This window comes from Argopecten irradians, chromosome 6, assembly GCF_041381155.1.
Source record: "Argopecten irradians isolate NY chromosome 6, Ai_NY, whole genome shotgun sequence".
NCBI classification, from domain to species: domain Eukaryota; kingdom Metazoa; phylum Mollusca; class Bivalvia; order Pectinida; family Pectinidae; genus Argopecten; species Argopecten irradians.
In genome coordinates this window covers 11723894-11777442 of record NC_091139.1, presented here as the reverse complement: position 1 = coordinate 11777442, position 53549 = coordinate 11723894, and the positions used below count along the sequence as shown (strand labels likewise).

At 34.8% G+C, this 53549-nt stretch overlaps 2 protein-coding genes and 1 pseudogene across 2 annotated transcripts; 1 reads left to right on the top strand and 2 right to left on the bottom strand.

Annotated features, from left to right (window-relative positions):
* Positions 1-3758: 3758 nt before the first annotated feature.
* On the bottom strand, positions 3759-24751 carry LOC138324996 (leucine-rich repeat-containing protein 40-like). Its single transcript, XM_069270310.1, has 14 exons — positions 24510-24751; positions 20813-20994; positions 19436-19509; positions 16684-16813; positions 16084-16207; positions 14395-14537; positions 13182-13354; positions 12088-12178; positions 11042-11214; positions 10619-10726; positions 9250-9360; positions 8624-8701; positions 7490-7675; positions 3759-6243 (listed from the first exon to the last, which is right to left on the bottom strand). The coding sequence occupies exons 1-14, from the start codon at positions 24658-24660 to the stop codon at positions 6138-6140; spliced, it is 1830 nt and encodes a 609-aa protein (XP_069126411.1). The 5' UTR covers positions 24661-24751; the 3' UTR covers positions 3759-6137.
* A 5387-nt stretch (positions 24752-30138) lies between these two features.
* Positions 30139-46221, bottom strand: LOC138324995 (ethanolaminephosphotransferase 1-like). Its single transcript, XM_069270309.1, has 9 exons — positions 46146-46221; positions 41740-41808; positions 41293-41476; positions 40650-40912; positions 37742-37853; positions 36885-36933; positions 36252-36432; positions 35486-35668; positions 30139-35009 (listed from the first exon to the last, which is right to left on the bottom strand). The coding sequence occupies exons 1-9, from the start codon at positions 46200-46202 to the stop codon at positions 34950-34952; spliced, it is 1158 nt and encodes a 385-aa protein (XP_069126410.1). The 5' UTR covers positions 46203-46221; the 3' UTR covers positions 30139-34949.
* Positions 46222-46415: 194 nt separating this feature from the next.
* Positions 46416-50811, top strand: LOC138326214 (uncharacterized; annotated as a pseudogene).
* The last annotated feature ends 2738 nt before the right edge of the window (positions 50812-53549 follow it).

Below are 53549 nucleotides of genomic sequence, written 5' to 3'. Positions count from 1 at the left end.
GCTGTGTGATGTCAGTATATAACTGTTAGACATGTGCTTTACATGTGTCATGTCTATATATAGTTGTAGACTTGTGCCTTTGTCTCAGCTAGTGTAAACTGAATACTCTGATGACTGAGTATTGTGGTGTGAAGTGTACGGGACCTATTTACAAGCACACGTAGTAATGACAGTAGATTTACATTTCTATAAAAAGTCATGTAACATGTAACTTACTCTGTTAATCAAGGTGACTCAATTTGTGCATATGAATTGGCTAGAATATTGTGTTAAATATTTATGAATAAATATTTAAAACACAGTGTTTTTTCAATGTCATCTACAGACAGCTTTGAGTGGTCCACCATGCACGATATGTCGTGCGTAAACTTTTTATTCAAAACAAATTCCTTCCTTAATACAAAAAGGTCCAGTGTACTGATATTTAGCATGCTGCGATGAAGGGCTGCCATGTGTATTCAAATGAATGACTTTGACCTTCTTTCAAGGTCATATGTGTCATTTAGGATTAAATATTTTAAATGACTTCTTTTCAAATAACCAAGAGGCCTAGATACTACCTCAATATTGGGCCTGTGACCTGCTGGTAAAAAGCGTCACCAAGTTTTTTTTCCGAACAATTTGACCGTTGACCATTCAGTTCAAGGTCACTCAGTGCAAAAATGGACTAAATATTATTAAACAACTTCTTGTGAGCTAGTTAAAGAGGATTAGAGACCTTATGTTTTAGCCTGTGACATACTGGCATGAAAAGCTACCAATGTGTATTCAAAGGAACATGACCTTGAACTTCACTCAAGATCACACGAGGTGATAAAGGCTTAAAATCTATAATTATTGTCTTGATCTTAAAACAGCATGCTCTTAAAGTACACATGAAATTGACCGATCAGTGTAAATGATCATTAGACATTAAATGGCCTTTGGTTTTTCTTGTTGACCATGGCAATATCAAGCAGGTGAAATCATTTAATAATTGCCCTCCACCTCCTTATAAACCGATTTTAATTTGGATATTAAATACATATTACATACGGTTAAAGATTGCTCGGCCACGACAGAAAAAAATTGATGAGTCATCATTTTGAACAATTGGTGTTTGTGTGTCAGTGTGTAAAATGTAATGTATAATAAAGAGTGGTGAATGTCAAAGAAACACAAACAATTACTTTAAAATGTGTAACCTGTATTGCTTACAAAGAGATCAATTACTGCTGTGCCAGTATTATTAGTACTTGTATTTCATTATATACTGGTATTATGTGTGTGTCCATCCTATATGCTGTATTTAATATTAAGATGCATATAGCTGGAGTCTGTGTGTGTGTCAGTATAGCTTAAGTGCATTACTACTGTGTGTATCAGTATAAGATCCATGTCTACTGGTTTTAGTAGCTGATACTCATGTGTGTGTAGTATAGTAGAGATACAATGTGTGTGTCTATGCTTCTCACTGTGTATATACTTAAAAATGTGCAAACAGTGTGTCTAGTATAACTGAACATGTGTGTCTCCCAAATACTGCACCTCTGAGTCTTTGTGTGTGTAACATACAGTATACTGCAGTGTCACACTGCAGTTGTCAGTATAGCTGGGCCGTCACTTATGTGACAGTATAGCATAGTGTTAATAGGAGTGTTCATTAATAACTGAAACTTGTGTGTATTGTGTCAATATAGCTGAGTATTTAGTGTGTAAGATCCAGTATACTGTACTTGTGCTGTGTAGTAGTATAATCTGGTTCTACTGTGTGTGTTCAGTATAAGTATAACTACTGTTGTGCTGTGTGTGTCAGTATAACTGTAGACTTGTGCTGTGTGTGTGTCAGTATAGCTGTAGACTTGTGCTTGTGTGTGTGTGTCAGTATAACTGTAGACTGTAGACTGTAGAACTTGTGCTGTGTCAGTGTGCTGTGTGTGTCAGTATAACTGTAGACTTGTGCTGTGTGTTGTCAGTATAACTGTAGACTTGTGCTGTGTGTGTCAGTATAACTGTAGACATGTGCTGTGTGTGTCAGTATAACTGTAGACTTGTGCTGTGTGTATCAGTATAACTGTAGACTTGTGCTGTGTGTGTCAGTATAACTGTAGACTTGTGCTGTGTGTGTGTCAGTATAACTGTAAACTTGTGCTGTGTGTATCAGTATAACTGTAGACTTGTGATGTTTGTGTGTCAGTATAACTGTACACTTGTGCTGTGTGTATCAGTATAACTGTAGACTTGTGCTGTGTATGTCAGTATAACTGTAGACATGTGCTTTGTGTGTCAGTATAACTGTAGACTTGTGCCATGTCTCTGTAGACTAGTGTAGACTGAATGAATACTCTGATTTGTATGTTGGTGTAAGTTACGGGACCTATTACATGCAAGTAGAATGACAGTGATTTACATTTCTATAAAAGTGTGTACATGTACTTACTTTAATCATGGTGCTCAATTTGTGCATATGAATTGGCTAGAATTTTGTTAAATATTTATGAATAAATATTTAAAAAGTGTTTTTTCAAATCATCTGACAGCTTTGAGTGGTCCACCATGCACGATATGTCGTGCGTAAACTTTTTATTCAAACAAATTCCTTCTTAATAACAAAAAGGTCCAGTGTACTGATATTTAGCATGCTGCGATGAAGGGCTGCCATGTGTATTCAAATGAATGACTTTGACCTTCTTTCAAGGTCATATGTGTCATTTAGGATTAAATATTTTAAATGACTTCTTTTCAATAACCAAGAGGCCTAGATACTACATATTTGGCCTGTGACATGCTGGTATAAAGCGCACCAAGTTTTTTTCCGAACAATTGACGTTGACCTTCATTCAAGGTCACTCAGGTCAAAATGGCTAATATCTTTAAACAACTTCTTGTGAGTAGTTAAGAGGCCTAGAGACCTTATGTTTAGCCTGTGACATACTGGCATGAAAAGCTACCAAGTGTGTTCAAAGGAATGACCTTGAACTTCACTCAAGATCACACGGGTGATAAAGGCTTAAAATCTATAATTATGTCTTGATCTTAAAACAGCATGCTCTTAAAGTACACATGAAATTGACGATCAGCAAATAATTAGACATTAATGGCCTTGTTTTCTTGTTGACCATGCAATATCAAGCAGGTGAAATCATTTAATTGCCCTCCACCTCCTCTATGAACCAATTCTTATTTTGCATATTAAATATATATATTACAAAGGTTAAAGATGCTCGGCCGAAGGCGAGGGCACTATCCCATTACAAGACAATACTATGAGGCAATAGTGCCCTCTCAAACAGGTCATAATAGGATTAGGTCATCACCCTCACATGAGACCCGTTTTCATGTCCTCGTAACAGAAGCACGTCAATCGACACCTCGCAACGCTATCTTCATTTCCACACCACATTGTTACATTAAAAGTGCAAGATATGAATTGTCGTAGAAATCTGTATTTTTATAAAACAGGATTCAGCTTCATGAAGATTAAAAGTAGATCAGTAGAACATGAGGGCTCCATAGAAAAGCAACATTTGCTTCCATCTCGCACACAACAGCCTGTCCGCCATCTTGACGTCTTGGTTGAAGTGCAACGTTATAATGAAGTCAATTAATGATGACGTCATAATACATTCACATTCAATATCGCGCCACTTCAATAGTGCCCGCCTGCCCGGGCACTATTGCAAATAGTACCCATGTGTGTAGCCAATCAGAATCCTGTATTCTGTCACGTGATGTACTAATGGTATTTACTATTATACAGATAAGTAAATCACTCTTGCTTCTTTATAACTGTTTATTAATAAAGCATAAATGAATAATTATGTACATTCTATTTGTTCATAAAAAGATCACATTGTGTACATTTGAATAATAATAAATAAGCAAATATAAAAGCAACACTTTCTTTGCTTATCAACAATGTAACATTGTACTTAATGCCAGTACATATTTTATTTCATCACAAACCTTTCATTCAAACTGATGGACATCTTTACAATGATCTTGTGCTACAGCAGTGGAGGTGGAATTTCTCTATTCATTCTAAAACTCTTTGTAAGGTTAAAGTTCAAGATGTGAACGAAAAAAAAAATGGAAAAAATTACAAAACAAACAATGGCAATCGTGACAAAAGGAAAGTAAATATTAAATATAATTTCTGGTATGTAAAAAAATAAAGACAATTGTAATGAAATCACGACCATAATGTCTTTGATCAAAACTCTTTTAATGCTGTTCGAACTCACACATCACTTCAAACCAATTCTAACACTATAATGAACTATTCAATTTTTTTTATCATACAATATAGCTGGTCATTTCCACAAGGATAATATATATATACAGTCATGTAGTTATAATCGCCACCATGACCAACAAAATATTGAAAATTTGGTTGAATCGTATACATATATTCCCTTAATGTCAGATTGTGACGACAATTTTGACTAGCAAAAATAACCAACTAAACAATATAAATACTATACTAGAAAAGTGAATATTTCTTTTAGTGAACACATTGGTGCAAGAATTGTATAAAATCACCCAGAATACAGCAAGGATTTATAAATCTTTGTATACAGTAAAAATGATTTGCATTGATTTCATTAACCAAGGCTACAAAACTACAGCTACAAAGTGTATAGTAACTCCATAATGCTATACAGCTAAATTGCACCGGTAGTACTGCAGAAGTTCAAAATATGTTTTCAAGATGACAACTAGGGCAGCCATCTTGGATTTAGGATCGACCTGACGAATAACAACACGACCATGTCAGTATCATTTCAAGATCTTAGCCTATTTGAGCCCTATAACCTAGAAAAGAGGTCAAGGTCTTTCATTTTCACAACCTTGGTAACTCTTCATCCCAGCATGCCACAGGCCACATACAAGTATCCTGGACCTTTTGGTTAGTTAGAAGAAGTCATTCAAAGAATTTAGCCTATTTGACCCCTATGACCTTCAAAGTATGTCAAGGTCATTCATTTTCACAACTTTGGTAGCCCTTCATCTCAGCATGCTACAGGCCAAATATGAGTACCCTGGACATTTCCATTAGTTAGAATTCATTCGAAGATTTTAGCCTATTTGACCCCTGTGACCTTAACAGTAGGTCAAAGTCATTCATTTTCACAAATTTTGTAGCCTTCATCCCATCAGGCTAAGTCATTCAAAGAATTTAGCCTATTTGACCCCTATGACCTTAAAAGTATGTCAAGGTCATTCATTTTCACAACTTTGGTAGCCCTTCATCCCAGCATGCTACAGGCCAAATATGAGTACCCTGGACATTTCCATTAGTTAGAATTCGTTCGAAGATTTTAGATTATTTGACCCCTGTGACCTTAACAGTAGGTCAAAGTCATTCATTTTCACAAATTTTGTAGCCTTCATCCCAGCATGCTACAGGCCAAATATGAGTACTTTGGGCCTTAAGGTTATAGAGAAGAAGTTGTTAGAATGAAAGGTTTATGCATGACGCACAGGGACGACAGATGGTGCATGATGACTACAGGTCATCCTTCGGTTCAGATGACCTAAACAACTACATCTTAGAAGTGATATATATATAGGGATATAAAAAATCAATAGCTTAAACAGGATCTTTAAACTTAATTACAGTATCGCTGTGTGTGAGGGAACAGACGGATGTGACACGATACCATTGCTAAAATGTAAAACTTATTTGCTATAAATAATGTAATATTCCTTAACATCGATCTAAATGTAAACTATTCTCAAATAACTCGTTAACATCTCAATATTCTTCATAAAGTAATTTTTATTTCAACACCATTTTATACAGTTTCGGTATAAATAATTCTTTTTAAATTAATGAATCAATATATTTGGCACATACAATGTAAAAATCACCATCAATAATCACAATAAATTTAATATTCTCATGTAGCGCATGAATCATCATATTTCACAATTCTGATTGGATAAAGTATGATCAGACTTAAACAATAAAGTTGTGTACTACAATTACATCATTGTCAAATTAGGAGAGCAAGCAAACTACTTGTCAAATGAGCTTAAATTACATATTTGTTTCTTGAGAGCTAGAGAGAATTAGGTCAAGGTCATTTTCATTCCAATATGCCAATAAAATGAGTAATTAGATGCCTACCAATCCTGGAAATGAATCAAGAGATCTAAGAAACTATTTTATTACGAAGGTATTCCAACAATGCCAAGGTGCCCTTGGCCAGAACAGCTGGACGAGGGTTTCTGAAAGGATTCCCTGCAATCTGCAAGCTCCTGCAAACATATAAAACATTGATCCTTACTAATACATTTATTATACATATTATACATATAGTAAAACATGTATAATATTGTTACACAGCTTTTTGTAAAACTTTAAAAACTGTTAAATCTGAAGTGAGCCAGACATTTATAAAAGAGGTCATCTAAAATTATTAATACATTATACACTAGAACTGTAAGCCAATGACTGACTAATCCCCGATATTCATCTCCTCTTCCTCCTTTGTATGTTTGTGTTAGTCTGATGTACTTGTATCTGTATCTACATATAATAGTCCTTTTTAAAGTAATTCAACAAAATATGTAACAAGTTTCATTGATCAAGTAGTTTAGGTGGAGTTGTGCAGACAAATCTTGAAACCTGTGTATAGTGACCTGGTTACCATGGCAACCAAAATTTCGACAAATGGAAACCTGAATGCACATCCTGACATGGTTCCCAACAACATTGCCAAGTTCCATTGAAATAGATCCGGTAGTTTAGGTGCAGTGTCCAGACAAATTGTGAAACCTATGTATAGTGACCTGGTTACCATCAAGGCAACTAAACTTTTGACTTACGAAAACCTGCATGCATATCCCGACATAATCCTAAACAATACCGTCAAGTTTAATTGAAATCAATCCAGTAGTTTAGGAGTTGTTTGGACAAATTTTAAAACTTGCATCCACATCCTGCCATGGTCCTCAACAATATTGCCGAATTTCATTCAAATTGATTCAGTAGTTAAGGTGAAGTGTCCAGACAAATTATGAAACCCTGTGTATAGTGACCTGGTTTCCATATGGGAACCAAAATTGACAAAAAAAAAAAATATGTCTACACATAGTCCCAAACATTAATGACCAATTTCATTGAATTCAATCTAGTACATGTAGTTTAGAAGTTGTTCAGATAAATTTTGAAATCTGTGTATAGTGACCTGGTTACCATAGCAATCAAAATTTTGACAGACAAAAACCTGCATGCACATCTACACCTTGTCCCAACAATACTTTCATGTTTCATTGAAATCGGTCCAGTAGTTTAGGAAGAGTTGTGCAGATCATGTTTTCCTATGGACAAACAGACAAACTGACAGACAAGCTTATTCCAGTATACCCACTATAACCTCGTTGCGGGGGATATAACAAACCAGGTAATTACACTTGATATTATTGTTTGTTCAATTTGCTTCAAATTTTCTACAGTTAACTCCTATAAAATAACCAATATGTCAAAGGTAAATATACTTACTTGAGTTGAGTACAGTTCCCCAGTTCAGGAGGAACTTGTGATATATTGTTGTTCTGAAGATCAAGAGTTCCTATCCTTGGCAGTGAGCATACCCCAGCTGCGTCCACTGTGTCAATCTTACAATTGTCCATGAACAATATTTCAAGTTTCTTTAACTCAAATAACACAGGAGGAATACAGGTAAATCTAAAATTGAAAAAAAAAGTCATAAAAAACTAAAAATAATTGACAATTAAATACACAATTCAATCAGTATTCATAAACAAAATTTCATTTAAATCTGGACTTTAATCTGTAGAAGACCAGGGTAAAATATATGATTTCTGTCGAGTGTCATGACAAGGAATCAAACCCAGGTCTTAATTGTGAAAAACTACTGCTCTAGCGACTGAGCCAAAGAAGCATGCTCCATCAGCTGAGAGGCTGTATATAACTTTGTTCAAACCACACCATGTTGTTTTCCTTGAGCATGCGTTGAACAGTTTTAGAGTTATAGCCCGTACACAAAAAGAAGCAGGATGTAATTTGGTATTTTTGATTAAGTTTCCATGGTAACAGAAAAAACTCCTAACATGCAAAAGGCACAACTATGGCACTTGTCTGATGTATGCAGTAAGTTTCAAGGAGCTGAGTTGAACAGTTTATGGGTTATATCCCGGAAACAAAAAGAAATAGTAATTTGGTAATTTCCACAGTAACAGAAAAATCAAGAACATCGAATGTTCGTAATAGCAATATCAAAAGGCATAACTAGGGCACTTGTCTGATGCATACAGAAAGTTTCAAGGAGCTGCATTGAACGGTTTTTTGAGTTGTAGCCCAGAAAAGATCTTCTCGGATGGACAGACAGACGAAGTCCAATTTAATATCCCCACCAAACGTGTTTCGTGGGGGACAATAACCTTTGGCAGAACTAGGTGATGATCTGTTAATGGAAGCGAGTAATAATTAGAATATTCCTGGTTTCTTGATGAATACTAGCAGAAACTGATATTTTTCTTTAGGGCTTTATATATCAAAGTTTCCACCTCACTCTATGAAATATAACTGGTATTCATCAAGAAACAAGGAATTTCCTCTATGTAATATTTTATCAGACCTGAGAAGTCACAATACTGAGATATATGTACACACCTGTTATAAGACAAGAAAACATCTCTCATGTTCTCCAGGGATTCCATGTCAGCTGGAAGTTCTGACAAAGAGTTGTTCCTGCAATCAATACAACGTTTAATAGTTTAAAATTTGATTCTTCTTGATGATTGGATTTTTCTTTTTTACAGTTGTATATAGATTAAACAGTGTTTTGATTGAGTTCAAGGTGGTATGAATGCAATTTGTTAAGGATATATTCAATGTAGCCCTTTAATGCAATCAAAACACTTGTTTAATCCATATACATCATATCTATACATATCAAATCATTGCGGTAGCCATGATGACCAAAGATATAGTTCTGATTGTTGAATCTTATAGCTGCAGTTTGACTATAAACAAAACAATTTTCAATCAGATATCAATATGTCCATTAAAAATAATTGAGATAACCAAGTGTGGACAGATAAATATCACTATCAGAGTAGTAATGTGGTTTGAAGTGAAGCGACCAGCCATATTTGATTTTCATCCAAGGAAAGTTAGTGTGAGACAGTATATCGATGGTATGACTGTTGAGCTGCTGAATGTATGTCATGGATGTATGGGTCTACAAACGCTATAAATATGAGGATGATGTGTAAGGAAATGAAACATATACTCACCGTAAATCCAGTGAAACTAAGTTCATGAAGAGGCTTATATCTGGATGTAGTGTGCTGAAGCGGTTGAATCCTAGATTGAGAACCTTTAGGGTGTCCTGGAGGAGCATGAGGCTGTAAAGGAGACATTGATTGTTCATGTAGTGTGTACTGTAGGAGAACTGTACTAGGGGAACGTTACATATGAAAATTTGAGACAGATCTTTTTTGTTACCTTGTGAGAAATAGTGGTAATAATTTTCAACAATCAAAATCCAAGATGGCTGCCTTTCGGCGATCTTGTTGACTGATCAGATAAAAAATGCAATTTGGGTAACTAGGGTCGAAAGGGAACCTACCTATGAAATTTGAAACAGATCTCTTCAGTAATTTCTGATAATAAGCAGTGATGATCTTTAACTATCAAAATTAAGACTGCGGCTTGCCAGCCATCTTTAAATTGATCTGTCCCAAAATGCAATATACCCGATGAGGACCCTAGGGGAACTTTCATATGAAAAATGATCCCATCAGTGCTTTCCAAGAAATAGCAGTACTAATCTTTAACTATCAAAATCCAAGATAGCGGTTTGTTGGCCAAAAAACACAATATTCACAACTAGGTCCCCAGGGAAATCTATATATGGAATTTGAGACAGATTCCTTCAGTAATTTCTGAGAAATAGCCTAGTGTAAATGATAACTTTCAAAATCCAAGATTGTGGCTTGTCAGGGGAACCTACAACTTAAATTTGAGAAAGATCCCTTCAGTGCTTTCTAAGAAATATCAGTAAAAATTATTAACTATCAAAGCCATCTTGTTGACGAATCAGTTTCAAAATACAATATTCACAACAAGGACCCTAGGGAAACCTACATATAAAATCTGAGAAGGATCCCATCAGTATTTTCTGAGAAATAGCAGTAACAATATTTTAATATCAAAATCCAAGATGGCAGCCTGGCGGCTATCTTGTTGATCGATTGGTCCCAAAATGCATTAAGTGGAACCAAGATCCTCGAGAACCTACAATTGAAATTTGAAACAGATCCATCCAGTACTTTCTGAGAAACATTGGTAAAAAAAACAAAAATGGGATGGACGGACAGACGAACAATCTGATTACTATTGGGCACCCGCATCTTGATGTGAGGCCAAAATTACTGTCTAATCAAGCTGATTTTTTTAATTAGTCTGAGATCTTTTCAATGTTAGTCTGCTTACAGTTTCATTAAGCTAGGTTCATATTTACTCAAGTTATCGCAATCACAAGGAAATGTTAACAGACGTCGCGTAACGGACAACAAACAAAAGACTTTCGCAATAGGTCAACATGACCTATGGTCTGGTGACCAAAACACTTGTTTTACTGATGTAGACTTTCATACTCACTTGTCTGGTAACGCAGAAAACTTGTTTTTACTGATGTCGACTGTCATGACTGCTGATTTCTCTGCGACGGCCCAAACATCAAGGGGAACTTCCACAGCCTGCTTACCACTTTAAACAGAAATCATAATTAGGATATTCCAAGTATAAATATGTAAAATTATTTATTTATTAAAAACTCAAAAATATGTGAATCATTGTCATCAAAGTATACTGAACTTTTGCTTACTCATGATCAAGACTTTTTTCTGGTTACTAAAAAGATTCATTACACAAGACTTTTGTTCAGGGTTTAACCATCTTCACGAGTCCCATTACATGTTGCTCTTTAAATTTTAAAATCAGTTTTTAAATATCCAGTAATTTGGACGTGTGCATGTCGTGGATGTTGACCCCCGCCCCCATTGTTTTTTATTCAGATTTTACCTATAATCCAGTAATTTGGACGTGTGCATGTCATGGGCGCTGACCCCATCCCCTTTACCACCTACTATTCCTGACTTGCCCTGGGATGTCTCCAGTCCCTGGGAGCTGATCGGTGGCGGTTTAGGGTCCTCCAAACGACTCTGCAGATACTTCTTCAGCTCCATCGTTCCTCTCTGTAAGTATGGTGTATAGCAATATATAAAGCAGTCAATAAAATATAGTGGATCAGGGCTCAGTTAAATTTAATTTAAGGAATTCCTTAACTTAATTGTCCCTATAGAAAAGCATAACAAAAATTAAGGAAAACATCTTAAGTTAAGGAGCCTTCCTTAAATTCTGTAATGCTTTCCTATGGAGAATTTTAAGTTAAAGGATTCCTTAAATTTAAGGAATGTTCATGAAACTGGGCCAAGATAAAACTTACTTAGGCCATTTTAATTCGATTTATTGTTCTTCTGATTTTGGAATTTTGAAATACGAGCAAAATTTGGTTTTAGTTTAGAAATGTTTTGAAAACACAAAAAAATGAAGCATGCGAATATTTTATCAGGATTTTCTATTAAACTTTTATGTTCATTTCATGAAAAAACACTTAATAAGCATGTTTTAAGTACCTCAAACGCACATGGTGGTGGAAAAAAACTTCAAGTTGAAAAAAATTATTTTGTTGGAAAGGTTTGTAAGACGCTTGCGTGTTTGAAAAGACAATGCACAAATAATTCAAACATCTGAGTGACCAGGAAACAGTGACTAGTGAAAAAGAACCCAGTTTAATAATATAATTGTGAGATTCTCGTACAGCAATCACTGCCATAGCCAGTTTAATATTGTACACAATTACATATAAAACAACATTCACTAACAGTAGCCAGATTATAACAAGAGGCTATTGGGCATACATTATTTGTATGAAACAAATCTTTCATGAAGTTTGCTCAATACTAAGTCATTGTGTTCATATTATAAGTCTTGTGTAGAGAAATAACACAAACATGTATACCTGGTATTAAACAATGATGTAAAGTCTGAAGATTTAACCCTCTTACCATAATGATGTCTCGTCGGATGGACTTCATAGGGTTTCCATCAAGTACAATAGATTTCAGAGACACAATTAATCCAAGGGTGAAAGGCAGCCTGCAAAATTTATTAGTAACAGTCTATTCTGAAACTACATATGTAATTCAAACAATTCAAAAGCATAAAATCTAATCTTTTAAGATGATATATAATTTTTTCTGCAAAATGGCCAGCCACACATCAAAGGAAGTTAATTGTTAGATATACTAACACAGAATACAGTAGTCCCTTTGGGTCAGATGACCTAAAAAAATATGTGTAGAAAAATACTTGTCAAATTATATTTAAAACCCTACTTCATTTTATTCAAATGTGTTACATATTTGCAGATCATCTTACTGGAATACTTTTTTAAGCTTTAAAAAGTTATATAGTTACATGGACACTAGAAATTGGTAATTTTTAGGTGTTAAAGTGAACAGTCGGGCAAGGATGGCTAAAGTCGGTAAAAATGGTGTGAATGTATCCAGTATAATTTCTTATGAAATACAAAAATAAAATCTCTCGTCAAAATCTGTCTGCGTACAAAGAAATTAATTAAATTATAGGAATCCTAAAATGTCCTCCCGGCTGACTATGTCCGTGGTTACATTTACACGCAGCCTCGCTTTCAATGCTTTCAACTTTCCTTTACTTTAATGGTCAGAACTGGGAAACGTAAGCAGAACTTGGCAGTCGTATTAATATGTGAGAACTTTTGGGAGGCCAATGAAGGCATTTAGACTGGTTTTCTTTGCCCGACTATTCACTTTAAAATTGTTGTAAAATAAAAAATAAAAATCCAACAAAAATCACATATGTATAATTGATTTACAATTGCATAAGACTATGATCTGCTGTTATTAACATCAAATTGCATTGCTCTAGCTGGTTCCTCTCTACATGGACCACAGCGAACAAGAATATAGCAATTTCTGTAGAATGACCAATATACAATTCTATCTCAGTTTTATATAACTACCCAGGGAGGTCATTATTGGACAGGTCCAGTCTCTCTAGTCCCTCTAGGAGGCTGATGGAGTTTGTGATATATACATTTCTATCTCTGTACTTTACCTACCCAGGGAGGTCATTATTGGACAGATCTAGTCTCTCTAGTCCCTCTAGGAGGCTGATTGAATCGGGTAGGAAAGCTAGTTGGTTATCACGTAGATCCAACACAGTAACTGACTTAAGACATTCCAAGTGCTCAGTTGTAATTCTTTGGATGCGGTTGTTCCCAAGATGGAGCTCCTGTACATATAGCAGAAGTTGTTCTTTATTTAGAGACAAAGTTTTTATATACTGTAAAATCATTGATTTTCTTTGGGATCAATGTTCATGGATTATGAAATTTTTCAATTTTTTTGGCAATTCAATTCGTATAATTACACATTAGAGCGGAAATGACAGTTGACAATTACTGTCACCTGTACATGTGATCACTCATGAACAAGCGGTAATGCCATAAGACTCTCAATCAATTACTCTTTTGTACCATAAGGTTATGGTTTAAGTATAGTGACCATAATTAGATTATTATAATATGACATTCCATCACGATAACAATTCTATAATGTACATGTAATATTGATGAAATCATAATATAATATTACACTAACAATTGCTGGTAAACTACTATAATTTTATATGTACGCTTAGTAGGGGCCGCGGTGGCCGAGTGGATAAGATGTACCGACATATTACCACATGCCCTCCACCTCTGGGTCGCGAGTTCGAATCCCATGTGGGGCAGTTGCCAGGTACGGTACTGACCACTGGTCGGTGGTTTTTCTCCGGGTAATCCGGCTTTCCTCCACCAACAAACCTGGCACGTTCTTAAATGACCCTGGCTGTTAATAGGATGTTAAACTAATCAAATAAAACAAACAAACACTCAGTAAACTCCAGGTAAGTAGTTAAGTACAACTTGTATAAAACAACTGTAATTACACTTTCTTTGATCTGTTTACCTATTGTCATAGAATGTAGGCATAGCGGAAACACACCCGTTTTATCTAATCCCTGAAATAAACTTTATGCAGTGGGGTAGTGCTAGCCTAACCCAGTGGTATGAACATATAAAGTTACCTGACACCTGTAGGCATTCATTAAAAAGATAAGTTTTCATGGGAACTTGAATTTGTTAATTCTGACCAAAAAACGAAATCCATGATAATTTAGCCCCCACGAAAAATAATGATTTTACAGTAATAACATCAATAAAACTTTTGGTTTGGAATACTTTCCTAGTATATAATTTCTGCTAAGATTACTTAATAATGATATTTTACCTTAAGTTTGCTACACTGACTGAGTAAAGGTATGTCTGCCAAGTGGTTGTGGCGGACATACAGTTGTTCTAGATATAGCAGTTGTCCAAGTTCATTTGGTAACTCTCCTAGATCATTGTGGGTAAGGTCAAAATACCTCAGACCTGTAATATTAAAATTAAAAATGACACACAAAGATATCAAAGTATGCTTGGGCAATTTGAGGCCTCAAAATGGGGGAAGGGCACTTATAGGGACATGGGCCCATTGGGTCGAGTATGGTAATATTAAACTGATATGTTAAAGACAGTATTGCCAACCTCTGATGAAGTCAAATTGGGTGATCACCCTTGAAAAAACTGGTGAAAGAATTAAAATGTAAGATCAAAGTAGTGAAGGCACTTAAACATCCATGCTTGGTGCCAGGTGTACATCACTAGCCCTGGGACCATAGGCTGCATGAGCTGTGGTTCGAATTGATATACATGAAATTGCCAACCAATGAACAAGCGTGTACAAGTTATTGATACCTTTGTGTATATGATATCAGTCTTGAAACAAGTTTATTGTATTGAACATGTATAATTAACAAACCTGTATATAAATGATGAACACAATTAAACAAGAGATCCCAGAGGGGTCTTGGCACCCACAAATGAATGATCTGACTATTGAAAGAGGGATCTTTTCTCTGCGTTCCAAACTTTGACTATCAAAATCCAAGATGGCGACCAGTCGGCCATATTGAACAGTGATCAACCCCAACATGTAATATGCACGACTAGGGCCTTAGAGGAACCTACATATGAAATTTAAAGACAGAAATTAAAATTAAAATGAAATTAAAAGCAGTAAAAAACTTCAACTATTAAAATCTAAATTGACTGTCTGGCAGCCATCCTGTTCAATGATCAATGTCAAAATGCAATTTACACAAGTAGATTCCAAATGGAACCTACATATGAAATTTGAGACAGATCCCATAAGTACTTTCTGAGAAATAACGGTAACAAGAATTGTTGAAAGATGGACAGACAGATGGAGGGACGGATGGACAGACGGAGGATGGACCACTTACGAAAGGCGATTTGAATAGCCTACCATCTGATGATGGACGGCTAAAAGGTATAACGTTTCTACACATTTAAACTTATGATGAAGCTAAGACAAGTATTTATAACAAAATATCTAGGATGTAAATCATCTTCTATGTTTTGAGACACATAATTTGATTGGATCTGTCACACTGTTGCATAACCAATCAAATTAAGAGGATTTGAGAATGAATAATTCATGATACAGCAGCAAATTGGTCACAGGGGTGAGTAAGTGTGACACCTGGGACCGAGGATGGTGATGAGTATGGTCCAAGTAGATAGTTCTGTAACATTTGAGAGTAAGAATAAAGTACCAAAGAAGCTGTTACATTAGAGAATAGTGACAAGCATGGTCCAAGTAATTTTTTTTTTTTTTTTTTACAATCAGAGGTGGAGAATATCAAAAATCATTTCCCTACTTTTTTTTTTCTTACTGCTTACTGTCCAACTAAATATTGAAGTTCTGTAACATCGGAGAATTAAAAGGTAGGTCAAATGACTGAAAGCCGTGAGTAAAGTCAATTTAAAGTGATCAAGAGCTATGACATCAAAGTTTGTATACAATTGTTTTACATATAAAACAATATCTATTAGTGTGACAAATATTTCCTACCAAACATTGAACCAACTTCAGGTGGCAGTCTCTGTATTTTGTTGTTTGATGCATTTAACTTGCTGAGTCTTGACAAATGGCCAATCCTTCTGGGAAGGGACAGCAACTGGTTGTCAGAGGTATCCTTCAAATCAACGATATGGTATATCACTACATACTTTTGGTTCACAAACAAAACCATTCATAACAAAAAACGAATCAAGCCAATTTACAATGTAAACGCTACAGTTCTCCACTGGTTTACGACCAATTTCTATATTCAGACTTCTTAACTAGGATCAATACTTTGACTTCACATTAATTGGTATATCCAAAGGAATCTAAAAATATATTGGCAATTCAATTTTGCTAATCTATAAGCCAATCACGAATACAACTTGCTATGAAATTATTTGAAAACTCCTAATCAAGAAAGACAGTATTCATGAACTTTTCATATGGTATTACATTAAAAAATAAGAATTATTTCACAGTAAAACAAGGTTACAAAAAACTTCCAAAGACCAACAAAATCATTGTGTTATAAGCATAGTTTGTTATACAGATATTACAGACAGAATGATAGACATCAATATGTCATAATCATGGACTTGTACCTACCAGATGTTCTAGGTTGCTGAGGTTGCCAATACGCTCTTCTATCCTTGATATTTGATTATGGGCTAGTAGAAGAGTTCTTAAAGACACTGCTTCTGTTACACATTCTGGTAACTCATACAGTTTGTTTCGGCTACACAAAAGAAACAAGAGGCCTATGGGCCTTAACGGTCACCTGATATTTGATACAAATTAGTTATGTAATTTACTAGCCAACTGATGTCTTTTATTTACATAATAGGAACATACATCTAATAGGTCTACATACAAAGTTTCATGAGGCTGAGAGCATATTTACTCACATTATCGTAATTCACAAGGTTCAATAATTATTATTTCAAAGGGCAATAACTCCGTAAATGATCGTCTTATAAAGCTGATTTTCAAACTCGTCCAAGATCTTTCCAATGTTAGTCTACATACAAAGTTTCATTAAGCTCGGTGCATATTTACTCAAGATGTCATATGTTCTATGTCATGTTCAATAATTATATTTGCAAAGGGCAATAACTCCGTAAGTTACGATCTAATCAGGTCATTTTTCTAACTCATTCGAGATCTTACCAATGTTAATCTACATACGAAGTTTCATTAAGCTTGGTTTAAATTTACTGAAGTTATCTTGTTCACAAGGTCCAATAATAATTATTAGTGCAAAGGGCAATAACTCTGTAAATTACAGTTGAATCACGCTGATTCTCAATCTCGTTTGAGATCTTACCAATGTTAGTTTACAAACAAAGTTTCACTAAGCTCAATTCATATTTACTCAAGTTATCGCGTTCACAAGGAAATGTTAACTGATGACACACAACGCACGACACACGACGGACAAAAGACTATCGCAATAGGTCACAATGACCTATGGTAAGGTGACCTAAAAACAACAGAAACAAGATGTAGAATGATAAACCACAAACAGATGCCCCTTATTTTGTTTGAAACTACAACAGGACAGATCCCAAATCAGAGGTCCAAGGTCTATTTACATTTGGTCAGTGATCAGTGGTCTTATGTCTGTTTATATTTGGTCAGTGGTCAGTGGTCCAATGTCTGTTTACATTTGGTCAGTGGTCAGTGGTCCAATGTCTGTTTACATTTGGTCAGTGGTCAGTGGTCCAATGTCTGTTTACATTTGGTCAGTGGTCAGGGGTCCAATGGCTGTTTACATTTGGTCAGTGGTCAGGGGTCTAATGTCTGTTTACATCTGGTCTGTGGTCAGTGGTCCAATGTCTGTTTACATCTGTTCAGTGGTCAGTGGTCCAATGTCTGTTTCGTTTACATTTGGTCACTGGTCAGAGGTCCAATGTCTGTTTACATCTGGTCAATGGTCAGGGGTCCAATGTCTGTTTACATCTGGTCAGTGGTCAGTGGTCCAATGTCTGTTTACATCTGGTCAGTGGTCAGAGGTCCTGTGGCATTATAGGGAAAAGTTTAAGTTAAATATATTATTTGTAAACTGTACATATCTTTAACCCATGTCTGTACATGTGGCCTAGCCTTAGGGACCTGTCGTCGTGTCGCGTAACATGTTGTCGAGACATTGATGAAAGCTATTTAACCAAAACAGTTACACATGACTATGATTTATCATGTCTGCTAAAGGTCAGCATTTCGATGTAACTTAGAATAACTCTGTGATTAACATTGATTTATAGATATTACTCAACACAAACATGTAGGGCTATTTAAAGGCAAGCAAACCATGCATAGAGTGTCAACTTCCCCCAGTACTCGACCATGAGTACTGGGCCATACTTTGCCATGCGGAATAAAGTACTGAAACCACAACTCAGCATTTGACTTATACTCAACTTTACTCTACAACATCTACACCTCATCGACATAAACAGACACAAAGAAAAGAATACTTCAGTCCAATGTCTGTTTAGTTTACATCTGGTCAGTGGTCCAATGGCTGTTTACATCTGGTCAGTGGTCAGGGGTCCAATGTCTGTTTACATCTGGTCAGTGGTCAGGGGTCCAATGTCTGTTTACATCTGTTCAGTGGTCAGTGGTCCAATGTCTTTTTACATCTGGTCAGTGGTCAGAGGTCCAATGTCTGTTTAGTTTACATTTAGTCAGTGGTCAGGGGTCCAATGTCTGTTTACATCTGTTCAGTGGTCAGTGGTCTAATATCTGTTTACATCTGGTCAGTGGTCAGTGGTCCAATGTCTGTTTACATTTAGTCAGTGGTCAGGGGTCCAATGGCTGTTTACATCTGGTCAGTGGTCAGAGGTCGAATATCTGTTTGCATTTGGTCAGTGGTCAGAGGTTCAATGTCTGCTTAGTTTTGGTCAGTGGTCAGAGGTCCAATATCTGTTTAGTTTTGACCAGTTATTTTTTTTTACATTTTGTTGATGTCTTCTACACGTTAAAGTGAACAGTCGGGCAAGGATGGCTAAATTCGGTAAAAATGTTGTGAATGTATCCAGGATAATTTCTTATGAAATGGAAAAATAAAATCTCTCGTCAAAATCTGTCTGCGTACGAAGAAATTAATTTAAAGTAAGGAAATTCTAAAATGTCCTCCCGGCTCACTATGTCCGTGGTTACATTTCCAGGCAGCCTCGCTTTCAATGCATTCAATTTTTCTTTACTTTAATGGTCAGAACTGGGAAACTAAGCAGAACTAGGCTGTCGTATTAATATGCGAGAACTTTTGGAAGGCTAATGAATGCATTTAGACTGGTTTTCTTTGCCCGACTATTCACTTTAATGTTATTTTCAAGCTTACAATGATCTCATTTCTTACCTAATGTCTAGTTTCTGTAGATATTTCAAGCCTCCAATAGCCTTAGGAAGGGATTCTAAACGATTATCATGGAGCTGCGAATACACAAAAAGAATTATAATATGAATGGTGTTTTTGCCATGTTTTAATTGGCCGATACGTTTCTCAGAAGTATTCATCCAATGCAATATCAACCCCAAAATTAGCAGCGAAAAGCATACGAGGTAAATGGATGGAGTCCAGATACCTCACACGAGTCCAGTAACCTGTGTCAACTAGAACTGTAAGCTGATTGCTTCCTAAATATCATTCAGTAAATAATATATATTATGTAATGCATTATCTTATATCATTATGTATTATCTCATTCCAAGCAATACTGTCAAGTTCCATAGAAATAGATCCAGTAGTTTAGGTGGAGTGTCCAGACACATTTTGAAATCTGTGTATAGTGACCTGGTTACCATGGCACCTAAATTTTGACTAAACCTGCATGCACATCCTGACTTGGACCTGTGTATAGTAACCTGGTGAACATGGGCATCAAATAAAAAAAAACAAAAAAAAAAAACAAGCAAATTCATGGAATTTATATCTTCGTTAATTAAAGGCCCATAACTCCACCAAATAGGGTCCTATGAAAGTGTCAATCAACCAGCCAAAATCTTTCATGAGGGTTGAGATATCCCTGTCCACTTGACAGACTCATGTTTGATTATTTTTCACCCATACTTCAGTAGAAAAAATGATGAAATTCCAGTTGGTTTCCAGCTTTTCATTGCGCCATTATCGCAGGAATGTCGTTATGCATCAAAATTGATGACGTCATCTACAATGCATGCTGCAGTTACCCCGCATACATGTATTGATGACATAACATTATATTGTCTTGTGTGTGTGAACTGTGTTTTACCCTCCTGTGTAAGATAGAGTTATTTTTTTATTAGCAACCACAGGATATCCCTGTGAAGTATGGGAGAAAAAGCTGATTTCAGTATACAGTATACCCCACCCCTTCACCAGCAGCAAACGTTGGTAAAAAACCAATGTAAATATCTGTTAAAATACCCTTCTGTCTCTTTAAAGGGGCTGTAAATTTCATATAATAAAACAGTTATTTATGACCTATTTTCAGGTGGACATGATGAGTTATCAACCCTTGAAAATGATACAACCCTATATTTGGCCTGTGGCTTTGGGTTATATGACTTACTGGGTTGATAACTTACCATATCCACCTGAAAATAGGCCAAAAATTGTATAATATCAGCACAAATAAATTTTAAGTGAAGGTCTCTCTTTATCAATATGGCAATGATGAAAAACAAAATGAAGGTCTCTCTTTATCAAGACGGCAAAAATGAAAAACTAAACAAAATAATGTGCAACGATACTCACATCTAGGACTGTCAAAGCACCAAAATTAGCTAAGTTTTCAGACAAGGTTACAAGCCAGTTTGAAGCTAGAATGAGTTTGGTTAACTCAGCCGAGTCCCACCATCTGTCTTCTGAATTGTCCAGAGAAACATCTTTACTTTCCTCTGGTACATCTGTGTAGAGGTTCCATACCGATTCAGGAACTATTGGACAGAAACATCAAATATTAATAATTGGGCCAATATCCAACTTTTAATTACCATGGATCCATGGATCAAAGTACTTAACCCACCAACAAATTATCTATGTATGACAATGGAAGGAGGGATTTTGTCTCCAGTTTTCTTTCCATTTTACCTCTCCCTTTAAAATTTTGAACACACCAAAGAAAACTTCACATAAAGTTTGCTCACATTAAGTTCCTGAGCAGAAACACTTGTAAATTTAATAGTTATTGTTTGAAATTTCAGAAAGATCTCTTTTAACACTTTCAAAGAAATAGCAGAAACAAACTCCTACTATCACGATAGATCCCAGAGTGATGATGGCCCCCACTAAAGAATGACCTACATCTTTTCTCTGCATTTCAAACTTTGACTACATACTATATATGAAATTTGAGAAAGATCCCTACTGAACTTTCTGAGACATAGCAGTTACAAACTTCAATTATCAAAATCCAAACCAAAATGGTGGCCTGGCGGCCATCTTGGTGACCCATCGGTCTCCAAATGGAATATGCACAACTAAGGTAATAGAGTAATCTACATATGAAATTTGAAACAGATCCCGCATCGGCAGACAGTGTGCATTAGACATCTTCTGAGGTAACAAATCATATAGCTCGCAGGCAATACGCGGGAAATTATGGTAAGGCAGAGATTCAAGACGAGAGATCCCAGAGGGATCCTCAGGCACCCACCAAAGAATGATCAAATTTTTTGTCTGACAATGGAAAGAGAAATCTTTTCTCTGCTTTTCAAACTTCTTCAAACATACTACATAAAATTTTTTAGACAGACTACTTCAGTGCTTTCGGAGAAATACTAAGCAGTAACAAACTTCAACTATCGATAATCCATGATGGCGACCTGTCGGCAATCTTGTCGACCGATCAGTCCCAAAATGCAATATGCAACTAGGGCTCTAGGGGAACTACACATGAAATTTTAGACAGATCCTTTCAGTCTTTTCTGAGAAAAAGCTTTAACAAACTCTATCAAAATCCAATATGGCTGCCTGGTGGCCATCTTGTTGATCAATTATTCCCAAATGCATTTTTCACATCTAAGGACCTAGAGGGACCTACATGTGAAATTTATGAGAGACTCCTTCAGCACTTTCGGAGAAATATTGGTAACAAACTTTATATAACTATCAAAATCCAAGATAACTGCCTTGCGGCCACCTTGTTGACCGATCATTTCCAAGATACAACAAGCGCAACTAGGGTCTTAAGGAAATTTGAAAAAGGTCCCTTCAGCCTTTTTTGAAAAAAAGTGGTAACAAGAAATGTTAAACGACTGCAGGACGGACAGAGGGCGGACCACAGACGAAAAGCGATTTGAATAGCTCACCATCTTATAATGGTTTAGAGCTAAAAAAATCCATCGATCCACTGCAAGTATGCTGTACTTATCATTTTCACGTAGGGCTGAATTTCTTATTTCAGAAGTTGAAGATTTGTTGTAATAAAAATGTTGAAAAAGTAAAACCTCAATCTTTTAATAACAAATAACTAACAAAGATGAGACAACTCTAAATTACTTAGTGTTTTTTGAGTTGAGACCTGTATAATTCAAGAAAATTTTAATTAATTGACTGAAGATACAAAAATCATCCTTTCTTTTGTTTACTGAAGCCAGAGGGAAAACCCTTTTGGTTGGCTCTATAGGTACCACAGGCATATAAATCATCCTCTAGTAATGCAACGAATAGATCTGGACTGGAGAAGAACTTTACTTGTGATGTTTTGATAATCACACTCTTCAAATGTAAATGACCAGTATATTATGTTTACACTGAAGAGGTATGTAGACAGGTGAGCACATGCTTGTAGTAATAAATTAGGATGTCAATGTCCATCTCTAACAATTCAAGATACGATTCATGGAAAGGGTTTTCTTTGTTAGAGTTCCCAGCCTTTTCCTCGTCGTCAGATCCACTGCTACAAGGCAATGCGATCGCCGTCATGTTGTTTACATTGGTGATGACACTTCACAGGAAAGACATGCAATCTGGGTCACATGACAGAATATGTGTACTTTCCTCCTATCAAAATGTTTGTTATAAAGTGACTAAGTAGTTTTTTTGTAACATTCTATTGGATAACTTGTGTGTCGTCTGCTGGCAGGGATCAATCTAGGTTTTGGGGGAAAAGTTTGGCGAGATATAGGGGAATTTGAATCTTCTTATTTATGTCCAAAATTATATTCATTTTGACGAAAAAGTACTGTTAAACAACTAATTTTATTTTTAGATTTAGTAAAGCAAAATTTTAAAAACATACAGTAGCTATATGATAAATATGAAGAAATTTGCAAACAAAAGTACAAAAGAATTAATGAAAAATAAGTCACAGGGGAAATTGTGTTACAAAAACGGTCTTTTTTAGCTTCAAATGAGGAATTTTTAAATCTTCAGGGGAATTTTAGGCCTGAGAGGAATTCATTCCTTGAGGGGAAATTTACCCATAAATGGTAATAAATCAGAGCTAGATTGATCCCTGAGCCTGGACACAGCTTATCATAAATCAGGTAACGCCAAGTATCTTGTTGTGTGTATATGACATCAGGGATAAGACGTCATATTTTCCTGTTGTGTATATATGGCAACAGGGACGAGGCGTCACGTTTTAATGTTGTCTGTATACAACAATGGTATGAAAAGAGTTAAATAACTTTTTATATCATGTCATTCCATGCATTCTATTTGCAGATTTGTACCAGTGGTGTCAATACGAATCTGTTGTATCTCAAATGGAACGTGCCGTATCAGCAGAACTGTACCGGTCCAAGTACATGTAGTTCGTTTTCAGAAGCGTACCACTTGAATCCAAGACGGCAGACCTGAGATTTTTCATTTGTGATCGGAATTATTATGTTTTTTTTTGTTGAAAAAAAGACAAATATTATTTATATCCAATAAAGCAACCTAGATTATTTATTTCAATGTATCCCGAAACTATTTATGTTTTACTTTTATATCCATTTTATTCAATGTATCCCAAAACTATTTATGTTTTACTTTTATATCCATTTTATTGTTAACACCTAAAATACTTGGCTTTTATATTCGAAGCGTATCTTCCATATGGGTGTCGCCCTCATGGAAAAATCCAAACACGTTCCATTTGACAGTGCCGTATCACTTTAGAACAACTGGTAAGAATCTGCAAATGGAATGCACGCAAAGTCTTTGATACCCCGTCCCATATAAAGTTGTCGCCCTTTCAAAGACACTTCTGCTGATCTAATGTCATGGTTACCAATTTATCACTTGTTATCATGAAAATCAAAAATGGCGAAATTTGGACCCCGGCGAAATATGGACATACGCTTTGACGCTAGGCCTAGTGACAAGTAGTGTATACATACATATAGCATGGGGACAACTGAAAGTCAGTTTAATTAATTCTGGAGAGCAACACCAATGCATCTCCACATACATGTACAACATTACAATATTCACTTACAACGATATAGATGAGTGAAATTACCTGAAGTGAAACTACGACCAGACAGATTCAATTGACCACTTTTTCTCGCTTGCTTTAGGATTGTTGGATGGACAGTAGTTCCATCTTTCGTATCAGGTTTTCCGAACCCAGGGTTTAATTGCGGTCTTCCACGCCGTCCTCTTGATGCCATGTCAAAGTAAGTTTAATTAAACCCTATGTTTAAACATTACAGTAGCTAGATTACGAGGTAACGAAGTGTTTGAGTCGGATGCCTCGATCACTCATCGTTCTCACCCGGGCGCTTTAATGGAGGTGATTTCGTGTACGCCGTCCCCGGTCTCGTACCAAGAATTACAGTCATGGGACATATATTCGTCACTGTTGTACTGCAGTATGTTCTATGTGTTTTTACCTTTTCTTCTATGAATTTTTCTAATCTCATCTATTGATGGAATTCAACCAAATTTGGGACATTTATAGAAAATTGTCTACATTTTTAGCTCATAATATTTGCATATATTATAATGTCTTCTTTTTGAGAAAATGGCGTTTATTAGAAAGCAAAACCATTTCGTTGCCATTTTGGTAAGAACAAAGAAGGAAATGACGTCATAAAAATTAAGCGGTGCACCAAAAAGATAATATTTTGAAAATGAAGTATATGAAAATTTTGAAAATATTACGAGCTAAAAGTGTAGACAGTTCTCTTTAAAGGCCCATTACCTTTCCGGAGCAAAATATAAAGGTTTCTTAAAAAACATAAATGACATCAGAAAATGCGTACCGATGACCTAAAATAAGGTAACGACACCAAAAGTATGCAAGATTTCCTGCGTAATAAATGAAAACAGTAGCGAGTCAATTTGCTGTTTTGCCGTCTGACGCAGTGATAGTCAACTACCGCCCGGTATTTAGGACGACGGCGGGAAACATAATACGACCCGCGTTATGAAAATAAACATTTTATTTATTTTAATCAAATCGTTCAGAAGGTGATGATAAATGTAGTATTAACGGTAAGTTAATAATTTTTGCGACTCTACAAAGTTATCGATCTTGTTTTACATTCCCATTTCAAAAATTAAAAGCCGTTTCGGAAAGGTAGTGGGCCTTTAAGTATTCCAAATTTGGTGAAAATCTATCATTAAATGAGATCAGGAAAATTCAAAGGAAAAAAATGAAAATACATACATGTACGTGTATATACGTAGTAGCGGAAAAACAACAGTGACGAATACTTATGTCTCACGACTGTAGATGCTAGTTTATTACTGATTTTTCAACAAAAGAACAAGCTACATAAATAACTTTGGTAAGATTAAATTTGGAATTCAATTTCACATGATTGAGTCAAATAAGGCTAGACCAGTCCATTACACAATACAATAACGATGAATGCGTTGAAGCAACATGTTTAAAATCTTTTTTAAAAATCCAGCACGTGAACTCTACATGAATTCTTTATAAACTTTATTCAATACAGGTGTTTCAGGGTGTCTGATTTTGTACTATCTATCATGTTGATGGTGTTGGCATTTTAAGGAGTAGAATAATCAGAGCACAATGGAGCCCTGTAGACTGTCACAGATGTAACTTTTGAGAAAAAGATACACATAACATGATACATGTATATATCGTTGACGAGAGTAAGTGAAAGCTTAAATTTCATTTACTGTAAGTTCAATTACCTTAGTCATAATGATTTAAATGAGATAACAATACTAGAAAGCCATTAAAAATTATATAACTGTTAAGTGTTACATTGGCCAAAAAAAGGGGTCGGTTAAGGTCGGGATTTTTTTTATTGGTGTCTTTCAGTACTCTAAAATAATGGCCGAAACCGGAGTCTGAGTTTTCGTAGTAAAGTGGAGAAAAAATTAGGGTTGGGGGTAAAAAAATTAGGGTCGGTCGGGTAACCCTAAACAGACATATATTTTTTTCTTGGCCAAATATATGTTCAGACCGTTTGTGTTACACCCTACCCGATATTAACTTTTATGGAGTTACAGAATAGCTTTTATTTTGATTTTATTATCAAATTAATTCCCATGTTAATTATTGATTATTAATTTTGTTACCTTAATCCAAGCTCTGTGCTAACCTTTACATTAGCCCGCCTCTGGTAATAATAGACGGAGTCATGTAGATGGTAAACTAATTATTATCATTAAATATTTAAATATACCGATTGTTGATTTAACGTTTATAATTTAAGCAGAGACATAATATTTTATATATCAAATTCTGTATTTGACCCAATAAGCGCCCATGTCCCTATAAGCGCCACTCCCTCTGCATAAATAACGACCAAAACTTTCTAGGTTTGTACTTTGCTTTGAAATAATTTCGTCTTGTTAGGCAAAACACCTTTCATTTTTAAACGCCCTGGGCATTTATTGGATTGAATGAGGTACCCTGTGTTCCAGAGTGTTACTTGTAATGCAAAATAGCTATAATATAATTATTGACATTGTGAGTTACATACCAGTAAATGGACCTATACTGTATTGACTGGCCCATATCAAGATGGTGTTAATTGTTTCTGTATTAATGTCGGTTTTATGATTTAACCCTAATAATGACAGGTTAAAATTTAAACCTTAGTAAAGTTAATATTATTATTTTCATATGAACTAAACTCGGTAAAACACTTCAGTTCTTGTCTGTGTGTTCTTTACTAGCGGTACTATATATGACAATCATGGAAATTCAGCGTATACTGGATTCAGGTTGTCCATCTGTCTGTCTGTCTGTCTTGTCTAGCTGTCATGTGTGTTAGATTGTGTTGCCCTTGATATTTAGAGTTTCTTTACCTGCTTCTAATAATTTCTTGTCCAAACCATTAAAGGTGTGTTGGAACTCGGAGAATACCTGTATGATCTTAAAGGATTTGTGCAGTCACAAATGGGAATTTCAGTTTAAGCTGGAAATGGCTTTATTAGTACATGTAGAAACCTCTCCGTGTCGTGCGCGACTGGAATAATCTGTAAGCCGTCGATATCGACGTCAACTTTTCTGACCGCCCGATTATGCATATTCTCTAGCCCTAAACCGGAGGTGATGTAATAATAGTCCGTGGCTTAAATTATAGCTTTACTATAACTGATGTGCTATCACCAGAAACATAAATACATATGTATATATGTTTCTGCTATTACTTATATCGACGGTCACAGGAACAGCCGATCAACTCTATTTTATGATTTCTTTTGAGTGAAGTTAATCGTACAATAACTTTGGCTCGAATGTAAATAACTAAAAGAGTGAAATTCGATATTTCAAATACTCTAATTTATGCTCTAATTGCAGGTATCTGCGTGTAATTTTGAAAGAAAATCCACACATAATGTTTTCGGATTTTTCGTTGAGGAGTTCAGGAACGAATAATAAGTGTTAATAAGACAAAAATTTCCTGTAGTCTGTATTTTTTTATACATTGTGAATTGCAAAGTTTGTGACTGAAAAATGAAATTTTACGTAAATAATTGAAGAAATCCCTGACTACTAAAGCATCAATGACATGATGCTTGACGTACGTACACACCGATGATCGATCGAATTAATTGAGATACCGGTACATTTCTTAATAGTTTCAACATGTGGTAGAAAGAATTTATTTTTGATGATATAAAATATCAAAATATTGAGATATTAAGCAAAATACTAAAAAACTATTTTTTCAGACCGTGCGGTCGCTTTCAAATTTTAATCGATATACGAGTAGATACACCGATATAGATATATAATTAGCCATGCCTTTGGTTTGATGGTGTTCGAACTCACCTGCAATTACCTGGCCGCGGGCAATTTGCTATTCGGTGGACTATATCTGGTATTTGCTATTGTCTTACTGTCAATCAGGTTAGAACATCCGTTAATTGGAATTATGGAAACCCCGTACATCTATGCTCTGGTTTTTTTTTTATTGTCGCCTCCATTTTTAAAATGAAGATGTAAAAGCAAATGGAAATAAGATATCCCTGATCATACCTAGAAATATATATTACACAAGAATACTCAACATTTATTGATTATATATATATATAATATATGTCGTACACAGGTAAAACACTAATGGACGTTGGCTTATTCAGAAATAAAAATGGTTCTAAGAACTATTTCAAGTAAAGGTTTAACCTTAAAAATTATTCCAGTCAAGTGCTGTAATTACGGAATCGTGGCATATAGCAATCTTTCGTAATTTCTAAGGTATTAGAAGGAATTATAAGCATGCATTTTTACCGTTTCGAATCTACATGTATATATATAGTCATACACGAATGGCTAGAGCATTATCATACTAAATATACTTATTCAAATATCACTAAATCTATATTTTATACAAGTACAATAGGTACAAGATATGTTATATATTTATAATGCGCGTATACAATACAAGTAATTTCATTTTTTATTTTAACACTTCATGTGGTTACTTTTTTATTATACGATAAATGTTCATGTATCATACTTTTTATATCTCGGTATGATATACAAAAGGATCGACAATGAATATACTATTTCAAGGATTTAGTATAATTTTGCAATAATGAATTTAAATCTGCACTTATACTGTAATTAAGAAACATATATCAGCAATATCATCGATGTATTTAAGCTTTTCAGTTAAAGTTTCAACAATATAGAAATACGTATTATTTTCGGTATAAGTTCAGTACTGTTATTCCAATATAACATAACTGACGACTATCCACATTTTATTTTTACTCAAAAACTGTGCCGTGTTTGCATCATTATGGCCGAAATAAAATTTGAAATAAAAACACGCATTCTAGATATATTCATACTTATTTTTGTGATTTTACTCGTAAAGAGATAGTCTTATATTAAACTGTTTTTTATTACACAGAAATTTACATTATATGCTATCTAAATCTCAGTCCAGACTGATCCGAACATCATTTTGATATCGCTATCAAATTAACCTAAGTTAGATATATGCTGGTTTGAATGTTTGAAATGATATAAATGGAATGTTTAAAACTGAAAACATCTACATCATAAAGCTAGAATAACCATTTACTCGAAAAACTCAAATTGTAGATCTATCGTACGCGTATATGACTCACTTATAAATCCTTGCGTATACGTACATGTATATATGTATAGTGTACATATGTACTAGCCAGGCTTGCCTTGTGAACTTAAAGTACAGACAATGAAGATAATACACTGTAAACTGTAAAATGTGTCCAGGTCACAATGACTGTGTTCATTGCATTATATTTACATCTCTTCTTTAGCTTTCTAAAGTCTAAATGCGATACAAATTGGCATGAACGCAGTTTAGTTATCCTAGCAACCACTGCTACTGTCAGTAGTAACCAGTCTGGTAGCCGTCTGAAACCAAAACAGGGATGTAATTATAAGGATTGAACTTCACGTTGACCATGAATACGCCATCATCCAGCGCCTTAAAATATATGTTTGTTGCCAACTGCATTCATACTACCGCATTTGCAGTAAAAATGAAGACGAAACCTTAATTCAACCAATTTAAATGTGATGGACTGAATAACATTCATCTTGAATTTGACTGTCCTGGATTCTGAATACAGAACTAAATCATGAATTCATTTGACAAGCAAACAGCCTTAAGCATACCAGAAATGCATACTATGGGCAATAAATCAATAGAATCAGAAAATAAGCGACAGGAATGTTTATTTAAGTTTGTCAAAATAAAACATACAGAACATTGTCCTATGTATATAGGGAAGAAATTGTAGTAAGCGATGTTGGAAAAGTAAAATTCACATAAATGATTTGGTTATGATCATATTCAAAATATTTCACATGATTATTCACAGCATGCATACAATAAATAATGGGGTAGGTTAACATGTACATTTAATAAATTTTTATGACAAATTTACACACACACAATGACATGTGTACATTCATTAACTTAACTCTCATGCACAAAGGCATTATATATTCATACAATGACATTACACATGTGCATGAACATTACACACATGCATAATGACATTACACATGTGCATATGAAAATTACACACATTCACAATGACATTACACATACATGTATATATAATGACATTTCACATATACACAGTAACATAACATGCATGCATGATGACATGACACAAGTGCACACTTACAATACACATATGCACAATATCATAACATATACTGAACATGTTAACACATTTGAGTTTAATGGCAAAACACTTGTCTACACTGACATTACACATCTGAGTTTTTATAAATGTGTACACAGTTGGTTACATTAGGAACACTTAAATGCTAGTGATGACATCTAGACATGTAGATCACAGTTCAACAAAACAACACAAAAATATCGTGAACATAAAAATAAATAATTTTGTGGTCATAAATACCATTTTGTAGTTATATATATATGAATACATTATAAAACGGGTTTTGGCCATACTGTATCTATTTCTCTTTCCTCTGTCAACATTCAGATTTATACACTCTACATCAATCTCACTTGAATTATTCTACTGCCATGGCTATTCCATTACCCTTGACAAAATATAAATCACAATAAAATAATATTAAAGAAGATTTAAAAATATCATACATTCTCAATACCGGTAAGCTAAATGGTAGCAATTGTTATGTTGGTAGAGAAATATCTAGGGAACAAAACAACAATTTACTTTAAGTTTTATAAGATCATTGCAGAATTTTGTATCATTTTCTTAAAAAATAAATAGCAAAGGAAGCTTTTGCCACAATATCGTTACATTTGTATCTGAAACATAACATAATACAAATACATCACAACAGTGACTATAAAAGTCTGTATTAAGCTAAATACTGTACATGTACTTAAATTAGCACGCTCAAATTTTAGCATGTGCTTTGCTAAATTTAGCTAGGTACTAGAATTAGCGCAATGACGTGAGTGCTAAAGGCACTAAAATAAGAATACTGCTAAGATAAGTACACGTACATTCCATCGACATAATATCAATAGTCTGATTAATGTATGACAGGTATTGATCTCTTATATACCCACAAATCAACAAACTTTCTGGTACATACTGCTACATGCGACTTTTTGTGACACTCTAGGACTTGTCTATTCTTTCTCCCATACTTCACAGGGATATCCCATGGTTCCTAGGGAAAAGATATCTCTATCTTACACAGGGGGGTGTAAGACTGCTCACACGCGCTAGACAATAACATGACATCATCAACACATGTTGCGTAACTGCGGCGGGTATTGTAGACGACGTCATCAATTTTGACGCATAACGACGTTCCTGCGATAATGACGCGATGAAAAAGCTGGAAACCAAATGGAATTTCATCATTTTGCTACTAAGTATGGGAGAAAAAGAATCAAACATGGGTCTGTGAAGTGGCCAGGGATATCTCAACTCTAATGAAAGATTTTGGCCGTCAACCCTCGGCAAGCCTTGGGTTGACCGGCCAAAATCTTTCACTCGGGTTAAGATATCCCAGTCAACTTCACAGACCCATGTAAGATTCTATAAGTCTTTGAATGTTACAGAGTAATCTACCTTGTGGGAAGGTATCGATTGTGACGTCATTATTTTGTGAGTAAAAAATATGACGCCGTGTCCTCACAAACACATGTCATGTCACAATCAATACCTAACTGCAAAGGTAGATAATTCTTTAATACTCAAGGACAGAATTATTAAGGACACAAGTCAGAACGATAAATATTTCCACACATGCGACCTACATCTTTGGACTTAGGCTTTTATCATACGTTCATTATTTTTCCATCAAATAATGACAATTTTTTTTTTCTTCAAAATAATTCTAGTCTTTTCCCTAAAGCACCTGATCATAAAATTACCCATGATAACCAATACATGATATACAATCTAAAATCTAACTACATGCAAATTACAACAATTACGTATTAAAGCATCCATCAACACTTTATTTGATGTTTGGGACCCAGACAAAAATTGGATCAATAGGATGCTGTATAACTCAAAATGCTTTAAATATCTTGTTTATAATAAGTCTCAAATGGTTAAAGACCATAAATGTTTGATAAACCTTTCTAATGTAGTTAAACTTGGTTCAGAGATGGCATATTCAAAGACCTTGACTACAGGTAACAGGTAGTTTCACTTACGAATCATCACAATCCTATACATGTATTATAGTTCTGGTAGTTTTAACACTACCATTTTTATGCTTTAAAAGCCTTAGAAGAAATATCACATATCGGTAAATATAATAGGAGTACAGATTGAAACTTTCCTGAGCTTTACACAAACTTTGTAATTTAAAATGTTAATACTGTTACAACAGGGACTAGTGAAGTACAAAAGAATTTGAGCTAGAAAAGGGTTCGCCTACAGCTATAAGAAGATTAGTCAGACGCAATCTTCGGCAAGCAAAGACAGAATAAGTGAGACTGCATCGCAATAAATTGCAGTAAGGGAGACAACTATAAACAGAGATGAATAATCAATTGACTTGAATGAATAATTTATAAATATAATCTGCAATACATAACTATTTCTTTAATTTATAGAAAATTGATGGAAGGTTTAATTGATCATACATTGCATGATCAAATCATACATGAATATTGCATTACTTTTGTAAACAGGCAGTGCTAGTATTTTGCCATTCTGATCTATCGGAGTTACTTCCCTTCATTTCACATCAATACTGACGAACAACTGTGACATCTCGGAGTAATTTCCGTCAATCTTTGGAAATTATATACATGTATTTCCAAATTACTGCAAATTTCTCCGAGGTGATCTGAATGTACTGATGGAATGAAACAAAGGGAAGTAAGTCAGAAAGACAAGAATGGCTTGTTGCAAAAATATAAGAAATATGAAAGTGAAAGCATATACATCTTCATTAATTATGTTAATGTTCAGTGAAACACAGCCATAATGAACCTCTGGAGACCAACAAAATTACTTTTTTAGAAAGATGGTTTCCTATGCACATACAAACATCTTTACATAGTAACTCTGATTGGGAAAGAAAATGTTATTGATTTATTAAGTTGTATTAAAGCGAACCATTGCCCAGCAAAACTGAGAAAAAATAGGAATGAGGAAAATATGAACAATGGAAACAATGGTCAGGAAAAAAATAAGCGTTATAACTAAATGAATAAAATATGCTCACAAAAAGTAAAATACATACACGCATATTGTACAAAATACAAAATAAACAATACCATTTCATTTTGTGACCAAACAATACGATATAAATGTTTACTATTTTCCACAAACAAATAATAAAATCAATGCTGATAAAAGATAAGTATGACATTTTTTGTTTCTAACGAAGATGAGTCTATGTAATGATTTTGAAAATAGTTGTTTTAAGTGAACAATATTTCTTTCAAAATATGCACAAAACAAAACACAGTCATGTGACTTTTTTTTATAATTAAATCAATTCTTTAAGGGGGAAAATAATTTTACTGCTAACACCTGTTATAAAGAATTCCTGCTGAATCTATGCTAAGCGTAATAAAGAATTCCTGCTGAATCTATGCTAAGTGTTATAAAGAATTCCTGCTGAATCTTTGCTAAGTGTTACTGTTTTCTCAAGCACCCAATTTTACTACAGCTCACTAAAACTACAATCAGCAGTTTTGACTCAAGGTCTGAATAAAATTATATTAAAAATGGAAATAAAATTCAAAGATATGGCTTTACTTTATAAAATATACACATTGTGACTATACAAAGTTAATAACATATTAGTATATATATATTTTTTTACTTCATTGGAATATTGACTGTGCACAATTAAGCATACATATCCAATTTTACGTTAAAATATATAAAAAAAAATGTTTACATGATTTATAACTACATACAAGGTTATGAGCAGTATGTGTACCGGTATTTTTCTATTTGAGATCAAAAATAAGAAAGGAAAAAGTGATTAATTTGTGACAATACAGAATACCTGAAACGAGTGTATAATGTGGAATACATAACTGAACAGTGAATTTTGTGAATATTAGAATAAATGTAAATCTATTGTTCACTTAATTTCTCTTCCAATTTGTATTGTTACGATCAGAATAACTCTTTCTGTCAGATATCAATTTAAACAAATTTCTAAAGAGAATGTCGTAGGTAAAAAGATTATGCTTATAACATTTCTTAAAAAAAAAAATAAAGAATTTTCACAATCATAATTACCTGGTAATTATCCTTTGAATGAGTTGATCTTTGGTCATATTTATAAAATTGTTACTGATCATATAAACACAAATTATTATCAGATGCACACCATCAGTTTAAAGGAATAAATTAAAGCTAAATAAATGTGAATATTCTACATTGAACGCAGAATCAAACATCTGTACGTCCTTCTGTACATCTGTACTTTTATTGGTTCTTAATTCTTCTTTTTAATGGAGGAAGCAGAAATGTTAACGTCCTCTTAATCCTTCTTCTTAATAAAGAAATCCGAAATGTTAATAATCTCTCATTTCTTCTTCGTAATGGAGAAAGCAGAAATTTTAAAGTGTTCACACATCTCCTTTACCTGAAATAAAGATAACACTAGCATATAGACTGGGATTTCTGAAATCATCATGCAGGTATTATTGGACAAAAAACTTTACAAAGCATTCAATCACTACAATAATTCTATATCGACATAAGTTTGATAACTGACAAGAAGTATTTATGTGAATGAGTTCAGATTTATTTAAAACAAAAAAGAATATATTGACATTAAATTTGAATAAAAATAAGACTTCGGTGATCAGACATTTCTGACAAAATTCCAAACACATGTTCAGTAAAACTTTAACTCAAAGTTGAAGAAACTATAATAGAGTTATCAAAGTATATACTGTATTGTAGTTGTATTATGTGAATATAAAGTAAAGAGTATGATTGGGGACATCAAAATAACTTAAATCTAACAGCATATTCAAATCATAGTTTGAGTCCACAAAATTCAACTGCAATTTTGTGTTATCCTTAAAGAATTAACCAAACATTTATTCTACCTACCACACAGACACCAAAATGTATATGAGCTACGGTGGTGAAGATGGTGAAGATCCAGAGTACTGTGACCTCAATGTTCCCCGGCTGTGTTAGTATTACCATGGTAACTATCGCAGACAGTGGGTATAACATCCAGTTCAGCAACTCGCACCGCGTATCACTCATCTGACTAATGATGAGTCGACACTGAAATCAACAACAACAACACATAAACAACAACAAAGGTATACTGGGAAGGAAAGTACTATCAGTAACATTTTACTTCTGATCAAAGGTAAGCTTCCAATTCTGTTTTATTTCAATGGAAAGCTTCTATTTTAAATCATGCTTACCGGAATTTCAAAGGTAAGTTTCCAATATTATGTTTTATTTTTAATGAGGCAAAAAAAAAGATGTCTGTTTTGGGTTACCCGAACAACCATAATTTTTACCCCCACCCTGTTTTTTTTCCCCCACTTTTCTATGAAAATAATAATAATTAAAAGTCAGGATTTCGATCTCAGACTCTGGTTCTGGCCACTACTTTAGAGTGAAAGACACTTAAAGAAAAAATCCCAACCTACCAACCTTATGTAACCCTAAACAGACATTCTTTTTTTTTTGGCCTAATAAACTCCCAAATGAATGATGTTTTATTTCAATGGAAGCTTCTAATCATGTCCATTTCAGTGATAAGTTTCCAATTATATTTCATTTTAATGGTAAGCTTCCAACATTATGCTTAATTTTAATCGAGAGAATAAAATCTTGTCCAAGTTACCAAACTTACTGCTATATTTGAAAACAAGGTTCCCGTGAGGAAGTAAAACAATCGAGGCTGCTGCTGTAAAACTCCACAGCTCGAGTAATTGGCCCAGCTGATCATGAGGAAAAAGAGCACAAGAGTTCCAACTAAAGGCCGTGTGGCTTCCCATAATGTTCTGTTCTTTCCTGTTCCGTCTCGGTACGCACTGACAATAGTAAATAGATGTTGACTTTGTGTTACATCTTTCATTTTAACAGCTAGCAGTCATACTGATGAATCATGAAGAGCTTTTTATATGTTATTCATCACCAAAAGATAACCAACATTTTGAGATTAACAATACTTACAATGCATAGGTTTTAATTTTACACAGACAATTAAGATTTCAACTGAAATTTCACCAATATATTAACAAATATTAACCAATATATTACTAACTGAAGAAAAAATAAAAGTTTCGAAATTTTCGCCCAGTTACGGCACATAAAACATTAAGGATGTGTCAAGTTGAAGAGTTAAAAGGAAAGTTGCTATGCTTGTTCATCCTTAAATTATCAAGTTTGTAAATCAGGACTGCACCAAATAAGCAATGCACTAAGACATGGAAACAAGATATAAATTAAAATCTGATCATCCTTATTTGCCAATAATACTTACACATATATATTCCATATTGTTGGTGGGACAGTCAAAAGAAAAGTTCCCACTGAAAAAAAGAATAATACAAACAATAACAGTAAATCCTTGATAATATGAACACTTGTGTTCCAATCCCAAACTTTCTGAATTGTGAATGTTTGGACTGCCAAATTCCATTTATCTAGTCAATAATCAAATCTGTTCCCTGATAATTCTGGATTATCCACTGTACTTTAAAAATGCTCCACCGCTGACAAATGGTATCTCTCTTATTTACAAAAGTAACTTACTTTACACCATAACCATCATTTTGAAAAGTCTGAGCTTCTTATCTTATTTCAATATAAAAGTATCTAAAATAATTAATTGCATCCCGAAAAATATCCATGACACTATGTCCTATATGAAATGAGACAGCAAAAGGTAAACAAATTATTTAAGATGTATTTTTTTTTTATTATTAGACATATATATATCTATACACGATTAAACATAAATTACTGTCCAAATGATAAAGATCTTTATGCTCTGTCGGCGGTGGATCATCTTTAAGTTTTTCACTCTATACTACCGTAGTTGAAGTAAATAAATACTTTGCTTCCATCTATGTTCCAGTACTAGCCAGTAGTAAAAAATATCTTTACATTAATAAATGTGCATTTTTCAATCATTTTTTATTTCAAATAAAGGCAGCAAATTTTACCCCCGGAGTGAAAGTCGCGACTTCTACATATAGATATAACCTAAAATTAGACAATGCTTTGAAGAAAAATAATGAAAAGCCTTGCATTGCAAACTGAGGCATGAAGATTATTTTCTCAATATTTAGAGATAGAAAGAGCAGAGACAGATCATATAGTAATCCCAATACTTACAGTGCATTGCTAATTCAAAGCCCTCGGCACAAACCCTATCAGTAAAGGGAAGTTTGAATCTCCACATCTCGTGTCCACCAAAGTACGCCACCAGGAACAAGAAAGTCATGCACTGAAAAGGATTATAAAGCTTTAATATTAAAAACAATTATTTTATATTTTAGAAAGCTAAATATTAACAAGAGGCCCATGGGCCTTAACGGTCACCTGATATTTTATACAAATTAGTTATATCATTTACTAGCCAACTGATGTCTTTTGAACATAGGAACATAGATCTGATAGGTCTACATACACAGTTTCATTAAGCTTGGTGCATATTAACTAACATATTCATGTTTACAAGGTTCAATAATTATTATTGCAAAGGGCAATAACTCCCTAACAAGGAGCCGCAAAGCTTGGCATTATCCCCCGCGCCCAGTTGTGTATGAAAGCTCAAACATAAAATAAATGAAGCTCATTGTAACTAAGAGTTTAAATCTTGATACAACTAGAGCACTAGAAATAAGTTTCCATGGTAACAGAAAAAGAAATAGAAAGGAAACTTTAAAGTTCCCATTAGCACAACTAGAGCACTAGCCTAACATGTACAGAAAGTTTCGTGTAGCCAAGTTGAATGGTTTTCGATTATAGCCCGGAATAGAAAGGAAACTTTAATAATATGGTATTTTTTAATAAATTTCCATGGTAACAGAAAAAGTATTGAAAATGGAAGGTTCCCATTAGAAAAAGGCACAACTAGAGCACTAGCCTAACATGTACAGAAAGTTTCGTGTAGCCAAGTTGAACGGTTTTCGAGTTATAGCCCGGAATAGAAAGGAAACTTTAATAATATGGTATTTTTGAATAAGTTTCCATGGTAACAGAAAAAGTATCGAAAATGAAAGGTTCCCTTTAGCAAAAGGCACAACTAGAGCACTAGCCTAACATGTACAGAAAGTTTCGTGTAGCCAAGTTGAACGGTTTTCGAGTTATAGCCCGGAATAGAAAGGAAACTTTAATAATATGGTATTTTTTAATAAGTTTCCGTGGTAACAGAAAAAGTATTGAAAATGGAAGGTTCCCATTAGAAAAAGGCACAACTAGAGCACTAGCCTAACATGTACAGAAAGTTTCGTGTAGCCAAGTTGAACGGTTTTCGAGTTATAGCCTGGAATAGAAAGGAAACTTTAATAATATGGTATTTTTGAATAAGTTTCCATGGTAACAGAAAAAGTATCGAAAATGAAAGGTTCCCATTAGCAAAAGGCACAACTAGAGCACTAGCCTAACATGTACAGAAAGTTTCGTGTAGCCAAGTTGAACGGTTTAGGAGTTATAGCCCGGAAACGATACTCGGACGGACGACGGACGCACGCACGGACGGACGGACAGAGCCCAAATCAATATCCCCCGCAAACGCGTTTCGCGGGGGATAATTAAGCTAGAGTCGAATCAAACGATTTTTGAACTCATCCAAGATCTTTCTTATATAAGTATACATACAAAATTTCATTAAGCTTGGTCTATATTCAAACAAGTTATTTTGCTCACAAGGTCCAATGATGATTATTTATGCAAAGGGCAATAACTATATAAACTACCGTCGAATCAAGCTGATTTTAAAACTTGTCCGAGATCTTTCCAATGTTAGTTTACATACAAAGTTTCATTAAGCTTGGTACATATTTATTTAAGTTATCATGTTCACAAGGTCCAATAATTATTTGTGCAAAGGGCAATAACTCTGTAAATTACTATCACATTAAGCTGATTTTTAAAACTCGTTTGAGTTCTTTCCAATGTAAGTCTACATACAAAGTTATATTAAGCTCAGTTCATATTTACTCAAGTTATTGTGTTAACAAGGTCCAATAATAATTATTAGTGTAAAGGGCAATAGGTCACCATGACCTATGGTCAGGTGACCTAAAAACATTATCTGTTACGATTGGATTTTTCTACATTTAATTTTTATTTTTCAATTTAAAGCAGTCTGATATAGAATGAGTCTGACACTTTAAATGTGCATTTTTCACAGGCAATTTCTATCAATTATTAACGACATCAACGTAAACTGCCTTCATTCCAATCAATGAAGCAATCAACAGTAATTGGGGTTAACTATGATATCAATTTTGATGATTTTTTTCTTTCACCTTTTGACAGGTTTTCCTAGGCCCTACATCAATATTTGAACAGCTTTGACTGTAAATGTGTTTCATTTCCACAAAGCCTAAATCTGATGCTTTCAATATAGATAAATACCATAGGAAAGTGTTAATTCTCTTTTTAAAATACTTTTAAAATAATTTTTAAGATATACAAAAAAAAACACATGTATGAGTTGTGGACCATTTGAATGGTTATTTTTAAGGTTTGAACAAATACTTTTTATGTAATCCATTAATTTCCACTAGTATCAAAATTTGGGCAATACTATATGGTTTATTTTGATCCAGAGAAAGCATATTGATCTGCAGTCAGTACCTGGCAACTGCCCCTCACAGGTTTTGAACTTGTAACACAAAGATGGAAGGCAAGTCAATCTAAATAAAATCAGAATTCTGCTTCACTACAATGCTCTAGGATACACTTAAATACAAGATCAAATGACTCTTCATTCGGCGTCACCTCAGCATTTTCCCAGCCATTAACCAATCAATGTGTGTTACCTATGAAATCTTTGGTGTGGTTGATTCTCTCGGAAGTTTGAACCGCCACTACTAGTATCTCAAAAGATATTCCAATTCTAGGCCAGGGGTCATGCTGAGGTGACCCTGAATTAGAAGTTGTTAGATCTGATTTTTATTAGATTGAAGGGCAATTGGTAATATTGTCAGAATAGCTTGATCACTTGCCCTGGACTGTCCCTTTTATAGCAATAGAGCAAGTTAATATCTCCTTCAGATAACAACACACTTACTATCTGACTGAGGTCGTAGCCCCAGGGAAGGAACAAGATGCCGGTGTTATATTTCTCCCAATGGGACAAAATAAAACAGAACATGATGCCGATCATAACAAAGTAGACCCGGTACACATTCACTCCGAACTCTCCTCGGCCGTAGATAGAGTACATGTTTATTGGGAAGAAGAGTGTTGCCCAACTATCCAGTCCATGGTCAAATAGTTCACCGAGTGGAGAGCTGCTACCTGTCCTTCTGGCCTGCTTGCCATCGGTACCATCTAAACCAAAAACATGAACATTTGAGCCTGCCACAGCCGCCATCTTTTTTAAAGTTTTAATTCATTCAACTTTGCTATAAGCAGAATCTCAATATTAACAGTATACTTAAAAAAATATTGAACAAATGTGGTAGTCCTTCATCTTAGTATGGCCCAGGTTGCTCAAAGATCATAGCCTTTCTGACCCCTGTGACCTTGAATGAAGGTCAAGGTCACTAATTTGAACAAACTCGCCAGCATGCTGTAGGCCAAATATAAGTACCCTGGGCCTTTCAGTTAAAAGTTGATAGTTTGAATGAAAAGTTCAAAGGCCCTTCAGGTCAGATGACCTAAAAAATTGAGGTAGGCCGCAATTGTTATTTCTATTGGTTAATACAAACCTAAGGTATGGGACCAAAATACATTGAAGCTACACAGCAGCCACACCCAGTTAGGAACCCCAGGCTGGTCGACACTGGCTGCGTAGAAATTGGGGTCGATTATCGTCAGCACCACAAAGGACACAACAAGGAGAGAGAACCCAGCTAGAGTCAGGACGTTCGGTGCTAGCCATCTTGGGTACACCTACAAACAAACATACTTCAAACTAAAATAGTCATAATTGCTTATGACAGACTGTGGAGCCTATAATTGTTTATAAATAAATACATAGAACATAAATTCATCATGACCAATGCCAATCAAACAATGGTAAACTAAAAATGACATTTTTTTAAAATAGCATTTAATGCCCCAGAAACATGTCATACATCTGAAGGTTGCCAAGAATGGGTTCTTGGGATCAGCCATTTCTGAAAGGTTTTAGGCCTTTAAAAAATCATAATTACCTGCACAAGCTTATCCCAGAAAGGATGGGTGATATACTTGCTGATTGGACTGGTATCAACAGAACTATACTGTAACAAAAAAAGAAAACACTAGGTATTTATATCATATACATATATATGGGATACTGTAAATCAATTTATTTTTGTGTGAGATTAAATTTCGCGTATTTTGCAAGCAATAAGAATTAGATACACTAAAATTAATTACCGTGAAATTGTTCTATAAATGGGTGAAGTCGAACCAAATGATTCTGAATCACAAAATTAAATCACTGTGAAAAGTTGTTATTTATGAAAACATGAAATTAAAGTCACTGTCAAATTAAGATAGTGTACAGTAAGATTACCTTCATCTAGTTGAAGATACTAAATTATACGAACAAATTCGGCAACATATTTTTACTTGTTTACTGTTCAGTATATTAATATACAAGGATCATATTATCTTAATTTGAGTGACATTTTTGTTTCTAACTGTGATTTTTGAAGACTGTCAATCCTGTTATGGTTGTGGTTTTGTCTCAAGAAATGATCTACTTAGACTTATTGTTATAGAATACAGTAGACTATAAGCAAATTACTGTAATATGTTGCTAATTCAAAGATTACTTCAGAGAGACCTTTGAATTATGATGTTTTGTAATACTATTTAGATTAACAGGGATTTATGAGATTCATGCTTTTCCTGCGAGATTCATAAAATTTTGATAACACACTAATATAATACAGGAAGACCATAGCACAACTGGACTTATATGGTGACCAGTGCAGGTAGCTCAATCAGAAGAGCATCTGGCCTGGCTAAAATTCATCAGGAGAAAATGTAGTGGTCAGACCAGCATTCGAGCCAGAGACCTTCAAACACTAGCCAAATGTTCTATCGACTGAGCAACCTGGTCACTGATGATCGACCATGTTCATGCAATTCCTCAATTCCAAATCAGGACTGTTCTCTGATCTGCCTGTTTTACATTATTGTAGCGGATTGGACTGGGTTGATCATCAATGACCATTTACAGTTAGCTCAGCAGTAGAGCATTTCGGCTAGTGTTCAGATGTCCCAGGTTTGAATCCTGGTCTGGTCGCTACATTTTCTCCTCTCCTGTTAGATTATTATTAGAGAGTGCAGCTCGAACGGGCCAAAGGCCCTCTTGTGATACAGATGTCTCAGTAACGTTAATCTATGTAAATCATCCATAAATGTAGAGTTGGAAAACTTTCTTGTAAACAGGAAACAGAAATCACAACAAGATCCAGCACTGCACAAGACAGTGTGCAAAGTCACACTTTAACATGATTACAAACAATATACCTTGAAAAAATCTAAATGAAAACATTATTGAAAGATAATTATAAACTGTCAAATTTAAATTTTACTGAATCTAACAGTTACATTTTGTCCTGAATCTAAACTTAAACCCTGTTGTATGAAACCATGTGCTTCGGAATTTTTCGCCTGGCTACGGAGAATGACATTGACATATATTTTGTAGGCACAGTCGCGTATTTTTGCATAAATTGAAAGTAGGAGTATTCTTTGCTAAATATTGTTTTTCTTGTTAAAAACTTAATGCCAGTAATTCAGCAAGGCAGTGATTCTAATATAAAAATGGGTTCTAGCAGTAAAGTAAGAACAAAACACATAACATCGATAAGAGTTCAATAGTCGGGTCAGGGGAGATAACTCATTCATCATTAGAAATTTGTTATTTACTTACCTGGCATCTTAACTGCATTCATAACAATTATGTATTTCTAGTTGTTAACAGTTAAAAATCCAAAAAACAAAAGAATGGATTAACTGCTGCCCCCTCAGATAGGCTTTGCCTACATCATTAGTATGGTGTGTACAAGTATTGGAGGCCTATACATACTTGCTTGGACACTCCACTACCATTTTTTTAGAAACTGGACCAAAAGTATTAAACAATGACATCTGCAAAGTTCATAAAAGCTTGAAATTCTGCTTTGATGAATACAGTAGATATCGGTGTGCTTGTACAGTACTTAATGCGTCTAACATTCCCTCGAAACGAGCGCGAAATGCAAAACGCAAACGAAATGTTAAACGAAAACGCAAACGAAAAACGCAAACAAAAAATGAATAGCGTAAAACGAAAAACGCGTTTCGCCAAGCGCTAAAGAAAACGAAAACGTAAACGCAAAACGTGAAAAACGCAAACAAAAAACTCCGGTAGCTTAGTGATCCGGATTCTGAAAGCGATGTCTATTTTACGTTCGCAATTTTGATTTAGTACCGATTTATCATTATGAAAAATATATCTTGTCTTAGAAAATATGCAATTGTTATAAATATATTACCAATAAGTATGTGATTACATATATATATCCAAGCATTAATACATTTTTTTAACTTATAAAGCGAGATTTTAAAAATAATTATAAAACATGCATATGTACAAATAGTCTTCAATCAATGCTAGTATCTATAAGTCTGCTCTGAATTTGTCACACATACTAGTACTGTTTTATAGAAATTATCAGTTTCAGAAAAGAAAACACTTCAGAAGAACTTCTTATTTTAGTGTAGGTATTGTGAACATGTAAGTTTGACTACTGCAAGTATAAACCCTAAGTCTAGCGGTTAGGTAGTTATATATTACATGTATATATGACTCCAGAGGAGGTCCCCGTACCCGTTATATAGATATCAATGTGGACACTCACCTGTAGCATTTACCCGACCCATTTGGAGGTCTTATATAAATTTGCTTTATAATTTACGGACAACACATGTACAACACTCTACCCCTCTCCATCACCACTCCCCCTCTCGATTTACCTGCTTTCATTTATACCATTTGTTATTTGACAGCGGCATATTTTGATTTTGTGTCAACTTGTATCACACCTGGTCAAGTGCAGTCACCCATGAACAATGGCTCACTGATAGCCTCAGACGCGCACGGCCCCTCACATGTTTGTTTAGGCTACGATGTATAATACGCGTACGTGACCCCGTGCATGTACATGTACCAAAGCATACCACAAAAACAACAATGTTGTGTTATTCTAGTCATTACAGAAAACCAGCTCTATGGTGTTTTATTCCTCGTGTGTTTTGTTACATCAACATACCAATAAAATACATGATCAATTATATCAATGGCGAATACGTGTAAATACAGAGATACAGTTGAATGTACATGTATCAACTGTCAGTTCGTGTTGGACGATTATGTATATATATATAAGTCAATTATGATTTGATATCTATTGACTTCGGTACGTTCTTAATTTCACATAAAATATGTAAAAAAAAGTATTTGTTTTATGGTTGAGATATTATTAATTGTGTTATTTTATTATTAGAATTGTGTGTATCACTAGAAAATAATGTGATCCAATGCTAACAGTGATGAGTCAGATATAATTTTTTTATAATGTATGCACCAGTGAGTTATATATATATTATGACCAGCAGTACGGCATCCTGTGGCGTGAGTTCACACCTGTCGGTAATCCTTCAGTCCACTTTATCGAGCCCCGCTGGTGTTACAAGTGTATATTGTACCTGTCCCCCTGTAGCACATACACGTGTATAGCTAACGTTAGTACTATACAAGACCTTGCAGAAAGGTATACAAATGATCCTTACTATCAAACAATGTGTGTAGGTTACATGTATCAAATGTAATTAATGTCTAGATACAAAAGGATTTTTTAAAAATTTATTTGTGTATGTTTACTACATTGTCCAGAACACGTAAATTTATCGGCCTACACCGTTGTTTGACTCCATTTTTAGTTTAGCCAACACATGCGCAGTCAACCATTCCTAATCAAATATCAATGAATAACATCCGGTAAACGAATTGGAACGCAAACGCAAACGAACGAAAGCCAAAACGAATCAAAACGCAAACGAATGCAAACGAAACCGAATCAAAACGCAAACGAACGAAAACGCAAACGAACGAAAACGCGAAACGCAAATGAAAAACGCTCGACGAAACAAAACGCAAACGAAACTAAACGAAAGAAACGCAAACGAATCTAAAACGCGTTTGAGGGAATGTTAGACGCATTAAGTACTGTACTCGTATTTGTAGGCATGTTGCACATTTGATCATACAGTTTTTTTACTAACCAATACCAGTTTACAGTCTCATATCAAATAAAACCCATTTGCATGTTGTGAAGAATTAGAAATAGACATCATGGACAAATCATTAGGTCGTTAACTCGACCTAGGCCTATATCATGCCTATCCCCTGACCCTGAGCGATGTTGATCTGTCAGAAAGCCCAAAGGTTGTTCAGTGTGTAATGTACCCACAACGGGCATACACGCATCCTAAAACAAGAAATGCGTTATATTATTTTTCTCCATGACATGATCTTATTATTTGAACAAAATGATGTGTAATACTTTTCATAATTTACCTTATATCGATCAAAACCAGATAAAACCTCTGGCGACAAGTATCGGTAGGTAGCCATGCTGGACGAATGGAATTGAAATGAAACGCTGATTCTGATTGGATGATAAATTATCGCATGCTTCAAACGACCAATGAACTTACCCGTACTAAATACGATAAAAGCGTCTGCTAAGGTGTGTTCGTTTGGAACTTCTCGGACAACTTTTACATTGCCGGAAGGAACGTTCAAACTGAGTAGTTAAAGTAGTATCACTTTATACTCATCGCGATGTTATGAAACGCGTATCATACGTAAGCTTATACTTATTCGACAGTTTGAATTAATGTACCATGGCACGAAATCATGTTAGACTTGAATCATTAAAATGAGTCAACTATCTACTGCAACGAACAATAGTTGTTGTAGCATTCCAGCAGAAATTATTTTGAATCAGGATAAACCATTTATAGATGAAATAGAGACTGTTGATCAACTTTATTATTCAAGACTGTACACATCATCCGAGGGTAGCGCCGATGCTTTCAGAGAACTTTCGTCAGATTCCAGTGAAGACGAGTGTAATTACGAGTCCGATAAGTCATCAGATGATAATGATGTTGTATTTGTTTCAACAGATCCCACTGAATGTGACACTATTGAATATATAGCACAGGCAAAATTTCGTAATGACACATGTGGCTGTAAAGTGTATGGTGGAGAAGCATGTAGTGTAAAAATATAGACTTAGAATCGGCATTTGAATTTAGAGATACATTGTCACCAATTAACACATGATGAACTAGATATTACTGTTAAGGCTGAGCTATTTGCTCATCGTAAATCTGGCAGTCATACCCAATCTAAGAAACACAAGATAAAGGAACGAGAGCGACCATATCAGGAGTTTTATTATTTCAATGGAATCTGTGTTTGTAGAACTACATTTTGTTTTATTCATGGCATCATCAAGAACAAATTACAGGCAATTAGTAAGTCACTAGATACTGTTGGTTTGATGCCACGAAAACATGGAAATTCTGGAAAAGCTCCGCATAATGCTCTCTCTGTACAAGACAGACAGAATATCAAGACATTCTTGTCAAAATTTGCTAGAGACAATGCATTGCCTATTCCGGGAAGATTACCAAATTACAGGTCTGAAAAAGTGCTTCTTCCCTCGGATACAACTGCCATGGACATTTTTGAAAAGTTTGATTCACTGGCCGGCAAAAATGAATTATAGACGAGTGAGTCTACGCACCTTCCAAAGAGTATGGCATGATCTATGCCCATATATCACAGTCATGAAACCATGTACAGACTTGTGTAACTCTTGCCAAATTTTTTTCATTGAAATTATCTGCTACTGGTTCAATAAATGATGATGAAAAAGAAACAAGTCTTGGAGGAATACTGTACTCATATAAGTCAGGCAAAACAACAGAGAGATATATACAGAAAGCAGTGCACAGAGAGTAAAGAAAAGTTCAAGTTATTGTCAGAAACAGAGAAGACAACAGGTAATTAATAATAATGAAATACAAATCAATATTTACATTTTTTGCTGAGCAATAGATTCTTCAGATAGACATCTTTAAATAAAGCATATCAGAATTATTCAAAGTTTATATAGATTATTATTTTAATAAACAGGTTCCAAGTCTGCTATTACAGCTTTTCAGCCTAGCTTTCAGTAGACTAGAATGTTAAGATAAAACCTTGACCACTCGTGTATACATACCGGGGATATAATATTACATGAAATGCCTTTCAATTTTTTTACATAAAAAACCTTTAAATTTTTATTCATGAATTGGGAAAAAATCTGAATGTTCATAATGAAATCTTATTTGGATTTCAATTAAGTTTAACTACATGTACAATGTATTTGATTTTTTTTTAAGAACAAATGTATTTATCAAATTAATTTATATATAAAAAAAAAAACAAATATACTTGATGTAGTAATGCTCATGTTATGTAGAAATGTATATGGTTGTCTTTATTTCTTTGTAGGCAATTCACCCTGTACATTGATGGTGCTTTCCACTATTCCATGGGATTTCGCCTCAACAAGTTCATTTTCTCCATCATGCTCAGCAAGTTGGTCCAATCTTCTTTAAGACACCAAGGAAATGCAGTGTCTTTGGAATCTGCTTGGAAGGTTCAGGTAATTAACCCCCGAGTTTTACTTTAATAAGCTTAAGATAATCATAAAACCAATTAATTAATTGATCTTTAAAATACATCAGTTTTATTATTTGCAAATTAAATCAAATCAAACATAATCAATTATTGGTAATTTAAATTACATGTATATCATTTACCTTAAACACCTTTTTTTATTGAAAATTTCCTTTAATGATATGAGATTTCAATTAAAAATTGAGTGACAGTGATGATTCCAGTGGTACACATTTGTTGATATTGCCAATGAAACTGGTAGGAATTAACTACAGTATTCCTTTACTTGATCAATACATTGTTAATTATTCAACAGGACAGCAAGTTTTCTATTTGGTGGATGAGGCTGAAAGTTCAGGAGTAGGAAAGGGAGCTAACTCAGTTATCAGCATGGTCCATCACTATTTTCATCATCATGGACATGGAGAAGAGATCGCCAACATCCATTTTGACAACTGCAGTGGACAGAATAAAAACAACATTGTGTTGTGGTATGCCCTTTGGAGGGTGATAGTTGGTAAGTCCCCTTCATAGGTTTGTTAGGCTTGAACTTCAACCACAATTTTGTATATATATATGCTGATCTTAAATAATTTTTCATTTCTCCATATATAGAATTATGACATTTTCCTGTTTTAATAAACCAAATTGTGCAATACAATGATGGAATTTCATATTTCAGACATTTGAGATTTAAAAGTCAATACCACATCATGACCTGATTAATTTTGTAGCATTAGAACTACATGATGATACCTTGAGATTGGGTGGGGAGGTTTAATATATGTATAGATTAGTCACTGACTTTCAGTTTTTACTATTTTAGTCATCAATCAGTCTACAATTTAAATAGTTTGTTTCTCAAAAGATCAAATTAAAATATTCAAATTTGGAACTTATTATAGATTTGCAACAATTAATTATAAATATTTTAATTTTTTTTTATATTGATATTATTATATAAATGAGCCTATATAAAGAGGCCTGGTGGGGCCCCAAATGGGCAAATTTTTTTAATTTTAGCCTGGCCCCTACTTCCTGTTTTCAGGGGTCTCCGATCTGAATGAAAATTGGTCTATAGGGGTTTTAATTGATGCCCATAGGTTGATAAAAGGACATGCAAAAATACGGGCGTATACTCGCACAAGTTTAACAAATTTCTCATCACACTAATTTTAAAGAGCTGGTCCTAGTTTTCAGGGTTTCGGTCACTCCGATCTGAAAAATGAAAATTTTCTATAGGGGTTTTAATTGATGTTTTTTGTAAAGATTTTGGCATTCCGATGGCCGCTGGCCCAATTTCCTTTGGTCTTTAAGGTTTAAGTCTTGATCTCAATGAACATTAGGAACTTTAGGGGAGCAATTGATTTACAGAAGGGGGAGCTTTAGACCCATGAGGACAATATATTTTACAAAGGACCGAGCTAAGTCCCATGGGGATAGTACGGCGGAGGTCCAAAATGGGAGCTTTGCTGAAATTTGGCTTTAAAATCTGACTCCTCCTTATATTAATCCTTGAATGGGTTACAACCATATATGGATGAAGGCTATAACCCAGTTTGTTCTCAAACACATCAATGACATTTTACCGTATTTCAGAAACTTACATTTTTCAACCAGGCATGTCGCTGTTGTATTGTTATATGAAATTATCTCGTTTTTACTACACACAACCAATCACTTATACACTGAGTACTGTCTTCTCTCGTCTGCCAAGATCCATCACGATGACTGTCCTTAAGTAGATCACATGACGCCTCTTGTCTTGAATACCTCGCCTACAAATAGCAAAGCTTATGTATCATTTCTTAGTTGTAACAAAGACGACCATGTACTTCTCTAATCATACTTATCAAAGGGTGGCCTGTTGCTCTCCTATACTTCGGGCAATGACAAGTAATCATCTAGAGATACATATTCATCTCCCCCTCCACCGGATGAAATGAATAACATTCTCGTGCGCTTGTATGCCATGTGTACTATCAGTTTTCCAATCACTTACACTTCCAATCATACATGTTAGAGGTACTTAAGAGTCTACCAACTCAAATCACTTTGATAGATCTTCCACAGCAGTTAATCGCTTTATGCGTAGTTAAACTGAACAAGGTGGCGTAGACAACAATGTGGGCATGAAGCGGTTTTGATCTCTGATAAGATCCATACGTAAATCGACCTATGTTTACATACAATTCAAGCAAAGAAAATCATGGCAGGATTACCTGCAAACTATCCATTTCATGACATGTTTAAATGTATAGTTATGAACTCTTATGGACTAAAATGACTTCCAGATAGAGATAATGAATCCTGCAAGCTCAAATCAATATTTTTTGGTCTCTGAAAAATTCACTTCTAATATACATAAGAGTCATACTAAGGCCCCCTTGATGGAAGCATTATCAGATTGCGAGAGATAACAGAGACCACATTTTTAGTGTATTGTTCTTATACTTTTTTTTTATCTGTCTCCATAGGCTTACGTGTGGACCATTACCTTTAACTCACAACCCTCAAACAGCTGGTGTAACTATGTCTAGCGAGGAATTGGTTCTCATGTTTCTCTTGGTTCCATACATGAATTCAACAACAAAATGGGTACATAAATACAAACGGACTATTGTTATTGTATATAAGTAAAACCAACAAGAGATTATCCCCCTCCATTGTCCATCTATTGACCAATTACTGACAGAAACCTTTTATAGTAATTAACATGTTCTGCTTTAACAATTTTCTTTGCTATTAGAGATAAAAATAGTATTTTACAATATGGAATATTCTGAAGAAAACTTATACTCTCATTCCAGAAGGTGTTGTTACTTTAAAAATTGAATACAACTCTTTTAAATTGTGAATAGTAAGTTTACAAGTTTTTTCTAGGATCAGAAACTTTTATCATTACACGTGGAGTTTTTACAATCTTAACCTACAACAAAGTTATAAATCTCCACCTTCATTGGTACTATTCTTCCATTTTAAATGTTGACGACTATCAAACGATATAACTGTTGTGCCATTACCCTTGTTTGTGGGAGTATACTGTCGACTTTACTTGTATTCCTACACTACCATTCATTCCCTGTGGCAGAAGAAAGAATGCAACATAAATACAATTGATATGGACCATTGACGATATAAGGTTAGACATATTATTAAATATTTTGTTGACTCTTAAATAGATGTTTAAACACACAGGATCATCAATCTGTCATGGGACCCCTAGCTGATTAGTATGGAGTGTTAATGTAATAAGATCCTCAAACTTTCATAAGGTAACTAAGTCTGGTGTCAGGGGCCAGAGTTATCTTGACTAAGATGAATAAATGAAGATGGTTGTCGAAAACCACTCATGTAGCTGGGTCGGAGAAATAAGCGAAATGCTATTCGATAGCTCAAAACTCGGAAATGCTTTACAAAAAATAAATCAGCCACCACTATAGAATCAAGTTCTAGCAGTCTGCATTGCTATATCTGTTATATCTACCCAAACAGTTATTGTAAATCGCTTGTGTTTCTCCTATAATGTATCTTTCACACTGACACAGTGAAACAGTAGTTTTCACTTAGCACAAGTTATATGTTTTGTATTTTAAGAAATTGTGAATGTCTAGCGTTTGATGCACGATTGAGTAACCATATCTTTTCCTACCGTCATCTCCTTAACTGACAATATCCTCTCATTAGATGATGTTCTCCAAGTTCAATACTTTCATACAGCTTGAAACAGGATAAGATAAAAGGTGAATATACAACCAACCCTGCTCCCCCTGTATCCCAGCCGCTGTTACACCTCATCTTTATAAACCCAGAAGAATAGCGATGAACGGTTTTCCACTCGTGCACCAGGAGTACTACGCGTAAGCGAACCGTATCAGCACCAGCTTCTCACCTAAAGGGATAGTAACTTTGATAGTAAAGCATGAGCGGCCCATGAAAGACATTCACAACAATCATACAGTACTCCTCAAGGAACTATTTCACCCATCGTAACACAGTCTTGTCAGACAGCCTCGTGATCAGGATGCGGTATCTGTACAACAAAAAAACGCGAGGAAAAACAGAGACTAAGAACTCATGATAGGATCACTCTACATTATTTTATGCCTTATACATCGCGCCTTCTTACACAGTTATGAGCTGTACTTTTTCCTATATGTTACATGTCTGAGAATGCGTAATCATCTTGAATGCTAACATGTAACGACCACTCAAGACTTTTATTTAAATACAATACTGATTGCAACAAGCGCACCAAGACTTTTATTTCTTCAAAAATACAAACATGACTGAAATGCACAGTGCAATCCAAAGGACTTTTAATTTTAAATATACACAATTCTGATTGCACATGCACCGATAACTTTTTTTTTGTAATCTTTTATGACGTGTTTAGTAATTAACACATGTAACATACCACTTATTGTAATTTCATCAAATATTTTATTGGACAATGTTCTCCACTGCATGTCAACTGGATTGCAACAAACAGACAAATGCCTAAATAAGTTACCTTTGATAACCACTTTATTTCTGAATAATAATTTAATAATTGTTAGATTCTATGCTGCTGTCAACTGTGTTAGCATCTTAGATTTAGCCTTCGGTATAGGTTTTTAAATCAAGGGGGGGGTGGGGGTGGGGGTGTGTGTGGTGGGTGGGGGGGGGGGGGTGGGGGGATATATATATATATATGTGTGGGGGGTGGTGGTTTTTCCCCCCCCCCCCCCCCCCCCCCAGGGGGGGGGGGGGGGGGGGGGGGGATTAAAGAGATACTCGTCCATGATTTTCAGAGCACCTTGACATATAATACAAGGTTGTATGTTCAGGAAACGCAAGTGCAATATCGATGCAGTTGCTAGTATGTTCGAAGGTAGCTAGAAATGCATGAGTGTTTTGATTTGCCAATGCAAAGGTGCAACTAGAAACAACTGCCCAAAAGCAATAGGTCTATTAGCGATTTTCATGTACCAGATTTTCTTATAGTTTTTTCCTTCAACATTTTATCCTGACTCAAAATGTCTACATTATTTCATCTATTCTGGCGTATGTAAAAGTGAAGATAAGCTGATAATCCATATCTTACTAATTCCTGAAGCATTCACACTTTTTTTTCCAGCAAGTTAGTGCCTGCAGGTAAGCCTGCAGGATGATATCCAATAGGAAAGGACAGTGTACGTATCATGATAATGGGATCTCGCAGTAAGAACATCACACACAAGACATGATACGAATACAATA

Excerpts from the sequence above, each read along its gene's own strand:
- LOC138324996 (XM_069270310.1), bottom strand. The coding sequence starts at position 24,660 with ATGGCATCAAGAGGACGGCGTGGAAGACCGCAATTAAACCCTGGGTTC. Across the intron at positions 16,208-16,683 it reads TCAGCAACCTAGAACATCTG|GATACCTCTGACAACCAGTT; the intron begins GTAGGTACAAGT and ends GTTGATTTGAAG. Across the intron at positions 9,361-10,618 it reads TTTTCTGCGTTACCAGACAA|CCTCATGCTCCTCCAGGACA; the intron begins GTGAGTATGAAA and ends TCTCCTTTACAG.
- LOC138324995 (XM_069270309.1), bottom strand. The coding sequence starts at position 46,202 with ATGGCTACCTACCGATACTTGTCGCCAGAGGTTTTATCTGGTTTTGAT. Across the intron at positions 40,913-41,292 it reads ATTTTGGTCCCATACCTTAG|ATGGTACCGATGGCAAGCAG; the intron begins GTTTGTATTAAC and ends TTTTTGGTTTAG. Across the intron at positions 36,934-37,741 it reads CTTTGAATTAGCAATGCACT|TGGGAACTTTTCTTTTGACT; the intron begins GTAAGTATTGGG and ends TCTTTTTTTCAG.